General features: G+C 33.4%; 2 pseudogenes; one reads left to right on the top strand and one right to left on the bottom strand.

The window, feature by feature from the left end:
• Nucleotides 1-24,482: 24,482 nt before the first annotated feature.
• On the bottom strand, nucleotides 24,483-26,042 carry LOC149542490 (cyclin-dependent kinase B1-1-like; annotated as a pseudogene).
• Nucleotides 26,043-30,334: 4,292 nt separating this feature from the next.
• LOC149542489 (protein RGF1 INDUCIBLE TRANSCRIPTION FACTOR 1-like) lies at nucleotides 30,335-63,347 on the top strand (annotated as a pseudogene).
• The last annotated feature ends 8,742 nt before the right edge of the window (nucleotides 63,348-72,089 follow it).

The following is a 72,089-nucleotide window of genomic DNA, read 5'->3' as shown; positions in this document are numbered from 1 at the left end:
ATCATGAAAATCATTAATCATATAAATCATATTTTAACATCATGAAATTCTGATAATGAATTTCACATAATTACTACAATATGAAAACTTGCTAACTTGATAGAACAATATCCATGATTTGAATGGTGGTGTGAAAACACACAGTTAAATACAAAAACACTGAGAAATCCATGATGTCTGCCCTTATGCCCCACATTCGACGACACACTGTTAAATATGAAAACACTGAGAAATCCACGATGTATGGCCTTATGCCCCACATTCAACGGCAACCCTCTCATGCTGCTCAATCTTCCCATTACTGTCCATATTGTTAGATGGTCAATCCTGCATATATGAACTAAACATGCTTGAAAAATTAAAACCTGATTTTTTTTTAATGGAATAAACCAAGGAGTGGCATCAAAAATATTGACCGTTTACAAACATAGTAAACAATCATTAGATAGCTTATTTTTTATCAGCATGTGTGGTCTTGCAATATCAACAAATCAAGAGCAATAAAAAAATACAAGAGAAAGAAACTTTATCAATATCATTGACAATCTTGTCAAGAAGCACGTACATAGGAAACCAAATTGTGGAAGAAAAAACAAGAAATTTAAAAAATATCCAAGCAAATTAGGAATATACATATAACATGGGACAGAATCATGACTGTACAATCATCTACTAGAGATCCTCAATACTTTTGATAATCTTGTCAACGAGAACATACATAGGAAATCAAATAGGGACAAAAAGACAAAAAATAAAAATATATGCAAGAAAATTAGGACTATAGATATAACATAGGACGGAATCATGAACTATACAATCATCTAGCAAATCACATTTCTATATGCTTTCAAGTTCTTCAATTGAGCATTCATCATTTTCCACTCCTTGTTTATTCCACGTATGTATGGTTCAAATATAACTCTAATTAACAATGCAATGAACAACTATACCAAACATTTACGAGATCATAAACTACGTGTTGTGAGAGATCAATGCAATATCATTAAACAAAGCCAACTAACCATCTGGAATTATTTCACATGCCAATCGTGTGAATGCCAATGAAATGAACAACTAAACTATGTATTGACCAATGCCAATCATGTCAATGAAATGAATTACTAAACTATGAATAGATCAAGTATGTATACATACGTACATACATGTGTGTACATACATATGCACAGACATACATATGTACATACATGTGTACATACATATAGACGTACATACATACATACATACACACATACATACATACATGCTTAGAAAAATAGTAAAAATGTGCTCAGTGATGATTTCCAATATAGTGGTGTGATAGATAAATGCAATACCATTACACAAAGCCAATTAACTATCTAGAATTACTTCCCATGCCAATCGTGTGAATGCCAATGAAATTAACAACTATCCTGTGTATTGACCAATGTGAATCATGTCAATAAAATGGATGACTACACTATACATAAATCAAGTTTGTATACATACGTACATACATGTGTGTACATACATATGCACATACATACATACATACATACATACATGTGTGTACATACATATGCACATACATACATACATACATACACACATACATACGTACATGCTTAGCAAAATAGTAAAAACGTGCCCAATAATGAGTTCCAGTATAGTGTTGTGAGAGATCAATGCAATGCATAGATCAAGTATGTATACATGTGTACATACATGTGTGTACATACATATGCACATACATACGTACGTACATACATACATGTGTGTACATACATACTATTTGTTTCAAATCTATTTAGCAAATTAGTCAATATGTGCTCACTAATGAATTCCAGTATAGTGTTGTGACAGATCAATACCAGTGAAATGGACAACTAAACTTTGTAACAGTTTCTTGCCAGTAATGAGTTCTAGTATAGTGATATGAGAGATGAATGCAATACCATATAAATAGAGCCAAGTCATAAACTATGTATAGATCAATGGAAATCATGGCTTTTATCTAGACATAATCAATATGTGCTCAATATGTGCTCAATAATGAAATTTACAAGTATATCACTAGCTTTTATCTATACATAGCTGACCTATACATAGTTTATTATGGTTCTATTTCTATCCACTATCTACTTAGCATAGTCAATAGATGTGGTAACTATTTGTTTCAAATCTATTTAGCAAAATAGTCAATATGTGCTCACTAATAAATTTCAGTATGGTGCTGTGAGAGATCAATACCATTGAAATGAACAATTAAACTTTGTAACAGTGTCTGGTTGTTTGTGTCAAATCTATTTAGAAAAATAGTCAACATGTGCTCAATAATGAATTCTAGTATGTGCTCATGTAATTACCTGTATATATCATAGTGCCAATCATAATAGCAAAACATGGCAATCATGCTTTTATCTATACATAGTTGACCTATACATAGTTTATCATGGTTCAAATCTATTTAGCAAAACAATCCAATATATGTTGTAGCAGTTTTTTTAGAATTTGTTTAACAAAATAGTAAATATATGCTCACTAATGACTTCCAGTATAGTGTTGTGAGAGATCAATACAATACCATTAATCAAAGTGAAACATGCCAATGAAATGAACAACTAAACTATGGATATATCAAGTATGTATAGATCCATACAAAATCATTCAACATACTTATGATGTTATAAACTATGCACAGATCAATGCAATACCATTAAACGCAGCCAAATCATAAACTATGTATGGATATATGGAAGATCAATGACAATCATGGCTTTTATCTATACATAGTTGACATATACAAAGTTTATCATGGTTCAAATCTATTTAGCAAAATAGTCCAATACATGTTGTAACAATTTGTTTAGAATCTGTTTAACAAAATAGTAAATATATGCTCACTAATGACTTCCAATATAGTGATGTGAGAGATCAATGCAATACCATTAATCAACGTGAATCATACCAATGAAATGAACAACTAAACTATGGATATATCAAGTATGTATAGATCCATGCAAAATCATTCAACATACTTATGAGGTCATAAACTATGTATTGATCAATGCAATACCATTAAACGTAGCCAACTCATAAACTATGTATGGATACATGGAAGATCAATGAAAATCATGGCTTTATCTATACATAGTTGACATATACATAATTTATCATGGTTCAAATCTATTTAGCAAAACAATCCAATACATGTTGTAACAGTTTGTTTAGAATATTTTAACAAAATAGTAAATATATGCTCAATAATGACTTCCAGTATGGTGTTGTGAGAGATCAATACAATATCATTAATCAAAGTGAATCATGCCAATGAAGTGAACAACTAAACTATGGATATATCAAGTATGTATAGATCCATGCAAAATCATTCAACATACTTATGAGGTCATAAACTATCTACAGATCAATGCAATACCATTAAACGCAGCCAACTCATAAACTATGTATGGATACATGAAAGATCAATGAAAATCATGGATTTTATCTATACATAGTTGACATATACATAATTTATCATGGTTCAAATCTATTTAGCAAAATAGTCCAATACATGATGTAACAATTTGTTTAAAATCTGTTTACCAAAATAGTAAATATATGCTCACTAATGACTTCCAGTATAGTGTTGTGAGAGATCACTAATTAAATAGTCAAAATGTGCTCAATAATGAGTTCCAATATAGTGATGTTAGATCAATATAGTTTCAGTTTAGTGCTATTAGAGATTAATGCAAAACCATTGAATAGAGTAATCATGCAGCATAAATCATTGCAATCCAGTTAGTAGCTAAAATAGCTAAATGGTACCAAATGTCATTGCAATCCACTCCACTCTCGCCGCCTAATCCATCATCAAGAACCCTTTGTCTCTTTCACGTTGAAGCACAAAGTTATCATGTGTTTTCACGAAAATTGCTTGACTCAGTTTAGGGACAGCTTTGAGAGCACTATATGCAACAATCAAAATATTATCATCTTCAGATTTATCCACTTTTACAATCTGAGGCTTACCGAGGCCATCTTTCAGTTCCTTCATAGTTTCTCATATCACATCCAATGATGTAGCCAAAGATTTCTTCTTCCTCTTTCCCCTCCTTGATGATGATGGTGGAGGAGTCCCTCTAGCACTTGCACTTGACTGATTGGAATGATATAACTCTTCATCAATATCTGGTTGGCTGTCAAGAGGTGTACCACAATTGGTATCATCCTCATCAATCATGTTAAATGCATTGTTCATAGGGTGCCCTTCTTCAGCATCAAGGGGCATTGTAGATACAAACCCTTCAGCAATGTCATTACCAACAATTATAGCCAACTCATTGAAATATTGGAAAGGTGACCTCTTATACATTTTTGCATTTTTGAATTCTCTCCTCTACATGTAAGCATTAATAGATGGATGGGGTTGTAAGTTTTTCATTATTAAAATAAGAAGGGAAAATTTCTTCAATGAAAAGAGTACAAAGATCATCCTACCTTCAAAAGGTCATCCTACACTGAATCCTTAGCATCCATAGTTTGAGTTTCTTCATTCCAAGCTAACCCACTTGTATTTTTCAAGTCCTTCATTACTTTATATCCTACTTTCCATGTTTTCATCTTATTCTTAAAATGATCTCATGACAGATTCAAGTTCATCACTGCATTGAATGTCCTCTCTATCACAATCCACATCTATTTTTAAACCCACCTTCACCTTTCCATCCGAGATGGACTTGTTCGAGGAGCAAGTCTAGAAACTTGTGCTCCATCGATTTTGTTCACATTTTCTTCTTTGAAGAAGAAGATTTGTTGCTCACAGTGAGGGATCCATTTATATCACTCAAAGTAATGGGAGAACACATCTGGTTCACATGATCAGATCAGTCCATGCTCATCGTGAGCTTAGTATATGCCATTGTGTACTCCTTCCTGTATTTTATTTAAATTTGAAGGTGAAAATCTTTAACTATCAATTTGAAATACGTCATAATGGAACAAGGCTAACATATTGAATAGGTAAACGTATTACAATTTAAAGTAATCATACGACTTAAATTGAAATTTATTGCTCTTTAAATTTAAATGGAATGTAGCAAGTAGTAACATCAGAAAAATAGGATTTTCAATGAATTCGTTGTTCTCTTCTTACTAGTGGGCTTATGATCTTCATCATTTGGTACTCCTTGCTGTATTTCATTTAAAATTGAAGATGATAAACTTTAAATATCATTTTTTAATACATCCTAATGCATGAGGCTAACATTTAATAAACTTGAAAGCATTTAACTAAAGATGATACACATTTTAAGCAATAATTGATGATAACACATCAACATCAAAAAAACTACCAAAAAGACAAAATGGTGATATCAATGGTAAGTAAATAGTCATGAGCCCCATTATGAAGCATGTTATTTTACTTTCTCAATGCAAAGATGTATAATAATTGTGCTTTCTTGCATTTAAAACAATGTAATCTATATTTCAAGTTGGATTGTGTATTGCAAATATGATCAAAAAATTTGTACATAATGTAGGTGTGAAATTGAAAGTTAATGTTCTTTTTATTTAATTATAATGTAGCAAGGACTGATATCAGAATAAAAAAATCACACACCATCATTGTATATGCATACATCAATTTAATCATATAAAGCACATTGCCTTCTAATAAATCATTTATTCTCGAGATCTATAATCTTTCCACATCCTATTTGCTATATCTTCTCAAAATTGGGCCCACTCATTTCTATCCTCCTGAGACAACCCATATGTCTCAAGCAGTGGTACCTCTATCCCATCACGATCATCTTCCGCTTCAATAGCTTCTTCTGATGGAAGGCCATCCTCTATCATAATGAAATTGTCAAGTATGCAACATGCTAAAAGAATATAAGATTGTGTCATGATATCATAAGATGTTGCATGTCTTAAGATTGGAAAACGATGTTTCAGAATACCAAATATATGTTCTATTGCATTTCTAAGAGAGGAGTGTCGATGGTTGAACAACTTATGTGCAGAGTTTATTGCATTTTCTCTTGACCACTCTTTCAAGTGGTATTGTGTACACCAATAAGGAGTGAGAAATCTAGGTGCATTTGGATATCCAGCATCCATGAGATAATATTTTCCTACATAAAGAAAGTATATTGTCAATACTTGAACCATTTAGCATAGCCTTGAGTATATTAAAATGTGATTTGGCTTACCAGGGGGAACTACAAGTGGATCTGATCTGGATAGAGCTAAGGCTAGAACATGGCTATCTGCAACAGAGCCTTCCCAACCAGCAAGGCAATACTGAAACTTAGAATCAAAGGAGCAGAAACTCATAACATTTTGCGATAGGTTCCCTTTTCTATCATGATATTTACCCTATATGTCGACATCGACTCACACTAGAATATGGGTTCCATCGATGGCTCCAATGCGATCTTGTGGGATATGATACACTTATCAAATATATGCTCAAGTAATAATAAGATAAGGACAACATTCTAGACAATAAATTTGTAACAATGTGTGATTTACCTTGAAGAATGGTTCAAAATGACCCTTCCCACTAATTTTGGGACGAGTGCCTGGACCAAGTGGTATGAAGTAATCTCTGTGAAGGGCTAAGACAGCCATCAAAACCTTGTGGAAGTACCGACTGACTGTCTCTCTTAAGTGCCCAAAGTTATGGGCAATCTTGTAGTTCCTTAGATTGTGCCCAAGGGTGTGGAGGAACATCACTAGTTGTTCCTCTAACTCCAAGTAGATCATATCTCTCAAGATTCCTTTTAGCCTTAGAATATGATCTAGAGAAAAGAAGGTTGCCCTACTCATCCAAATCAGATCATGACAATCCACCTCATTCGAATGAATAGTGTCTCTACAAAAGTAATTTCCTTTTCTTATTCATTTACCCACTTGACTTCCTTCTCGGGCTACCAGTACTTTGGCTATGCCAACAAAAGCAAAAAGAATTGTGAGAATGTGGGTGTGTGTGGTCTTCCTAACTATGCTTCCTTGGACCTCTATACTCTCCATAGGATCCATCAGTGACCTGAAAGGTGGACAATTTAAACACTATCAGTTATGAGATATCAACTATCATCTATTGAGATACAATATGATTATTTACTAGCCTCATTGCATTAAGAAGTCAATTATTTATTCAAATATAGCTAGGAGTACCAACTACTAAGGATCATAAGCCCATAATGAATAAATTACAATAATGTGTCATTCTAGTCCATGTAATCTATCTATACCAATGAAAGCATAATTTTGATTCCATTTGTCTATATGTATACACACATGTATGTGTATATGTATGTGCACACACATGTATGTATGCATGTACATACACACACACACACATGTATGCATGTATGTAGGTACACACACACACATATTTATGTATGCATGTACGTACATACACACATATGTATGTATGTGTGTATGTACATACACACATGAATGTATGTATGTATGTATGCATGTATGTACATACACACACACACATATGCATGTATCTACATACACACAGACATGTATGTATGCATGTATGTATGTGTGTATGTATGCATGTACACACATGTATAAATGTACAGACACATGTATGTATGTACACATACACATGTACAAACTATAACCTGAATTTGGGCTTTTATGAATATGTTTTAATAAACTATCGGGTCTGCTGAAACTGAGGCTCGTCGTTTAGAAGATGATAAGTAGCATTTTTGGCAGTGGGAATAGAGTTTCTTTCTGCATTGATCTATACATAGTTTGAAATCATGGATTTTATCTATACATAGTTTATGACCTCATAAGTATGTTGAATGATTTTTCATGGATCAATACATACTTGATATATCCATAGTTTAGTTGTTCATTTCATTGGCATGATTCACTTTGATTAATGGTATTGCATTGATCTCTCACAACACTATATTGGAACTCATTGGATTGTTTTACTAAATAGATTTGAACCATGATAAACTATGTATATATAAAAGCATGATTGCCATGTTTTGCTATTATGATTGGCACTATAATATATATAGGTAATCACATGATCACATACTGAAATTCATTATCGAGCACATATTGAGCACATATTGATTATGTATAGATAAAAGCCATGATTGCCATTGATCTATACATAGTTGATCCACACATAGTTCATGACTTGGATCTATTTAATGGTATTGCATTCATCTCTCACAGCAGTATACTAGAACTCATTACTGGCAAGAAACTATTAGAAAGTTTAGTTGTTCATTTCACTGGTATTGATCTATCACAACACTATACTAGAAGTCATTAGTGAGCATATCTTGACTATTTTGTTAAACAGATTCTAAACAAACTGTTACAACATGTATTGGACTATTTTGCTAAATAGATTTGAACCATGATAAACTATGTATAGGTCAACTATATGTATAGATAAAAGCCATGATTGCCATGTTTTTCTTGATTGGCACTATGATATATACAGGTAATCACATGAGCACATACTAGAATTCATTATTAAGCACATATTGAGCACATGTTGATTATGTATAGATAAAAGCCATAATTGCCATTGATCTATACATAGTTGATCCATACATAGTTTATGACTTGGCTCTATTTAATGGTATTGCATTCATCTCTCACAATAGTATACTAGAACTCATTACTAGCAAGAAATAGTTAGAAATTTTAGTTATTAATTTAACTGGTATTGATCTCTCATAGCACTATACTGGAATTTATTAGTGAGCACAAGTTTATGACTTGGCTCTATTTAATGGTATTACATTCATCTCTCACAGCAGGATATTAGAACTCATTACTGGCAAGAAACTGTTACAAAGTTTGGTTGTTCATTTCACTGGTATTGTTCTCTCAATAGCACTATAGTGGAATTTATTAGTGAGCACATTTTGACTATTTTGCTAAACAGATTTGAAACAAACAGCTAGAAACTATTACAAAGTTTAATTGTTCATTTCACTGGTATTGATCTCTCACAGTACTATACTCAAATTTATTAGTGAGCACATATTGACTATTTTAAAAAAAGATTTGAAACAAACAGTTACCACATATATTGACTAAATTGCTAAGCAGATAGTAGATAGAAATAGAACCATGATAAACTATGTATAGGTCAGCTATGTATAGATAAAAGCTATTGATATACTTGTAAATTTCATTGCTATGAGTACAAAAAATTAAAACTTTAAATATGATATATACAAGTAATCAGAGTTAAACATACTGGAACTCATTCTTGAGCATATATTTTAGCTATTTTTCTAACCAGACCTGCAACAAACTATTACGTTTGAATGAACAACAAAAACCCCAAAAAAATCTAGTATGCAAAGGTGGATTGGAGAAGAGAACCGTTTAAAACCATCGTCGCCGTTCAAAGTGGAGAAATTGCAGAAAATGCCACGGACACACACCATGGCCACAGGGAACCAAACAAACCCAACAAATGGCCACAGCCCAACAAATGCCACGGCCACAGCCCAAGAAACCCAGAAAACCAAAAACCTTCACCTTCACACAACACAGCACGAAAATCCATCGTCTTCCAAAACCAACACAACATCCCAATTTTTTATTCCAAAAACCTAAGGTGAATTCTGCAAACTTGACGATTTATTCAAATGCATTCATAAAAACCCAAAACCTGGTTTTCATTTCAACTTTCGCCTATTTCCTAGAAGTTATTTCTTCCAATTTTTGAGCAAAATTGGCAGACAAAAACCGAAATCGGGTTCTGCATTTGGAGAACCAAATGCCATGTTTTTCCTCCATAACCTGGTTTTGGCTCTGAAAATGCTATTCCACTCCCATTCTTCCTATAACCAAATGGGGCCTGAAGGAAATCCATTCAATGGATCATGTGGGAGAGCATGAACTCAAAAGCGTTGCAGCTCTATTTACTCTCACAAATCAGCAATGAGATTATTCTTCTTCTTCTTCTTCGGCTGCTGCTGCCTGTGAATAACCAATTACCATTTTACCAAACAAAAGTCTCTTTTGACATTTTTTGCCATCTATTTCCACTGCTTTCAGTGGATCGAGTATTCCTTCATAATTTTGGCTCCAGTTGAATTTTATTTTCAAAGGAAGATGGCAAGCATTTTCAGTTTTAGCTTGTAACTGCTGCTTGTCAGAGAGATTTAATTTTGGGCTTTCTAATTTAGCAAAATAAAGAGCGCTACCAAATGTCAATTTTTGGGAGAGTTTTTTGAGGGGGGATATGTCGTGTTTTGTGCAAGTGCATGCCAAGCTCTTCATTCTCTTATGCTTCTTGGATAAATAAATCCCCACCACTTGATGTCAGCTTTTATTGGAGTCCCTCTGTTTATACTTCAGTCACCAACTATGTATAATTTTGTAGGCTTCTCATTACTCTTTTTAGGTTTAATTTTCCATTAGTTGCAACTTGTATTGTTCTAATGTAGGGTCCCCTTCCATTTGATGTTTGTTTAGGACCTATTTTAACAAATAGGTTGTATAGCACTAGTCAATATAAAATTATCCTATCAAGAATTCAAAATTTTGAAATATTTTCACTCTTGAATATGTAGAATTAAATTCTTTTTTCTAGCTTTTTCTTTTTTTATGATATTTTAATTAACATTTTAATTAATATTATTATTATATCATGCCATAATATAATAATGATAGATAAAATAAATATAAGTTTCTTGACTACATAAGAAAATAAATTTGAATGCTATACAATGGTGATGAGGAGGGAAACCTCCCTAATACCTAAATTACATATTAAGGCTTAAGATAGGGGAATGATATTTAAATGAGTAATGAGATGAAGAGAATGAAGAGATTATGGAGCTCAATTAGGGAATGATATTTTCTATTTTGAAGTGCAAGAGGATAATTTTTTTAATTAGGGAAACAAGTTAACTAATAGTAAAAGAAGTTGTTTTCACATGAATACTCATTTCAAGAATGAAGATTGATATTTTAGAAAAAGATGAAGTTAGAAGAAGATGAAGTTATAACTAATTTGATGAGGTTCTTATTTAAGAGAAAAATTAATCAACATATAAATAAAAATAATTTTAACTAATAACTAATAAATTACTTTATAAGCTATATGTATGATGATAAAATGATATATATGATATGATGATAATTAGAGATCAATGATCAACTAAATTTATTTGAATCAAATTTTGAACTAAGATTGCTTCCAAGAATTTTTTTTATAATAAGAGTTAGAAGATTAAGAATAAAAAATAGAAGACATGAAGATGGAGATTATGATGACATATTTCAATAAAGTAGTGATCAATCCTTGCATAATGATTATGTGTTGCATGGGTGAGCTCTTTAAAGAATAGATGTGAAGATGATGTGGAAAAATAATGAAATAAAAGTATCAAAACTTAGGCCTTAGTATTAATGAGTAGGGTTTTAAAAATCCTATTCATAATTCTAGCCTCTTGAAGATTATCTTTTTGTATATTCGCGTCCTTTCCACTATGATGATTCTCACAATATTATCAATTTTTTTCATTTTTCTTATACCCTTGAGGTGTTACAATTTCTACATAATTTCACTTAGTCTCACTTATTCTTTTCTTTCTCATAGATCCTTTCTTCTTCTTGTACATGAGCAGTTTTTGAAATATTATGTGGGAAGCATATTTTATTGTCTCTTCTTGATTTAATCTTGTATTCTCTTATTTCATGATGTTTTATCTCTGTAGTTATCTGTATATGTTGCATCTCTTTGCATTTCATGAGTTATTATTTCTTTCTTCTTCATGTTGCTTATGTTTATAAGATGTTTAGATGTTATAATGTCTCTTTCCCTTTATCTTACTATCTATAGGCATGTTTTCCTTTGTTACATGTATAATCCTATGTTTTTTATTAATAACTTATGCTTAATATATTTGATCTTTATTACTCCTCTATAGTATAGCATTATATTTTGTTGATCAAATGGTTTGGACAATTGAGTGTCAACACACTTAATTTATATGCTAAGTTCATACCAAACTAGCAACATATACCAAGTATAATATATACAAGTGTTGAGTTACAATAGGTATGGAGCCAAAAATATAGTAAGTGTTGAGTCACTCAAGTTCCAAGCAAAAAAATAGTGCGGAGCAAACAAACAGTGCTAAGCAAGTTTAAGTGCCAAGTAAACAATAGATATCGAGCATGTTCAGGTATAGAGCTACACTAAATTTTAGTAGTGCCGAGCATCAATATCAAAAAGTTTTGAGTAACACAGAATTGACATAAGAGTTTGTGCCTTCACAAACTCAGATGTAAACCATTTTGCATGTCAAGTAATGGATAGATTTTGAAGCTTAGAGATAAGATCGAATCTATTTGATTCCTTATGTAATCAACATGCAACCAATCAAAAATATGGAATGCTAAAGAGGCAAAAAGGATGAATCTCAACCATAGATTCATACCTAACTCTAAGTCATGAAATCTTTTTAAGGAGGTTGAAGTCCCATAATTCAAAGAGTAGAGTGTGATGCATGTGAGTGAAGAAAAGGAGGAGTAAAGGGGTGAAGTGATTAGAGGACATTCAAGGTAACTTAGCAGAGTAGGAGTATTGCAAAAAAATCAGTTAGTAGAACAAAGGATCAACATTACAAGAGCTTCATATTAGATCAATGAGGATTAGATTGGATAGAAGAAGGATTTGAAATCAAAAATATCATATTATAAGTGATCAGATCATACATTCTATTGTACTCTCTAACAATTGTTTTAGCAAAATGAAACCCTATGGACTTAGGTTGGTTTAATAGCCATTGAGAAATCCTTCAACAGGGTGTCATTCCAAGTGAATATTTTGTAAATCTTTTAAAAAGGTATGCTTCTAGAAGGGTGTGAAATACTTTAATAGAGTGGGACTTAACAGTCTCTTAAAGCCTTTAACAGGGCAGACCTTTCACAAAGTAGACCATGGTTCATGATCAAGCTTTGTAACCTTGAAAAGTTACATTATTTTTGCAACAGTAAGTTGTGGGTATCATCCCCACCCCAGTTTTACCTTATCATTTTTTAGGGTTTTGGGTGATCATATCTGGTGTTAAGCATTTTTCATGCATGTTTTAACTTTCTATGTTATTTTAATATCTCTCATGCATGTACTGATTTAAGTTAAAAGTTTTAAAGGTTAAAGTTTGGTTCTTCTAATTCATCCCCTCCCTCTCAGAGATATACTTCCCACTTGTAAATCCAAAGGTTGTGATGGTACAAGATGTTACAAAATGTTAGGAAATGTTACAATTGTAAGGTTGGAGGGATTGGTGATATGGAGATACACCAAGCATATGACAAACTATGCGAGAATGGCGTGTTGAAAGAGGAATTCAACATTGTAGAAAGAAAGGGACTATCGCATGCCCTATATTTCCCCACTGTCTTCAAAATGGAGTGGATAAGAATAGTTTTGAGCAAGATTCAGGATGGATGCTTATGGTTGGAAGGAGGGCCTATCAAATTATCTAAGAGAATCATACATAGGGTAACAAGATATCCAACCCTAGATCGTCCAAAGACCCTAAGAAGCAAATCTAAGGAATTTATTGAGAAAAATATAGGGGCACAGTGGAAAAAAAGAGGAATGATGATTGAAACAATCAAATATCCACTTATAGAGTTTGTAGTGAGGGTCCTATCTCATAAGTTTTACTAATCAAGCTGACTGAACAATGTGCCATACATTGCAGTTGATGTAGGGTACAAAATTATAAAGAAAGATCATACATATGATATAGCTGAATTACAACTGCAATAGATAATGGAAAATTTTGGAGTAATAAGGAGATCCAAAAGTGCTCAACGTAAGTTTTGTTCCATTCCGATATGTATATTCTTCTATGTTTGAAATGAATTTCCCTCTTTTAGAAAGATAGGATTGAAGACTAGTAGGTTAGTTGTTGTACAAATAAATGAGTACATAGAGTAGATGGGAAACAATTTTGAATCCATAATAACTAGTTATTTTGAAGACTTTAAGAAGTCCATGAAACAAAGATTGAGAACTCTAGTTTCCCTAATAGAATAGCACATCAATGATATATGTTTTCTAGTAAACATTGATTATATGTATAGTCAAGTAGTAGTACCAAGAGTTAGATGGCTAAGGCCACTAGGATATGAAATAAACATTGATAAAGCATCAGTCGCCATCACTGCATTACTTGCAGAGGAAATTGATACAAATACAAAACATTTTGGTACATATGATGTTGTGAAATCAAAGGTAGAAATGGATTTGAAGAAAACATCAACTTTAAAAAGGAAAGATAAGTTGGTAAAGAAATTCAAGGCCAGATTTGGAGAGGGAGCAGGCAACGATGATGAAGAAGAAGAAGAAGAAGAAGAAGAAGAACAAGGTCAGGAACCACTTGCCTTGACCCAAGGCATGGGAGAAGAGGAAGATGAAGAAGGTGCTGAGGATGAACAAGCCAAGGAAGCACCAACTAAACTAGAGCCCAAGAAGAGGAAGGTAAGCACACAACCATCAGCATAAACTAAGCAGAAGAAAGCTACAAAAAAAAGCCTTGCAAAGCCAATAGCTCAAGCTACAAGAGTTAGAACATGGGCTACAACACAAAAGGCTAAGGAGCAAACCAAAGAAAACAAGAAGGCTACGAAGCAACAAGGACCAATGAAGAAGAAACTCAAAAGAAAATATGTGGCACAACCTGACTCTCATGAAGAAAGGACTAAGTCAGAAGATAGAAGCCAATTTAAAGTGGTAAGTCATGCATCCAAATTTGAGTCAGAAAACATTTGTGATAATGTTAGGATAACGCAGACTTAGCACTCATTGGATCTAGGTGATGCTCACAAGGGTGAAACACTGAGACTTCTCAAAAGGTCATCCATCTGAGTACTACTCCAGCCTGAGTGTTCTTAACTACAAAGTTACTTAATAAATTACAAGATAAAAAAAAACCACTCGCCTGGCTATGGAGAAAGAGAAGGTATATTGGAAAAATATGATAGAGATCGCCTACCTTCTAAGAATCTAGATCTAGGCTCAAACATTTTGAGAAAGAGATTGACCACATCTAAACCAAAGAACTCACTTTTTCTAATAGATTAGAAAAAAAAATGTGAGGCAACAACTAGCTCTGTCTGAGACTTGGACATTCCATGTCCAAGCACAACAAAAGTAAAGCGAGAAAAGTGAGGAAAACTAAACAAAGGAGAAACAAAAATGGGAACTAAATGTAACTATGATATAATACAAGGGTTACCCTTTTTCAATTTGATATTTGATATAGCTTCAAGTCCTGACCATTGTAGGCTAGATGCAATACTTCACCATCTTGTTATGCCAGTTCGAATGAATTATTTTTGAAAGCTTGATGAACGATGATAGGAGCATTAGATATAGCTTCTTTAATATCTTTTAAAGCCTATTTTCTAGAATCACTTCAATTAAAAGTTGGATTTGACTCTAGTCACCTCAATGAGTTAACTCTTTAAGTCGGCTCACCCAGCAGTTTTACCACCTTGCCTCAGCAAGTTGGACCATTGTGTGTGCTTCCCAAGTTACTCCACTGAGTTGCTTCTCTAAGCCCACTCATGATGTCACTCACTTGGTCAGCTCACCAACTTGACTATTCAAGTATACTTGCTAGGTGGGCTCACCAAGTCATCCCACTAGAGAACCTCATCAAGGTCAGTCTTTAAATTGACTCACCAAGTTGGTTCACCGAGTTGCCTTGCCAAGTCAGCTTTCCAACATGCCCCACCAAGTCCCCAAGTCAGCTCACCAAGCTGACAATTCAAGTGCACTCACCAAGTCGACTCTTTAAGGTTTCTCACCAAGTCTATCCCCTAGGTCAACTCTCTAGGTCAGCTTGCCAAGTCACTCCCACCCAATCACCTTAACAAGTTGACTATTTTAGTCAGCTCACCAAGTCAGCTCACCCAGTTGTTTTACCACCTTGCTCTAGCAAGTGGGCTCGCTAAGTGTGCTTGCCATGTTGCCCCACCGAGTTTCTTCTCCAAGCCCATTCACCATGTTAGTTCACTTTGTTAGTTCACCAAGTCTACTGTTCAAGCACGCACACCAGGTCAGCCCACCAAGTCACCCCACCAAGTCGAGTGTTCAAGTATGCTCATAAAGTTGACTCTTTAAGTTCGCTCATCAACTCACCCTAGCAAAGCACCTCATCAAGGTCAGTCTTTAAGTCTGCTCACCAAGTCAACTCACTTGGTCGACATGCTAAGTTGACCTTTCAAGTACACTCACTAGGTCAGTTCATCAAGTTAGCTAACGAAGTCAACCCACCAAGTCATGTCACCAAGTCGACCGTTCAAGTATGCTCATCAAGTTGACTCTTTGAGTTTTCTTGTCAAGTCACCCCATTGAAGCACCTCATCAAGGTCAGTCTTTATGTATACTCACCAAGTCACTTCGCCATGTCAACTTGCCAGGCTGACTTCCCTAGTCAACTCGCCAAGTTGACAATTCAAGTACGCTCACCAAGTTGACTCTTTATGTTTGCTCACCAAGTCTGCCCCCTAGATTAACTCTCCAGGTCAGCTCACCAAGTCACCCCTACCCAATCACCTCAATGAGTCAACTCTTTAAGTTAGCTCACCAAGTCAGCTCACCCAGTGGTTTTACCACCTTGTCTTAGCAAGTTGGCTCATTATGTGTGCTTGCCAAGTTGCCCCATTGAGTTTCTTCTGTAAGCCCACTCACCATGTCAGCTCACCAATTTGACTATTCAAGTAAGCTCGCCAAGTCACCCCACCAAGTCATGTCACCAAATCAACCGTTCAAGTATGCTCGCCAAGTTGACTCTGAGTTCACTCATCAAGTCACCCCACTAGAGCACCTCATCAAGGTCAATCTTTAAATTTGATCACCAAGTTAGCTCGCCAAGTCACCTCACCAAGTAAGCTCACCAACATTCCTCACCAAGTCCCCAAGTCAGCTCACCAAGTACCTTGAGGATCACACCTTCTCTTGTAGGTGAGTAATAAGTTAGAAATGGTAGATGACTTGACTATGACTTAATAATGGGACATGGGAATATCGAAACAAACTTTGGATAAACAAAATTCAGAGAACTTGGGTAAGTCACATTTGAGCATATCATGATCCACATAATCTCTACAAAACATTTAAAATTGTCAACTTTTTCCTTTTCAAGAAACAAGGTTTTTCAATAAGAGAAAAACAGATATGACAGATGGGATAGATATTGGATTTGATTGTATCCTATTTTTGCATCAACTATGAGTTCAAAAATTAAATATTTAGTCAAATTGAATTTGGATTTGATTAAGTGGTATTTTCTCCATCAACTATAAGTACAAAAATTAAATTATTTTATTATTATGGGAATATTACAACAAACTTCAGAGAGCCTGGTAAACACACTCTATTCAAGAAACAAGATTTTCAATAGAAAAAGGCAGATAATTACTCAAATTTCTTTTGGATTTGATTATGTTGTGTTTTATGAATCAACTATTTATTCAGAGATTAAATATTTGCACTAATTACTTTTAGATTTGATTGAGCGTTGTTTTTTTTTTTTTTTTTTTTAATTGGGTAAAAACTTTATTGAACTTTAGACCAAGGAATTACAAAATAGCAAAGGCCAAAGCCCCAGGAACCACCAAAGATTACACAACAACAAGAACTAAATCATGTCCCCCTAATTCCACTTACATCCTCAGTAAGAATCCTCTCCAAATCCTAACCTAACTCACAGGGCATCTGTTCCCACTCATCAATATGCCCCCCATTTGCATTCTCAGATGCCCATTTTGCAAGACTATTAGCCGCCCTATTCCACTCCCTTGGAATATGGGCATAAGTTACTAAATTCATCGAAGAGCTAACCTGTAATATTTGCTGCACTATCATAGACAACTACCAGGTAACATCCAAAATCTTCCTCCCAAGGAGAAGATTAACCAAAACTTGAGAGCCCGATTCAGAAATCACCTTGCACCACCCAAGAGCGTAGGCCTATTTCAAAGCATATAGAATAGCCAAACCTTCCATTATGTTAACAGTTTGCACTCCTTTATTAGCTGAGAAGATAAAAACCACTGATCCAAAGGAATCCCTACCAATCCCACCAAGCCTAGCTGGTCCTAGATTACCTCTGGAAGAGCGATCCATATTAATTTTCAAGAAACCAACTAGAGGGGGCATCCATCTCCCCATCCTTTGAACTTTTTTCCTCATACATCTACATCTCTTGGCATATGCTGATGTTGGAGATATCCCCTATATTCCCTACCTACCTACCATCTCAGCATCACTTTTCTCAAGTGGCAACACAATCTCACTCTTAGCTTTAACAATATCTTAGATCATTCCCATAATCCTAAATCAAACCTATTGAATCTCCAATTTTTCATCTCGAAAGATTCTTTGATTTCTTTCCAACTAGACTTTCCATAGCAAAAAGATAGATCCAGCATACCAAGCATCCTGTAAGAAGGGAGCCAAGGAGGAGGGCCTTCCAAGACTCATCCAAAACTCCACCATGGATGAGGCATGGATGCAGGGGTGCCTCCAAACACTTCACTAGAAATGCCAAAGTTGTGAGGTGAAAGAGCAATGGAAGAACAAATGCGTAGAGTCTTCCTCCCCCCTATTACAGAGAACACACCATGAAGGACCAGAAAAACCCCTCTTCAAGATGTTGTCCAAAGTCAAGCATCTATTCCAAGCCAAAGTCTAAATAAAGTAGTTACACTTTGGCCAAGAAAACTTATTCCAAATTTTCTTCCACCACTGAACTTCCCCCTCGACAAGTTGTTGTGAGAGCAAGTCTTCATACCCAAAAGAAACAATGTAAGATCCCTTGGGATTAGGGGACTATGCCAATGCATCATCATCCATATGGGTGCTACAATTTTGGCCTAAAAGAATGTAATGTAGCTCTACTCATTCCATTTTTGAACCAAAAACTGGCCATTCCTCTAGGCTCCTCCATCTTTCCTCCACCATCTGCCCCTAAAAGGAAAAGGACTTAAAGTTGCCAACCTTTGACCATCTGGCTTCACAAAACCTCTAGGACAATATGTGCAAATGAGGATGTTGTTCAACTATGGGAAGGTATTCATTCCAAGCATCATGCCAACAGTTCACCTCATACCCACTCTTGGATATCTAGAAAAGGCCACCTTTAATGAGCGTAGCTCCTTTCTTGAGGGTATTCCAAATCATCAAACCCTTCCCCGAAAATCTATATCGAGGGATCTCTTTCTTAGGGATTCTTGGAAAGTACTTCTGAGTCAAAATTTTGGCCCATACCTAGTCCTATTCCACACACCAGCACCAATACAATTTGGCTGCCAAAGCAGTACTAGTAAGCATTGCTTGTCGCAATCTAAGACCACCAAACTGCTTTGGGCTACAAGCAACTTCCCATTTAAAAAGGCTCCACTTAGTTGAAGATAAACTACCAACCCATAAAAACTGTCTAGCTAAGGAATCTAGGTCTCTAACAAAACTCAACGGAATCTCTTGAATCATACACCTATAGAGAGGAAGAGCTTGAACCACAGATTGGAGTAGTTGGACCCGACCTATAAAGGATAGCCATCAGTGGGTCCAATGAGTGACTCTAACATGGAACTTGTCCAGAATGATCAGCCAAGAATCCCTAGACTGTCTGCCCACTGAGATAGGAATCCCAAGATAGACCAATGGAAGACTCCCAATTTGAAATCTAAGAATATGGGCAGCTCTCCTTTGAATTGATGGCAGAGTGTTGAAGAAAAAAATGGAAGACTTACCCTCATTAATAAGTTGGCCTAAAGCAGCAAGATAGACATCCAACACCCTGTGTAAATTAGAAGCCTCCTAAATGGTAGCCATGCCCATCAAAGCTGTAACATCTTCAAACTATAAGTGTGACTAAACAGGAAGGCCCCCTCCCCATTTCCAGCCCTTAATGAAGCCCCCTTCAACATTCCTTTTTAACAATCTTCCCAAACCTTCTGCCACAAGAAGAAATAGGTAAGGAGAAAGGGGATTGCCTTGCTGTAAACCCGAAGAGACACAAAAAAGCTCAGAGTGCTCCCCATTAATCAAAACTGAGAAAGAAGTTGAAGTCACACAGCTCAAAACCCATCAGATCCCTTCTTCCTCAAAACCAAAGGCCCTCAAAACTTTTTGGAGGAATGACCAACAAACTCTATCATAAGCCTTAGCCATGTCCAACTTGATGAACATAGCCTTGTCCTTAGAGTAGGCCATGGAATGAATAGTCTCCGTAGCCACCACCACCCCATCCAAGATCTGGCATCCCACCACAAAGCCACTTTGTTCTTCAAAAATCAGCAATGGAAGCCACTTTTTTAACCTATCAGCAATCATCTTAGATATAATTTTATAAATAACATTGCAAAGAGAAATAGGATGAAAGTGACTTAACCGATCAACCCCGTCCTCCTTGGGAATGAGAGCAAGAAAGGTAGAGTTTAGGGCTTGAAGCATCTGCTTATTCTACTAGGATTCTTGAACAACTACTAATAAATCTATTTTGATAATGTCCCAAAATTTTTGGAAAAACTCAATGAGAAAGCCATCTGGGTCGGGAGCTTTACCTTTTTTCATCTGGAAGACAGTCTTCTCAAGCTCCTCCAAAATAATGGCCTGCATAAGGTGCTCATTCATTTCCCGAGACACCAAAGAAGGAATACAAGAAAGGACTTGAGCTTCTTCAATCGAGTTTCCTTTTGAATCCCCCCTAAATAAAGAAGAAAAATACTGCACAACTTCATTGGAGATATACTTTGAAGAAGAAAGAACCTCCCCCCTATTTGTCACCAAAGTAGATATAACATTACTATGATGTCTGGCCTTCACAGTATTGAAGAAAAAAGTAGTGTTCTTATCCCCCTCTTACAACCATTCAATCTGAGCATTTTGTTTCTGAAAGATTTCCTCCCTCAACTCCCATTCCTCCAAGGTTTTCAAAACCCTAGCTTCCTCACACAACAAATACTCTAACACCCCATCCTCTCTAATCATCCTAGTGATATCATTCATCTTAGCTTGATCCACATTTTTTGCATGGAAGATATTTCCAAAACATTGTCTATTCCACTATTTGAGCTGATACTTAACAAATTGAAGGACTTTGGCAAAAGTATACATTGCAGTACCAAAGGCTAGTCTACCATCCTTCCACCAATTAGACACACACCGATACAAGTCTAGGTCCCTCAACCACATGAGCTGGAATTTAAAGGGTAGCTTCTGAGGCACTCGGGTAGAAGAAATAACTAGCTTAATGGGCCAATGATTTGAACCTCTCCAATCTAAAATCTCAGAACTAGAAGACCACAATCCACCCACCCAAAAGCAGGAAACCATGAACCAGTCAAGGTGTTCAGCAATTCAGCTGTCACCCACCCTTCTATTGTTCCAAGTGAATTGACCATTGCTAGGCTTGACATCCACCAGATTGAGTGCTAATATATTATCCCATAATAGCATAGAAGAGGGCTCAAGTCTTGCATTACCTCCCTATTTTTTAGATAAATCAAGAATAGCATTAAAGTCTCCAGCAATGATCCATGGCAAGTAAGGAAATCATCTATGAAAAAATGAATATTATTCCATACAAGAAGCTTACCTTGGAACTCAACGGGAGCATAGACATTGGAAAAAAGAACAGATTCTCCCAACTCAAAGCATAGAGATACCATGGATAAGGGGGATGTAAAGGATATCCACTACAATGGTTGAATCTTTCGTGGGCTCTAGAGACATGCCACACCCCATGAAGATCCCTGAGCTCCAATGCACTGTCATTGACCATTCTTCCATAGCTTAGGAGCTATACTCATCATGCACTCCATAGAAACTTTAGTCTCCTAAAGAAAAAAAGCATCAGGAGAATGATTCCTAACCAATTCTTGAATAGATTTTTGTCTAGGGCCACTGTTCAAGCCCCTTAAATTCAATGAAATAATGATCATTTTGGGGGAGTTGAAAAGTGGGAATCCAATGTCTTAATATACCCTGACTCCACCAAAGTCTCTCCTATCATCTTGATCTTTTCCAAGTTCTTCTTATGACCACTTTTACCACTTTTTCTGAGACCCCCTTCTTGGCATCATTTTGAAGAATACCAAGACGAGGAGAAGACTTTCCACGCTTGTCCACCTCTGAGAGAACAGACGCCGTGGGAGGAGCCAAGCCCTCTCCTCCCTGACTCAAATCAACATTTGACTCTAGAGTCATCTACGCACTTGCCTACCCATCTGTGACCACAGGAACGGTAGATTCCACATGTGTAATAGGAGGAGGAATGGATGAGACCAACTCCAGGCCGGACTCCACCACAAATTGATTGACATTGGTAAATCCTGGATTAACTTCTTGCTGACCCAAGTCATCTAGAGCCTCAAATCTATTAAATGTGTCCTCATGTTGTCTCTCCCTTATAGTTCTCTTCTATCCTCTATTTCAATTTTGAGCCTTGACCTGAAAAAAACCCTCAACATCCATACTCTCACCAAAAATAGGCTTCTTCCCTTTATCTATAATAGGAGTGTTTCGGGGAGGAGCTCAACTACCTTAGCCTTCAGACATCTACGTATTAGGTGGCCGTATTCATGACACAGGTGACATCAAAAAGGGAGGGTTTCATAATCCATTTGTTGCACCCATGAATATGAACCAACACTCATTTCCACCGCATCCAACAATGGTCTACTCAAATCCACTTCCACACAGATTCAAGAAAAAGTCATCACTTTCTTACCAAGGGTCTGTGTTGAAGGCTGCACTGGTTTTCCAAGCATATGAAGAACATCCTCCCAACAAAATTCTATTGGAAATTTGGGTAACTGAACCCACACCAGAACTTGATTCAGAAGCTCCTTAGAGGGATTAAAACCTGCATGCCATGGTTTAACAAATAGCCCAACTTGGTTGTAAAAATAGGGACCACCCTCAAACACCCTATTGTGATCAACCAGAAAAATGAATGTGACCATGAAGAAGTTATTTGTGAGCAGTGTGATCTCCATCTCACCCTCTGGTTCCCAAACTCTTTGAGCCCAATTTTCCAAAAACTGAAGAGATACTCTTAATCCCAAAAATTTACAATACGAGTGCTTAGAATAGTATTCCACATTTTCTGCGATCAAATCAAAGGGGATTACCAATTTGGGTCACTCTTTGCATTGTTCAAGGCAATCATTAATCTTCGTTATCCGAGATCCACTAGGTGGGCTCGAACCTGAAGCTCCTGAAACTTGAGAGAAGAGGACATTATCGAACATCCTCACCCCCTATCTTGATGGATGCACTCCCACTGCATCCATTAGATCCATATCAGTTGCAGCCCTAGAGGGTTCACCCTAAGACATATCTGCACCCCTGCTTGGATTTCCCATGGCATGGATACCCCGCCTAGGAACTTGCTAAAAAACAAAATCTCACAGCTACCTGTAGGACAACAGCCAAGACTAGCACCAACTAGCTTCACTGAGATGTTGACGCTCCAAAAATCCTCCCCACATGATCAAACACCCCCCCCCCAATGCATGCATGCAAAAAAATCCTATCTTTAAACCTAATTAGCTTGAACCTCAGCACGGTGACCAAATAAAATAGGCAAACCAGTGCCTTCGACAGAAAATGCCGCAACTCCCCACCCTAGAAAATCAAACAGCCTACCCCCTCCTTCACACTCATAGACACAATAGAAATGAGCTAGGGCACAACTGCCCTAGCTTGGTGACAATATGCAGACGCTCACCATTGCACTTAAAACCCATATGTGAACAATAATCACAATTGCACTATTTTTTTAATCAATTATGTATTCAGAGATTAAAAATTTACTCTAATTAATTTTAGATTTGATTGAGTGCTATTATTTGCATCAACAATGAGTTTAAAGATCAAATATTTTAGTTATAACTTCAACATGAGTTTAAAGAATTCATAAGAAAGTATACAAAAATTGAAATGAAGCACTCAGATTTCCATGTTTAGTCCAATGTTTAGACAAACAAATTTTAGTTCAGAGAGCCATGTACCATGTATCCAATGTACCCTACAACCAAATATTGAAACTTTAGATTTATAAGTTACTACTTCCATTTAGACAAACAAATCGTAGAAAACCACACATATTCTCTCTACAAGATATTCAAAAGTTTGTCTACATCTTTTTCATGAAACAAGGTTTCCCAAAAAGAAAAAAGCATATATGACAGCTGAATAAAATATTCAATAGAAAGGATTGAAATATTATTAGAGATAGATGCACACACTAGATATTCAACAAAAAAGATTAAATATTATTAAAAATTCTTCCCAAGTATGGGAAAATTAAAATTCAGATAGGTATCCCATGTAGCTCACAGCCAAACTATAAAAATAGTATCATGTACCCCACATATCATGTACAGACGTATATAGTTTTTTTTTTATGAAAAATGGGCATTTTTAGAAATCTAGCTTAAAATCAAAATTGAGATTTGTCGAGATCATCAAAAGAAGGATGTTGCATTTCCTTTTTGGTTGAGATTCTCTTGGATGGTTCATAAATCAACATTTTCTGCAAGAAGATACAATTTATTTTTCATTATTTTACTTGCACGTATACAAAGTTGATTGAAATGGAATGAAAATAGGACAAAAATAGGTGATATTGAAATAAAAATGGATGGAAATAAAATGAAGGAAAATTAATGGAAGATGCTTACAGACAATAAATCTACACCATTTAGTTCCAAGTTAGGAACAACAAGGCTTAAATCTTGTTGCTTCCATTGAGGATAGGTATGCCAATCTCTCAACTTAGTGACTCCTGGCCATATATCTTCATTTGGAGTTCCAAGATACCTAAATACATAAAAGCCCTCTCAATGTGATTACAATGGCCTTGCAATAGAAGCCATCATGAGCTCTTTCTCAAACAATCAAATGTGGGACATACTTGAAAATATGAAGAAGTTATTGCAGCTCTAAATCTCCCTCAAAGAGAGCATGCATTCTGGACATTTCAGCTGCAAAACAACGAATTAAAAGTCTCAAAAAAATTCACTATAAGAAGCAACATGAATCTAAAACAAATAGGGACCAAAGAAATTTACCAAATATACAACCAACAGACCACATGTCAACAGGTGTGGAATAGTGGGTGGCTCCCAAGAGCACTTCAGGTGCTCTATACCAAAGAGTTACAATCTGCATTACGAATCATAATATAAAATTTAAGTTGACTCTATAAAGCTGACTATATAATTATAAACATTAGTTGATTCAGTGTTATTAGCCACCAACGACATCAGAAAAATAAATTTAAAATTCATGTTCTAGGAAAAATAATTCTACCTTATAAATTGAATATACTACAAGCATCAAATCAAGTTTTTTATGTTTAGAGGAGATCAAATTTTTACCTCATGTGTGTACTTCTTGATAGGAATGGTGAATGCCATTCCCAATGTAAGAGTTACAACTTTGAACAAACCCTTCTCTTTATCCACAAGAAAATTGTGAGGTTTTAAGTCCCTGAAAACCAAAATAGCAAATATCATTTATATGCAACAGTCTATAACCAAAATAACCAACAGTCTATAAAACCATTGCAAAAATAGTATAATACATCTTAGATAGGTAAAATAGTAGAACTGCACCTGTGCATTACACCACGACTATGGCAGAAAGCCACTCCTTACATAACTGGTACATGAAGCTCTACAACACAATAATTAACATAATAAGCACAATAATCAAAACAAGTCGCCTTGAAATGAGATATTAGGAAATAAGACATTTTTTAAAATTTGGATGCTATTCTTGCAAGAGGCCATTTTTCCAATAAATATAGGCTATTCTTGCTAGCAAATATAAGCTATTTCAGCCTAGCATGTGCTAGAACAAGACCACTACACACTAAAAAATAAACATTATAAATAGGACAGCATACCTTCATCAACTTGGGAGGCATTTTTGTTTGGCTATGGTGAAAAGTATCAACATATTTCTTTAGGTCAGAGTCCATGTATTCGAAAACTAAGTATAGAAAGGACTTCCTAGTTTTGCTTTCAGTGTACTCCACATCCAATAGCCTGCACAAATGTTTCAGTAAGCCAAATAGCATGCAGTAAAATCAAAGCATGATGAAATCAAACTTAAGAATTCTGAACAAGAAATGCATTAAATTCAAAATAGGTTCGTTCAGCATTCTAAAGGCATTTTAACAGCACTTTGAACCAAATAGAAGGATAACTCAAACCTAGAGCTAGATGCAGGATGAATATATACATATATACTACACACACAATTGAATTATCTCTCCCATACATGAACATTAATAAACTTGCACAAAAATCTGAAAGTTATTAATACTAGGATTATGTGCACATTGAGTGTCTCCCCATTACATTGTGTAGTTTCTAGAAAGCATTCATAGACATAGATACATTCTAACATCTTTTTGTTAATTTAAGCCTAAAAATATTCTATTCAATTTTTCACACAAAGCTGAAGGATTATTTAAACCTTAAACAAGAAGGAAGTTTTAATTACTTGTCAAGGAAGGTCAAGTTAGAGATACTCCATTACCTTCAGTATTTCCATTTCTTGAATGATCCTCAAGGTATGCTCCGACATGTCTCATCTCAAGATTCACTCATGTAAGAAAAATACTAAAGGAAATAATAAAGTACATATAAAATATAATCTATTTCATCATCTCCAATGCTCTTGAGCCCTTTTTCATACTTGCAAGTAATAATAAAGTTTATCTTTGCAGTTATAGTTTGAGAATTATACATTGAATTTTCATAAAGAGAATGTATTTTTAACATCCAAAATCACATTATAGCATTTAAAGTCTTAAATTTTTTTGAAATAAACAACTAAGAAAATTCATGACACTCTTGTATGTTTTGTCGATAAAATCTTGTGTTCTTATAATAGAGTCTTGGACTATTTCAAACATGTGTGTAACCATATCAAAATCATGTTCATTGATCTACATTTGTTCCTCATCTCATTCATTTTCCCTATCAAGATCATCAAACCAATTTTGATGCTTGTAATTTTGCGGCAATCGTGGAAATATAGGCATTCTCCTTGAAATACTCAATCTTCTCCTTACATTCATGCACTCAATCAAGTCTCTTTGTCGATAAATAGTGTGACCAAACCCATCTTGTACAATGTGAAATGGATTTGCACTTCGATGGTCTAATCCAAGTTAGGATGAGACATGTCTACTCTCAAGCTTATTTGACAAGTCCTTTAAATTCTTATTAATGAAAGTAAGTGTTGCCAAATCAGACGCATGAGTTGAAATTTCTTGTAGCTTGTCCAACTCTTGTGTTATTTGTAGCCTCATTTCTTTTAGTGCAGTTTCACTTCTATTTCTAGCAGTCTAAAAAAATAATGCAAACATATTTTAGAAATTATATAACCAAATAACCAAAATTGGAAGAGCAAAGATATGGTTATCAATTCACCTGTATGGGCATAGAAGAATCCTCCAAGTGTTGGAAATTTTCATTATTTACAATCTCTTCAAATGCATCGGTTACCTACATTCATATTGCAACACATTTAAAAAATTTAAAACACATAGTTTGCAAATAATTGTATATCAATATAATAAAATATTCAATTTTTTTAAAGTACCAAATAATTAGAGAGATTGTTGGAGCATCCTTCTTCTATAGAACCAATTGTATTGGAAATATTATCAACGTCTACATCCAAGTTGTTAGATAGATGTTGCCTTTGTCTCTCTCTCATCAAGTTAACCTTCATCACATGCTTACACATGTATCCTTGTATTGAAAATTTGCAAGAGCACATAGATAGACTAGGTGAGGAGCTATACACTTCATATCAAAAATTGGGATTGCTTTCACTTGTCACCCATGCTATGTGATCATTAGTGTCATTGAATATAACATGCTCATCTGGAATTTTCATAGCCCGAACCCAAGATGTATTTTCAATTTTCTCAATATCAAAGTTCCTATAGAAACTATGTTTTTTACTAACTTGCACCCACCAATAATAGACATAAACATGTGTTGAAAGTTGATATACCAACCAATCAACATGACGATTTGTAGCACGCTCAATTTTTTTCAAGAATTGTCTGTTTAAGTGTGAATGGTAAGACTCTATGGCACCATTTGTCTCTTGTCTTGCATGTTTAAGTGTATGGAAACATCTAGCCCACATACTCAATCTATTAGACCATTATCCCTTAAAATATTCAATGAATGAGGGCTGTGCATCTTTAAAGTTGTTAATAAAATTGTGAATCTCATTTTTTGCTGAATCCTCACTTTTTGAATGATGCATGATAAATCCAAGTCTATCAAACATCTCTTGTCTAATTGCATTATCTTTGACCTTTGCAATCAAATTCTTTAGCCATGTACGTCTAACATGCAAAGTGCACAGATATACATCACACTGAAACACTTCTTTGCATCATAAATACTTTCACTCAGTGTCAAATTTTTTACTATAGGAGGCATTGAAATATTTTAAAAAATTAAAAAGGGATAAATGATTAAAAAAATATACCTAATAGCTTTGACCTCAGTAGCTACATCATCCACCACGAATGCATTTAGTTTCCAATTAATATTCTTCAAGTGAGCTCGTTGAAGAAGAATGTGCATCCAATATGTGATATCATGTGCATAAGATCTGGACATAATAATGCATGCCATAGGTACCCCCATATGCTTTGAGTCGAATGCAAGCATTATATACAATTGAAACTATCATAAGGCATCAGCATAATGTATCAATACTCTACTTTAAGTGTAAATATTTTGAAGTTAAATCTACGAAGCAATACACTATATACCTTCATTGCATTCATACCAAATGTAGAATCCATGGCCAATCTATTGTTATGGCCATATTGAAGAATCCAATCAAGTTGCTCTAGCAATTGAATCCCTAGCACAAATGGGACTTCTCCATCTCCATGAATAGTGGCACTATACGCTTGATATGCAAACCATTTTTTAGGGTTTACCAAAACGCATTGTTGCACTAAAATAGCATCACTACTATCATACATGTATTTTAATGACTTAATTTTGTGATCAATATTTGCAATATCATCCATCGTACAAAAATCATCCCTACAAGATTGACCCTCAAATATTGTCATCTTTTCATTCACCATTCGCTTATGTTTTTTATGCACTACATTTGTAGGCATGCCAAGTAATAGAAATGACTCGACCCATTGATGTAATTGCTTACTAATAAATAGTGCAAAGAAGGGCATTGATCCAAAAAATGCATTGTTCATTTGACCATGACAAGGTATGCCACTCTTGTTCACATGTTGAACTTGATGGTACCATATCAATACATGGTTTGGCCTATGAACCATGATTCGGGTGCTAAAATGACAAGTACAACCACATCATGTATGTTTGCAACAAGGTCTACTACCTTTCCCTAATTTGGGAATAGAGGAAGGATCAAATGGTGTTGCATCTTTTTCTTTATAGTCCTCTGGTCCAAATGTACACCAATACCTATGGAAATCATGAAGAATCTTCATATTAATAATATTCATAATTAACAAATGATTATAGACACTCTTTACTTGACAATTGAAAGTATAAATAATCTTAGCTAAAATATTACTCTTACATGTTGTATTCCAGATAATTATTAATCCTATTTTTTGTATTGAAACTTTGAGAGGGCTTCCTTGAATGACTTTTGTAAAAGCATGTTGGATATGAGTTCCTTGAACATTCTCCCTCAATAAAATCTTTCAACCTATTAGCTTCAATCCAAGCTGAAAATAGTTCTAAATCTTTAAGTACATATTTTTTCCATGAAAGATCCACATAAGAATATTTTCCGCTACATGGGCATTGAACTATTTCATCCATGATGCAAGACCAATCATAATCCATCTAATATACAAAAAAATAATATTAGAATCCAATAACTCATGGTATGTACGTCGGTTTTTGTTTTGCACCTCCTCTGCAAATTTAAACTATCACAACTCTCATGGCAGCTAATTGAGCTTCATGTTTTCCTTAACAATGGTGGGTGGGTTTTACTTTTGGTTTCTTATTGATTTGGTGTTTTGTTATAGCACGAGACAGAGATTCTAGATAAGGTGAATGTTTATATGGGAGAGTATATTAATTAGCATTGGGGGCATTATATTGGTCTCTATTTGATTTGTGTGATATACATTCATGGTGGAATACTGATTTTGAATGTTGATGATAAGAATTTGATCATAGTTCATATGGCTAATCAAATTTGGGTTATATTTGAATTGGGTACTTTCAGGTTAGAAGGATGCTGAGTTTGGAAGAGAATGAAATTGGGCCTCCTTGGTTGAAGCCATTGTTGTAGACAAGTTTCTTCATTCCTTGCAAAATTCATGAAGATTCCAACCGTAGTGAGTGCAACATGTATTGCCTTGATTGTATGTCTAGTGGATTATGCACCTATTGCCTTGAACATCATAGTGATCATCACACTATTTAGGTATAGTAGTCCCTACAGTGAAAAGTATTAAAGTTTGAGCTTACATGATCTGATTGTTGCTACAGGAACTTATCAACATTGTATGATTATCTTCTTGAGAGTTGAAGCAATATCAATCATGGATTATGTTTGAAATGGTCTTGGCTCTTTTCCAATTATAGCCTATCAATTTCGGTGATTAAGCCAATCTTCAAGGATTCATAGTGCTCCCCAATACCTCTTTTGAGAAACTGATTAATAATGAAAAATCCATCAAGCCTAGTGCATAAAGCAATTTTCAAGGATTCATAGAGCATCGCCTATGTCTATTTTGAGAAAATAGTTAAGATTGAAAAACCCTTCAAGCTTAGATTTTAAGCCAATCTTCATGGACTCAAAGTGTACTGCCTATACTAGTTTTGAGAGGATAGATAGGAATTGAAAACCCATCAGGCTTAGAGCTTAAGCAAATCTTCAAGAATACCTATTTTGAGACATTCAATGAATAGTACTTTCCTAGGTTTTTGTTGTATAATTTGACTATTTAGGAGTGGAAGATTGTTTTGCATTTTTCTAATTGAATTTCCCTATCCAACTGATCTTACATGGTGTTTGTATTTGCCTAATTGAGCTTCCCTATTCTATTGATCTTCCATTGTGTATTCATTCAATTTGGATACTGTTAGGTTTTGCAGAGGTTTCATTGAAGAAGGTTTTAAAGAAATTAAGGTTTTTCTCAAATTGATATTTTGGTTATTATAAGTGGACCATCATAGGGTGGAAAATGCATTGGATTCTAGGAATTTGAGAGCTATGAAGTTATATATCTGAAGAGTTGCCAAAGTGAATGCTATTGGATTAGAAATTTGAGAACTGCAAGGTTATCTATTTGGAAACAATTAAGTTAGAAGATTTTAATGTTTTTGATGAATGACTCCCAATTTTCATAATTTGTGAACTATGGAATGCTAAATATAACTTATTTGAGTGCTAGTTTTTCTTTGCTTTTACTGTAATCTTCTTCCTTATAAACATATATGAAGATCTTCCTACCATAATGTAATCAGGGTTTCTAAAATTCAGAAGATTTTGGACATCATAAGCATACAAATATACATTATCAATAGTGCTCGGGTTATTTTTCTTAATGAAAGACCTCAGCTCAGACCAAACAAAGGTGTGACTAATACCTATGATATATGTGAAAGAAGCCTATTGGATTCATTTCAATTCTGCTCTCTTGGCTATAAGTTATAAGAAAGCAAGCAAAGCAATCCGTTTTTAACATTTCAGCCAGTTTCGGTTATAAATTAGGGATAATGATGTATGAAGTGTTGGGTATGTGAAGCCCAATAGTCATGACCATTCACCTTCTTCATTCTCTTACTTGGTGATTGTATATGGCTCTATAAATGGATGTGTATATGCCATGAATTGTATTGTATTGGTTAAGCAATAATAAGAGATTTCCCTACTTAAGAGTGGGCATAGGTAAGGTTGCCCAACCACTATAATTTTTTGTCTTATGTGTTTGTCCTATTTTTGTTATTGTTTTCTTAATATGATTGTTAAGTTCATCTACTTGAGTAAACTTACAATTGGTATCAAAGCTTGGGTTAAAGCAAGGAGCAGATATTGAGTATGGTGAGGTTCTTAGTTTGACTTCAACAAAAGTTGTAGCAAATGGTTGGGTGCTCGACACAGGAGCATCATTCCATACTACCCTGCATAAGGAGTTTTTCAAAACCTTTCGAAGTGGGAATTTCGGTAAGGTATTTCTTGTTGATGATAAATTTCTAAATATCATTGGTAAAGGAGATGTTTTGTTAAAACTAGCCAATGGAAATAGTTGGCCACTACAAGATGTCAAGTATGTCCCTCAACTCAAAAATAATTATGTGATGGAACTATGATTTTGTACTTGTTTTGCTATTTTTGACCATGAAATATGCAGACTGTGTTGAATCAGACCAAGATTCAAGTTCTTACAAGAGACATAAGATTCAAAAGAGCTTTAGGAACAACTTCAATGTTAAGGATTTAATCAATACATATAGGAGAGGCCAAGAACAAGTTAGCCATAGTGATAACACAAGTGAAGAGACATTTGTCAATTTGTCAATTTCTAGCCCACTTCCTAAAATCATCAAATATTCTTCCCTTTTGGATTCATTAACTTGAGGAATGTCTATATATTGTCATGCAATGAATTCCAATACCCCATAATTCTCCTCCTATTTTGTATTCTTCCTTCCTCTAATAGATAATTTAAGCTTTTCTTGTGTCCATTCTATTAAGGGTTTCTGAATATGCCCAATTGAAAATTTGGGTTTTTATTCTTAAGGCCGGCTCTGCAACATTTCTGCCATTAAAGGACCTTTACGTTGAGCAAGGTTTGCTTGTGCGGAAAGTATTTTTTGTTCTCTTTTATATGGTAAAGTTTGGATCTTTCTCTCTTTTATATATTAAAGTTTGGATCTTTCTATAAATCAGATGTTTTTAGGACATTGATCTCTCGTCTGATGGATTAGGATTGTAAGATAGGATAAACGAAAGTTCTACTTTTTAATAGAAAACACAGAAATCAACTACAATTCATTTGCAATACAAGAATTTTAAATGGAGAATATGATTTAAAATTACATACCTTGAATTTCTTGGAAAAAACTTGAACAGTTCCCTTATGAAACAAATTTAAATCACTATAAAAGAAATAAGAAATTTAGACATGGAGTGGAGCACGCAGGACACAAAAGCGATTAAATGGTTTAATGATAGTGGGTGGAAGTAGGTGGATTAAAAAAAAAACAGTCACATCACGAGTATGTTGGATTTCATGGTTTACTTTCACCATTACAGAGTAACAGCGTTATAGAGGAACTTGGAACATTACGAAGGAGATCGGGGATGGAGCTAGGGAGTTGACTCCACAGCACCACACTAAGCGGTCAATTCTTAGTGTCCGATGTTTAAGCCGCACGATTAGGTGTTGTCTTATCTTAGAGAAGGATTACCTCACATCCCTTGTTGGAGGCATTTAATTATGTACAAACAGGATGTACAGATGTGAGAGGCATTTAATTATCTACAAACGGGATGTACAAAAGGGTTTGATTACAAACAGGTGAAAAGAATGTAATCCATCCAATCATGGATCGCTAAAGTTAGTCAAGGAGAATTAGATATCAGATATTAGTCTTACGTCTGGAGTCAGTCTTAATAATTTAAGCTATGCCACAAAGGTAGGGATCTATCATTTTATTATTTGTTAGTAGATGAATGTTTCTTTTTTAATTGTATATGTAGAAGGTTATGGGAATACCTAAAAAACTTGAACAATAAGAATAGAAAATCATTGTATGGTTTAAATTGTATATAAAAACAAACAATATATTATAAGAATCAACAAAGAAATAAATTTTACATTTGAGACACCCCAACAATCGATGGATCAAATTAAAATTTGATGGTTCATTTCTTGGAAACTCGCATCACTTAGGAGGGGGTGGCCTCATTAGGGACTCTAGAGCAAACATGTTGGAGGTGTATGTTGTTTATATGGGCACCAAGATGACATATGTAGTAGAGATGTTAGCGCATTTTAACAATGTCAAAATTGCACATCAAAAAGTTTACAAGAAAATTATTGTGGAAGGTGATGCCCTCAATTTTATAGATAACTAGGATGACATGGAAGGGATATTATCAACAAGACTACGCAGTTACTTGATATGGCTGAAAAGGTCATCTGCCAACACATCTATTGGGGGGGTAAGAATGTCACAAATCGACTAGCATCTCTAGGAAAGTACACTTAGTAGTTAAATAACATGGAAGATGTGTATTTGATTCTCATGGGGTCTCATACAATGAGATTAAAGACACTACCTTTTTGTGTACTAATTACAATGTACTTATTTATGGTTAAGGGGATCATTTTATATATTATATCTTGGTGTTTGTGTTGGCTTTACTTTCACATTTTCCTCCATGATTTCTCTTTACTAGGTTTTCTTTTTTAGCACATTCTTCACTACAACTTTGGGTCATCTAGGTTATGCATTGTGTTTTCTGGGTCTTTTCCTTTACATTTTATGAAAAGGGAAGATTATGGTTTACCATGGGAGTAGATTTGTGTCAAATAAACTTTGATTGGGGTGAGCATTTTAAGAATAACTCCAAGGTTTGATAGATTATTAGAAAAGGGAAAATGGTTAATAATGTGGAAGGAATGAAGGGGGGTCAACCCAAAGTTGTCTTAGAAAAAAAAATATTCTTTGGAGGATGGTAAAGCAAGCATTGGGGTTGTTTCCTTCTCGGTAATAGGAATCTATTACAATTATTACAGAGCTGAGTGTGGAGGGTTATAAAATCCCTAGAATAACCAAAGTATCCTTCAAAGAATATTTCTTATTATTCTTGGACTTAGCGAAGAGAATTTTAAAACCCTAGAGAGTTTTCAACGATAAACAATTGTTAGGTGAGTGGAAAAGGTGGTTGAATTCTTATTGGATTTGTTACTTTGGAAGGAATGTAAAAGCACACACATTGCCATCTTTCCCTTAAGCTAAATCACTTTAGAAGGAATGTGACATTTTGTTTCCCTTATTGGATTTTCTTGTTTCTATCAGTTTATATTGATAAAGCTAAGGTTAAAGATGGAACCCCTATTCATCAAGGTTTGCTTTGAAAATTTGATAAATTTTACCTTATTTTGAACCCTCGAATTTTCTAGCCCCTACTTTATCTATTGAGCTCAATAGGTTGGTCTTTACTATCATTTCTTACTTGGCCAATCACTTACATGCTCCAGAAGCCCACAAAAATGTGCCTTATTTTTTGGGTACTATGGTTTTAATTTGGATCCTTGTGATAAGCATAGGAATTCCACTCAATAGGACAAGTAAGAGGATACTATAGAATATTAGATAATTTTACCTCTCACTCTTCTTGGTCTATGGATTTGGCTTGGACCTTAGATAACTCCAACCCTTATTCTATTCTGAACACACCTTCCACCACCTTTTTTCCTACCTCCATGAAAATTCAGCTCATTTATCTTGAGGCTTCCCATATTCCTCATTCCACTTCTGTTACCCTACTTCTTAAAGTTGAAGATGAGGGTATTGATCTTGAATCTCAGGTCCTTAAGTTAGATGAGTTTCACATTTTCCATTAAAGACTCAAGGTTATTACCATGTGGCTTCTCCTTCAATCATGAATTGTAAGAAAATAAAGTAAAATTTGAGGCTATTGTTTAAGTTCAACATAAGAAAGATGATTGGACTAAAAGAAAATGAGAAAGGACACTTTGGGGAGTGGGTAAATATATTTGGGATAGATTGTATAATTGGTAGTTGTTGGAGGAGAGGATTTCATAAATTGTTCCATAGTGCCTTCTAATGATGAAAAGAATGAGATCCTCTTTTCCATGGTGTTTTTGAAGGAGTCCTTAATTTAGCTAGGGCAACAAATAAAGGGTTAGGCTCCCACAATAGAGAAATCTAGAATACAATGGATAAGGGAGTTGGCAAGATTCAAGGGAAGATGGATGAAAGGAAGATAAAAAGTAAAAGGATGAAGGAAACCCATGGTAATGAAGAAGGGCTTTAGATTATTGCTTAGCATGAAGCTAGGAAATGGATGCAACTTCCTCTCATATTTATAAGAAACCTTCCTTTCTAGATACACTCAAGGAACTAATAAAGTAACAATCATGCAATGGTGTATGGTTGTGGTTCTTTGTGCATGTTTGCAAATTGGTTCATGGGGGGTTCATATCATTTTATTGCTTCATTTATATTGGTGTAGTATTTTATTTTATTTCTCTAATGTTTGGTGTTGGTCTTAGGTTAGTTTTTTTTTTCCTAGTTTTGGCATTGGTTTTTTAGTGTCTCACTTCTTGTGAAATCCTAACATTATGTCCACTAGACTTGGTGGTTTTTTTGTTAATGGGTTCAAGCCCTTACCTACTTTATTTAATTAGAATAAATCTCAGCATTGGTCTAAAATAAATTTAGATATGTCACAACTATAAGAATTTGCCTTAAGGCAAGATTCACCCAAGATCAAGGAGCACAACCAGAAGCACTCAGTAGACCAATGAGTATGATCAATATGATAATGGTTTCTATTCAGAAGAATGTACATACACACTAGGAGTGCCTGTATATAAAGGCCTCTTAGGAAGCACCTAGAATATCTCTAGAAATAACTAGGAGATAAGATAAGCATTGAAAACTAAGCACAAGCCTTATCCAACATTTTAGATGAGTGGATAAGAATGAGAAGGTTGTAGACACCATGTGCTTAATTAGTGTGCTAACTTCTATGTTGTAGACAACATGTGCATAAAAGAGCTGCAAACCCCTACGTTGTCAACATGACAACTCACAAGAGTGCACATATTTCTAGGTGACTAATAAATAAATATTTAAATAGTACATTAACCTAAGTAAACTTAAGGAAGTGTAAATAGTAAATACCTATTTACACCAACAACAACAAAAGGATTTGCATGAATAAAATCATGATAGTTTTTAATTCATACATTACCAAAAAATTATGGTGAGCAAAAACAACCCCTCTGTAACTAATTTTTTTCACTAAAGTCCACTTAATAAACATAGCATAGTCCAAGTTATCTATTAATAGTAGCTTCATAACTTTTTCAACCATTTTTATGAAAATAATTCAATGCTTTATCATAATAATCTTAATAACATTATAATTTATACACTTGAGTTAGGTCCATTTGATAATATATTTGATCTCATTTCATATCACTAACACAAAATCACCAATAGAAAAATTCACTTTACTATCCAAAGTTCACAAAGCTTGTCCCAAGTATAAATCGCAAATATACTACTTATTACCTCATATAGACATCATGGATATAATATTAAATCACATCCCAATGAGATTACAAAAGTGACTATCGTAAACACAGATCAAATATATCTTCATTGTGAATGATACAAACATTTATCACATGTTTATATAAATACAATAGTGTAAGGTTTAAATGGGCTTAACATGTTGCACACATTACCATATTGTCTTATTTACTAGCACATAATCTTGAAAATATATCTTACTTGAAGGGAATTTTTTTTTTATCCCAAGTGACATTTTGGATCATCTATTCTATCCAATCCACCACCATTTGGTATGATAATCATGTTATCACTATCATATTATCATAAAGTTGTACATAAAAAAATTGGACCATTTATACTCAATTACATGTTGATAAGGTCATCATATAAAAAGACACTCATCATGATTGTAGTTCAAGCATACAAATTGGAACACCATTGAACAATTAAAAAATATATTTATTGTTTCTTTTACTCTATTAGGGGCACATCCTTAATTTGAAGGGTCATATAACCAGGAGATTTTCAATTTCTCATATTCTTCCCAAAGTTAAATAGAAAATTGTCCAATTATAGGTATCTTTCAATACATACTACTTTAAAGCTTTAGTAATATCGATATTAGTTAAAAATTGTGCTTACAGATATTCATGCACTTTCACCTTCATTAACTCAAGTATCAAAAGAAATTCTATTAGGTGTTGAAGAGATTGTCATTGCATAAAGTTGGTCTTCCTTTTCATTTCACAAGGGAATCTCCATTCTAGTATGTCTTACAACTTTTGGAGTATGCTTCCAACTAAAAAGGGGGAAGAAAAAGAGGAGAACTATCATTCACACATTGTCATATTTTTTGTCAAGATATTACAAAGAGGGCGTTAAACCCAAAGCCAAAGAATGCATTACAACTTCAACTCTAAGCATCAAATAGGGCCATTACATTCCAGTGCACATAGAACCATCATCTAGTAAAACTATCAAAAATATTCACACATAGATATGTTAAAAATGTGATAGACATAGTCAAATGTAAGAAAAAACACCTCCTTGAAGCATAGACAAATACACCAATCGATAGATGAATAATATTTTATTCTAAAATTTACTAATTCTCAAAAAGATAAAATCCCTACTAAAATAAATAACATACTCATAGAGGAAAATGACATGAGAGGTTTTAAAATTTACTTTTGTAGCCAATTAATAATTAAAAATAATAAAATTATTCGATAAAAAATTAAGGAAAAATATGTGTCATCAATCTTAGGTGTATTAGGTAACTTTGTTTAAAAGGATTTATAAAAATTTATTTATTTGTGTCAAATTATGGTGTTCGTACATGGGTATGGTATGGTTGTAAAAGACACATTTTGAAAAAGTGATTTTTAATGATTCATACCAAAAAAAAATCTATCATATGGGTACTAAAATAAACTACATATTCAAAAACTAGATTCCAAACACTAAATTTTTTATTTCTAATTTTTTTTTATATTCAATGTCTAAATGCTTCAAATTTTCACATCAATTGACAAGAATTTTCAGAAATAGGAAAAACACTTCCACTTTTTGTCCAAAAGTGAGACCCAACTTCTTACACTTATGAATAAGAATTCCTTAAAAAATGACAAACTTTACTAACCCTACTTTGATTTATAATCACTCTTGCATAAAACTACAATATAGAAAGAAAAAAATTAGGACCTTTTTTTTATTATCTATTTATATTTAAACATATTCCAAAATCTCTCCTTTAAGTTCCTATAACTATCTTTTCAGAAATAGAAAGTTTCATTAAATTTTATAAAGATAAACAATATGGAACTCTTGCATAATGACCTATAGATTAGGTTTAATTTTTTTTAGAGGTTGATTAATTTTGATGCTTATTATGATCTAACAAGTGGAATGTAATTGATTGAAATATTTCCCTTGTACTATAGCTTCCTCACTAATGCAATCATTTTTATGAGGAGATTCCTCCATCTATGGAACAAGAAGAGATAAACCCACATAGAGTAGATCACAACTGAAAATAATGCTAGGCCTTCAAGATTCGTCAGAGTGCTAGAGAGTTACACTAAAATTTGGTATGATTAAAAGATGGAGTTCCTCGTGCATTTGTAGTGAGAATAGTCGGCCAACTATGTCTATTAAATTTTTTGGTTAAAACGGAGGTAAGGGGACTTTGATTAAAGAGAATACATAAGGTGAGATTCTCTTATTATCTATGATATTAGGTATTGTCTTATCTATTGTGGGAGACATTTAATTATCTGCAAACTAGTTCTACAAAAGGATTTGATTAAAATTAGGTGAAATGAATGTACTCCATCCAATCATGTATGCCAAAGTTAGTCAAAGAGAATCAGATGTTAGTGATATAAAAGTAGATGCAGAAAAGTCTTCTATAGTCTTATGTCTAGATTTAGTCTTAATAATTTATAAGCATTATATGAAAAACTTTCCTATTAATTCTTCAATATTAATCTTTCTTAAAGACCTTGTATTTCTTTTAGAGAAATCACATATTTCAAACTGCCTATTTCCTTTAAAAGATATTTTCTGGGATTCGAGGTTACAAGTGATAGAAAGCATTTTTATGATTTTTTGGTAGCCGAAGGCCTGTGACCTAGCCTAGCACCTAGAAGGTCATTGTATTCGAACCCAAGATCATAGAGAACTACCAAGAACTACCAACAATCAGATGATTTTTTCCCTTTCAAAGATAAAAGTAATTATTATACACATGAAAGTTTTTATTTTATCATTTTATCATATGCCTACCTAATTAAGTTTTCCTTTTATAAATTCCATTTTTCTCCCACTATATGTAATTGTAGTTCATTTTTTTCTTACATTCCATTTCCTATTCCTTTTTGAAGACTAATTTTCTCAATTAAAATGTTGCAATATTATATGTAACACTTTGGACAATAGTTTAGTTATTGTAGAAATATATTTATAGCTATTGAGCAATGACTCTCTCTTTTCCATTGAATTTTTTTCTGACTCTTGATATGTATATTGTATCATGCTCCCACTTTCTTGTAGCTTTGATCTTGATCCCGTTGAACTTTATCAAACTACATTTGATGTCCATTGTGTGGATAAGCTAAAGTTGTACACATAAAACAATGTCTAAATATCTCTAACCTTTTCTATTTGTACAAAACTTTTGAAATTTTTTACACTCATACATGACAATTCAGATTTAACTTATAAATACACATCCTATTTTAAGTTTCCTCATATAGAACATAAAATAAAATGTTAGAAACAAGAAGTCCAAGATGTGGACATCAATGAAAATTTGAAATACAATCCATAGTTGATAGCGTTATCCTTACAATGGATGTAAATTTAATTGCTTATTTGCAATCAATAGTTATCCTATTTGATATTTTTGCTCATATAGAGGTCTGTAACATAGTTAGCCTATTTAATAATAGTAATCGTGCATATTTAAAAGAACGACAGGCAAAAATATTAACTTTCAACACAACAATAATACCTAACATTTGTTTTCTGCATCAACTAATTATCCCATACTTCAAAAATTTAGTACAGTCAAATCAAATGATAACTCCACAAAAGCATCTCGAATAGAACATTAGACCAACTTGACAAAATACTTATATTTGTCTAACTTTATTTTGTAAGGTGGTATGTTTATAATATTATTTAATAAATTTATTTATATTAGATCATCTTTTAAAATTCTCATTTATTTTTTACAGCATGATAGAAATAAATTTAATTAATGTCAACTTAATAAGAAAATAATTTTCCACAATAGGGAAACTTAGACCAGATTTACAGACTATAGCATTGTAAATTTTTCTACTAAATGCCTTCAAAGGATGTTGCCCATCCTAATCCGAATATACGTAAAAGAAGATAATAATACAGGGGATAATATTGCACAAGGAATATACACATCTTTTCTAAATATACAACAGAGTACACCATTTGATAATTCAAACTAGTTCTCATCATCTAGCAATTACAGTGCACATAGAAAAATAGGAAAATCCGCTGGCATATAAATTTGAAAGGAATCTGATACTTTATCCTCTTTTATGAGAGGAGTAAGGTACAAACATTAACAAGGCACAAGAATGTTTGTTTCACTTCTAAAGAAAGAAGACATTAATAAAGAGAGGAGTCTAATATTGCAAAGTAAGCTACATTTAATTGTTGAGATTTATTTCTCAATCTTGTAAGTTCTTTTTCAAGAAAACTGTAGAAAATTATAGTCTGAAAATTCTTGAAATCTTTAGAAAATTCTAGCAATTATTTGTAGTAGCTTTCCAAGTGTCTATGAGTTGGAAAAAGGTGGATGAGTTAATATTTTATGTAATTATTTAATATTGGGAAAAATAAATTAAATGCCCAATATTAAATGTGGGGTAGGTAGCTCATGGTTTTGACTCATGGTTTTGTAAAACCATAAATGGCTTCCAAGTGGAAAATCAATATAAAAGAAGGGCTTGGGGAGGTGTTTGTATCATCGAGTTCAGTTTGCAAGATTAGTGCATGAAGGAATATCTCTCTAAGTTTGAGTCTGAGTTCTAGTTGTTGTGATGCACCCCTATAAGAACTTGCATTGCAAGTGTTTTGTAATCTTCCAAATTTGATAATACATTGTGTAGGTTTTAGAGGGTGGGGTTTTTCTCCTAGAAGCGTTTCCCCATGGTAATCATTGTGTTATGAGTTCATTATTATTTTGATTATGTTATTATGCATTTCTTGAGATCTCTACAATAGTTAATTATATTTGCATAATCATCCTCTCAAAGATTAGTGTAAGAAGTGATTTCGTGCACCTTTGCTTCCTTACAACTAGTATCAGGATTTGGCCAGTTTTGGTTCTATTTGTTGGGTACAAGATTTTTTGAGCTAATCAAGGTTTGAGTGGGAGCTTGTGCAAAATTTTTGTTTTTAATTTCTATATTGCAGGATTGCAAAGATGGCAAGCACATCAGGGAGGATTGAAGTAGAGAATTTTTCTAGCACAAACTTCGAAATGTGAAAGCTGCAGATGGAAGATCTATTGGTTGATCAAGATTTATGAGATACAATCGATGAAAAGAAGCTGAGGCCCACATATCCAACTTTATCTATAGAGTATGATGTGAGAGATAAAAAAGCTAAAAGTCTCATCAGATTATATATTGCAGACTCTATACTGATTAATGTCCATGAAGAACCTACCACAAAGAAGCTTTGGAAGAAGCTAAGTGAGATCTTTCAAGCAAAATCACTTGTGAACAAGATTTTATTGAGAAAGAAGTTGTATTCCTTTAGAATGGAAGAAGGTGGATAGATTTCTTAGCATCTTAAAAGATTCAATATGTTGGTGACTCAGTTGACCTCAATTGGGGTATGGATGGATGAAGAAGAAAGGTACCAAATATTGTTATGTTCATTGCCAAACTCATTGGACAACCTTGTCATGGCCATAGGGAGCACTATAGTCATCTTGAAGATGGAGGACGTTGTTGCTTCTCTACTTTCTAAAGAGATGAGAAGGAAGGTATCTCTAAATGCCAAAGAGGCTTTGAGTGTTTGAGGAAGACCGAAGGAAAGATGCAAGAATGAGAAGCAACATGGCCATTCTAAGTCCAACAATAAGGGGAGATCAAAATCTTGTGGTAAGCCCAAGGTAATTTTCTAGAATTGTGGCAAACCTAGACACTTCTAAAAGGAATCCAAAGAGGAAAAGAAAATAGAAGAAGAAGCAAGATTCTAATTCTAAGTGTGAGAAGGAAGACAAAGATGCTTTCATTGCAGTCTTGGCCACTCATGTAGGTGACAATGCATGCTTGATTGACTTAGGTGCATCTTTTCACATGACTCCTAAAAGAAATTGGCTTAGTAAATATGAAAAGTTTGATGGTGGTAAGGTGTATTTGGGTGATAACTTAGTTCTTCATATTGTTGGTTATGGAAGTATTCATGTAAAACTTTTTGATGGTAGAATTAGAAGATTTTATGGTGTCTTGCATATCTCGGTACTAGCAAAGAATTTTTTTTCTGTTAGCAAACTAATAGATGCAGGTGTGCATGTACAGTTTTCTGAAGTAGGTGTGAAAATGGCGAGAGGTGCTATAGTAATAGCAAGAGGAAGTATATTAGCTACATCATACCAGCTTGATGCACACATGATTGAGTGCAATAGAACTTCAAATAAGACTATGAAGAGGACTAATTTGTTTGAGAAGGAGAGGGTTTCTATTTCAGTAGATGGTCATGGTTTCTAGGTACCGAAGGGTGCTCTATCTACTGAATCAGAGTAACCTGTAGAGAAGACTATGTTATGGAACTGGAGACTTGACCACATTGGTGAGAAAGGTCTATAGACCTCAAAGAACAAAAACCTTATTGATGGGTTGAATGACTGCAATCTTGATTTTAATTTTTGTGAGCATTGTATCTATGGTAAACAAAACCACATTCAGTTTTACTCAAGTTCTCATAAGTCCTCATGTATTTTGGATCTAATCCATTTGGATGTATTTGGTCCAATTGATAGAAAAAGTGAGTCTAAGTTCTTTTGTTTCAATGGGAAAATTTGAAAAAAGAGTAAAGAAGGAAAAAGATAGTTTAGAAGAAGAATTGATGAATATTAAAGAATCAAATTCAAATTTGACAAAAGGGTTCAAAGAAGTTGGAAAAACTAGAATTATGAGTATTTGTGTCAAATTCAAGACTTAGAAAAGGAATTGATCAAAGTTAAAGAGAAAAATGACAAATTAGAAGAAATGTTAAAGCAATGTGATGATGTCAAAAAGAAGAATGAAAAATTAGAGGAAAAGTTAGAAGTGTTTGATGATGTTGAGAAAAAGAAAAAAGTCTTAGAGGAAAGGTGAAGAAATTGGAAGAGGAAAATAATATGTTGGAGATGGAATTGTTTAGTATGAAACAAGAGAGTAGAAATTTGAAGTCTAATCCATCTTTGTGTGATGTATCATCTGACACAAATGAACTATGTGATTATGTGAATGGAAAATGTGATTATGTTGAAATTGAAAGTGTTTGTGATAAAGAGCGTAAGCAAGAAAATGGAAAAAAGTGTGCAAATTTTGTTTATTATGATAATAATAGTGTTGGTTTGAAAATAATGAAGAAGATGGGTTATGAAGGGAGAGGATTAGGAAAGAATGAAAAAGCAATGAAAGAGCCAATTGATGCCATTTGGAGACCAAAGAATGTAGGTCTCAGATATGATAATTGTGATAATAATGTTCAGTATGATGTGTGAGTGAAGAAATCAGCACAAACAAAGGAAGATAAAAAATGTGCTCATTGTGATAAAGAAGGTCACAACAAAGACATGTGTTGAGACTTGCATCCATGCAAGCTTTATGGGCTAAAAAATCATTCTGAAAAGATGTGTTGGAATAGAGAAAGGAAGAAAGAACCAATGGTAGAGTATGTAAAAATGAATTGTGGATGGATTAATAATTGCAGGTGGAAAAGGCTTACAAAAAAGTTTAAAAGGATGTATAAATTTTCATATGTGAAAACAAATATCAACAATTATAGAAAGAATGAAGGGCTGCCACAACTATTGGAAGATCATATGTTTTTAAAAAGAGAAAAGATATAAGCAAGAGAAGATATGGTGGCAACAAATAAATAATTCTATTTGAATATGTCAATGGATGAGTGAGAAATGAAGAAATTGTAAATGTGCAAATAAAAGGGCAGTAGGAATCCTTGTGAAAAGTGAACTACATTTGTTTGAAAGAAGAACGTGGATAAAAAAAGGGAGGAAGATCAAGAAGAAAATTACAAATGGTGAAGAAAGATCTAGTGTTGAAGATCATAAAATGAAAATGATGAGTGAGAGTAAAAGAAACAAAAAGGAAGGATAGAAAGGAAACATAGTTGCATGATGACAAGTAGAGAGAGAAAGAGAAATGAAGAATGTACAGGTTCCATTGTGCTTGCCCAAAAAGGAGAAGTAGAATATTGGTTGTTGTGTTTGAACAAGTGCAAGTTAAAGTGTGAAAACATCTAGCAGTCTGTGCTAAGGGACTACAGATAAGAAAAATAAGAAAACAAATTATGGAGAAAAGAATGATGGGTAGAACATGCATAAACAGAATGAAAAGAGAGAAAATATGGAAAAATAAAAAGTGCAGTAGCAGGATATGATGGAAACAAACAAGAAGAAAGAAAGAAGAAAATATGAAATGAAGGAAAAGAAGAAATGTTGAGGAAAAGATTAAAAAATACAATGACAAGTTTGTTGAATGACTAAGAAAGTGAAAGATTGCAAGAAGATTTTATTGTTGAAGATGACAAAAAAATAAAATTAAATAAATAAATAAATAAAAAGAAAAGAAAAGAAATCAAAAATATGTTTATTGAATGGCTAAGAGAAAGAAAATGCTAACAGAGGGAAAATTAGAAATGTTTGCTCCTTGTAAAGACAAAATAAAGAAGTTTTCAGGTGATCCAGTCATTTTCCACCCTATAGAAAAGAAAGAAAGTAGATTTGGGAGAACCAGTCATGTTCTATCCCATAGATACAGAAGGAGAATGAATCACATTCTACCTTTCATTGATAAAAAAAACTTTACAAAGAAGGAGATGGTAAACAAGTCATGTTTACCCTACATAGTAAAAAAATACTAAAGCATAAACCTTCCAATGAAGGAAAATCTTTCATACCAAAAAAAATCAGCAATATGAATTGACAGAGTTTCAAAGAAGTAAAAAAATCTAAAAATGTAGCAGCATTCACAGAGTCAAAATTAAAGGGGTTTGTTAAATATAATTATTGACTCTACCATTTGTTGTGATGACTTCATATATTAACCCTCGTGTTAACACTCTGAAGATGAAAGACCAAATCACTTGTTCATCAAAGGGGTTACTCGGTAAAAGAACAAAAAGACCAAGAGTATGTTGAGTAATGTTAACACCTATCGTGATAGTTTGTTAACCCACCCACATTTGAAATTTCTAATAGTTAGTTTTGTATTTAATGTGGTAGGTGAACATTTTACTTTCCTCCCTAGTTTTGAGTTTCAAATTTAGCACCCTTTGAACACTTTATTACATATCTTGTAAATTCATAATGTAAGTGATAGATCAAGATTGATTGATAGATGGAATGAGAAGAAAGACAGATAATATTCTCTTCCTGTGAGTTCTTATGAGAATCCAATCACTTGTCTATCCTTTTGAAAATTGATTTTTCCAAAGCGTATGACTGGATTGAATGGCTTTTAATATTGGCTATGCTCCAAGCTCTTTGTTTTAGTCCTAACTTTCTTCAGTCTATTGAGATGTTTTTTGGAGACTTTAATGCTTATATTACTATCAATAGCTCTCAATCTAAATCCTTTGGGGTATTTCACTCTATCCGACAGGGTTTCCCTCTAGCTCTAACTTTATATGGTCTTGATGTTGAGTGTTGTGTTACTTGCTAGCCCACTCCATTTCTTCTTGTTTAGTCCATGTCATTTTCTTGCCCGATTCCTCTTCCTAGTTGGTCAATGTTCACTTTTTTGATGATTCATTTCTCACTCTTTTGGAAGATGAGGAAAATATCACTAATGTCTTGCAATGCTTGGACAACTTTTGTCAAGGCTCTGGCTCAACTATTCAATGGTACAAAATGCTCTGTTATTAGTAATCATTTTTGCTAGCTACACCTTGGCTTGATCAATGACTACTGAAATGGGTTATGGGCAGGGAGGATTTTTCTCTTTCTGGGCATGCCTTTTGCCTTTCAAGCTTTGCCAGTTGATTTGTGGAATGCTATGCTTCTCAAGATTGCTAAGAAGCTTGACTATTGTCTTATTAAATCCTTTTCTCTTGCAAAAAAAATTCAAATTTTCTCAAAGGTCCTAGTTGCTATGCATATTTATTATTCTTCCTATTGGGCTCCTTCCAAAGCCTCTTATCTAAAATTAGAGTGATTTTTTCATGAATTTCTTTAGGCCTCTAGTTTTGACCTTCATGGCTTTCACAAAGTAGCTTGGGATTTTTATTGTCTCCCCAAAGAGTTTGGAGGCCTTGGCCTTCTTTCCACATAGAAGCAAGGTCTCACAATTTCTGCCAAATGGATTATACATGCCATTACTTGAGATAAAGCTTTGAAAGTTTTGGTTTGGCATTGTATTTCTTTTGGGTTCCCTCTTAGTAAGCTTGCATGGAAGGAGATTAGCTTTCAAAGCCTTCTCATTATGTTGGAATCTACACACATACAAGGCTCTTTTGTTATTAAGAGCATATGGAAACCTTGGGAAGTTTTCAAGCCTTGGCTTTGAAGGTCTGGTGATGGGTTCCATGATGGGCTCTCTCTTTGAACCAATAGAATATTTGGTGGTCTCCACTATTTTCCATCTATGGTTGTGCTCTGGCCAAGACTCAAGGTGCTAATGCTCTGTATTTTTTCAAATGTGGCAACAAGGCACCTCAAGACCTCTTTTCCATGGTCTTTATGAGTCTCAGATCTTGAAAATATATGTAGTCCAATTTCATCTTGCCCATTCAAATTGATAGACTTTTGATTTATTGCTTTCAATAATTCTAGTTCACTTAATTCACAAGGTGGCTATTCAGTCAGTTCAACCTTGGTGAATAGACTAGAAATGGTATCCTACCGCTCCCTTCACCAGCTACAAACAAAGTTTGGGGTATCAATGGCTCCCCATTTGTCTATGGTGGATACCCTCAACCAGCACTAACATTTGTAGTATTCCCTTTCCCAATGGAGAAAGCATTTTGACACTATTTGGAGTGCCATTTTAGAACCCAAGATTGCACATTTTTCTTAGTGCCTAGTTTTTCAAGGTCTTCCCCTTAGGCCTCAACTCAAGCATCTTTGTGTTCCAGATCCTCAGTGTCCATTTTGTGGGCAACAAGGGTCATTTTTGCATATTTTTTTGTTCTGTAGATGTACTCAAAACTATTAGAACTAGATTCATGATTTGTTTAAGACATTTTGGCCTGAACCTTTGTCTTGACATATGGTGCTTTTGGGTGCCTCACCTAGGTTCCCTAGGAAATTTATCTAGATTTGGCATACTTTTAGGATGGATATTTTGTTTACCTTGTGGAAAGATAGGAATGTTGTTTTTTTCACTCATAGTTTTTTTCGACATAAATGTTGCTATGTACACTAAAGCTTTGCTTTTTTAAGAATATAATGAATCAGATTCAAGTCCAAGCCAAGAAGGTGGCTTTGGAGGTAAAATACCTTCAAGAGCTACTCAACCACTAGATTGTGATCTTTTTAGATCACACTCTACCCAGGGACCACCACCAAGGGCATAGTTCATCTACCTACCACTCGTACATGCCATTTTCACAAGCTTCCTACCATGGCGATGGTGGTTGACATCATCACTCGACTTCTCCACCTCATCATGGCTCCATTTTGTGCCCAAGTCCAATGGCTCCCCCTCTTGGTGCACCTTGAGTGGTTTTTGGAAAATGGCCTTTTTGCATGGAGTTGTCTATTTCACCCCTGCGAGATGATACAAAGGACGGTGACTAGGCCCTTGACGATGCTACTGATGGCTAGACTATTTCTAGTCCACTTGCCAATACTAGGGAACCCAGAGGTAATAAATAGTTTTCTTGTTGGTGTTGTAAATAATTTGGTAACTTTTCATATTAATTTCCTAAAAGATAGAGGAAGGTGAAATATAAATAATGCTTAGAAATGAAGGATTATAAAAGATTATTTCTTTGTTAGTGAAGATGATGAATTTGATTTCAAAGAGATAAAATTTCTACATGGGGATGTTGAAGATGAAATAGGATTTGTTTCTATAAAGGATGAAAGTCCTATTAAAGAAGATAAATAACTTGTATCTCATTTGGAAAAGAAAAATTATTATTGTATCATAGATAGTGGATACTCACATGATTGTATCATAGATAGTGGATACTTACATCATATGACAAGTGATAGAGAAATTTTTGTTAAATTCAAAAGCTATGATAGTGGAGTAGTTAGAGTTAAGAATAATGTTCTATGTCCAATTAAAGGAAAATGATATATAACTATTGATGGTAACACTAATAGTGAGGATGTCTATTTTAGTGATGAATTGAGATATCACTTTTTGACTATTTCAAAACTTGTAAACAAGGGATATCTTTTGCAATTAGCTAATAATACATGTTTAATCATGGAAAAGAATTGTAATCTAATTGGAATAGGTATACAAACAAGAGATAATGTATTTCAATTAAATGCTACAAAGATAAGTTGTTTGATTGCTAAAATTGATGACAATTGGTTTTGGCAGAATATAGTTTGTCATATAAACTTTGAAAACCTTGTAAAGACCATTAATAGTAATTTCATAAGATATTTTCCAAATATTAGGAAACCTTCTAAAATGATTTGTAAGGAATGTGTGATGGCTAAATAATAGGAGAATTCATTTCCAAGAAAGCTATTTTCCATGTCAAAGAAGTTGGAGATTATTAATACAAAGTTGCGTGGTCCTACAAGAACTATATCATTCTATGGTGAAAGGTTTTTTTTTTTTTTTTTCTCATCAATTACTTTACCATAATTATTTGTATAGCATTTTTTAGAGATAAATTAGAGGCATTTGAAAAGTAAAATATCTTCAAGGCTAAAGTTGAGAATGAGTTAGGATTGAGAATTAAATATTTAGGATCAAATAGAAGAGGATAATTTACATTAGAATATATTAATATTTTTGGTGAGGATGATGAAATAAAAAGACAAGTTTTAGCTCTTAAAATATTACAAAAAAATGGGATAGTAGGAAGAAATAACATTTCAGCAATTGAAGTAGGTAGAGAAATGATGCTTGAATGAAATAAGGCACATATCTATTGGAGAGAAGTAATTTCTACAATTTTATATACTATGAACAAAGTTTAGGTTAGACAAGGTGCTAGTAAGACAAGTTATGTAGAATAATTTAAAATCTTTTGAACAAAATATTATATCAAGAGACAACATGACATATGAAACTTTGATCCTAGAAGTGAGGAAGGTATATTTCTTGGTTATTTATTAAAACTAAAATATTATACATTTTATAATAGTAGATTTTGAACAATAGTTGAGAGTAAAAATGTAAGAATTGACTCGAAATTCAAATATATTAGAGAATACTTTATCTAAGGATATACCACTCGAGACCTTAACTCTCAACTCTGCAAAAATCCTATCAATATCTCTATCAAAAACCTCAAAATTAAATTAAAAATATCTCTATACAACCCTCCTTATATCTAGAGATGGAACCTATAATTCAATCCATGTATGTTGTAGAAATTAAAAATATAGTGGTTAAGTCAAGAGTGCAAGGGTAAACAGGGGTGAACCATCAAGTGATCTCTAACCCTAATCATGATACTAACACTCACCCTACACTTTCCCTTAACCCAATCCCTAACCTTGATCTTGAGGTTCCTCATCCTCATGTACATCATCTCTATCACGTATATCCTTCTAAGGGTAACATGTAATCTAAATGTTAAAAATTAAGTACTTGAGTACAAATTACATATTGAATGTACAATGAAAACTAATATTAAAATCTAAATATATTTTTAGTTTACAAATGCGCATTTTAAAAAATATATATAAGGATAATCTAAAGATATATTAATGGGCCTTGGTCTTCCTAAGGGTCATATGTGTGTCATAAGTGGGTCATGTATATCTTAGAATGCTTTAAGGGTTCATAGGTGTTATAAGTGGTTGAAATGAATTCTAGTCTATCTTAAGGGTACCTGAATGCTACAATAGATCCTTGTACATATATTAATGAAACATAAGATATACAAATAGGTCCTAGTATATGCTAAGATACATTAGTGGGTCCTAGGGGGTCTTAACAATTCCTAGACAGAGACTGTGTCATAAGTGGTTGAATGTTATCCTAATATGCCTTAAAGTGCTACAATGGATCCTCATATGTATGAATTAAAGTTAATATACATGAATTGGCCCACATGCTAAGATAAATTAATGGGTTCTAGGGGATCTTAACATGCCCTAATGGATTGATGAGGACCCTACAACATCTTATGGGGTTATAGATTTCAAAAGCGGTCCTAAGGGAACTTAGGTAGAATAGCTAGATCCAAGTACATATCTTAAAGGGACCTACATATTAATAGATCATATGATATATTAATGTGTCTAAGTGGTCTTAGGTGTTTCAAGAGGTCCTAGTCGTGGATCTTAAAGCTCATTTAATGTCGTAATAAATCTTATCTCATGTAACAAGTCTTGGCAAAGATTCTGAAAAAATATTTGATAATGAGTCTTATGAGTCATGATGAGTCCTAAGGTAATATGATAACATGTAAAATTAAAAAATATAGAGAACATACCTAATATTTGAGCATTTGATAAAGAAATAAAAATGTTTGAACATCCAACATACACATATGTAAAAGTATAACAATATATTATTTTTTCCTAAACTAAGATTTACTAATGTTTTCTAACTAAGGTCAAGTCTTACTAGGATTTTTCTAGCTAAAATCTTATATCTAGAGATTTCCTGATAGGGCTTTCTAACTAGGGTTTTCTAACATTTTTCCACAAGGGTTCTGTAAAGAAGATTTTATAATATTGTCTATATAAAATTTTCAAAGTTTGCTTTAACTCTATTTTTACAAAAATGACGCAAGGGCATCTTTTGGAAGTTTGAGGTATTGGGTGGCTTTCTTGGCTATCTTACCTATTTGGTTCTAGTTGATCATTTTTTGGGGATTTACTTGTGGATGTAGCTTCTGATTATTTTGTGAGTTTCTATCTTGGGGTCTGAATAAGAGATTCCTGGAGTCTACATGTTTTTAATCATGGTTATTTATGAGTTAACTTGGTTCATTGATTAATCTAATGATTGTCTTACTAATTTATTGTAGTGTATCATTGTAAACTAATTTCAATACAAGGAGTCCTTATCAGTGATTGATGTTCCTTATTAGTGGTTTGTAGTTCTTATCATTGGGTAATATTCTTTATTGGTGACTTGAGATTCTTGTCAGTGTATTTTTGTTTTTATTGGTGGTTGTATTTGTATATTTCAATCAATTGTGTATTTTTGATCGATACTTGAGGTGGATCTATGTATGGATGCCATGGTGATTGATGGATATCTATAATTTTCAAGGATTTCATTTATACTTTTCATCTAATGAGTTTGATTCATTTTTCATAGGATGTATAATATTTGAATGTTCAGTCAAGAGACATTTACTATAAGTGTAGGGTAGTTGTGGTAGGATTGAGAGGGGGGAGATTTTAAGGGTCATGCTAGTGGAAAGTTTAGGGTTGATATCTTTTAGTGGGAGAGTTGTACTTGATCTTATTTTGAATCCTTATATATGTTTATCTTATAGGTGGTTCTTCACCAAGTATCTTATTGGTGGTTGTGCTTGTGGATTTTAATAATTTGTGATTTTTGTTGGATGCTTGAGGTAGATCTTTGTGTAGAAAACATAGTCATCAATGAAATTAAATAATTTTGAAAGATTTTATTTGTAATTATCATCTAAGGAGCTCAATTCATTTTTCATGGGATGTGAAATATTTGAATATTGAGTTAAGAGTTATTTAGTATAGGTTGGGGTAGTTGTGATAGGATTGAGAGCATGGATATTGTAGAGATTAGACTAGGGGAAACCTAAGAATTAACATCTTATAGTGGAAGGATTGTAATTGATCTAATTTTGAATTCTTGTTAATGGAAAATTACAATTGGAACAATTATTGTTTTGTAATTGATGTCAAATCTATTGATAAGATATATTTCTACCTAATGTAAATGTCATATCTATTTGATTGATGAAGAAGGTTTGAAAAGTTTCTCATAACAATAGCACTTAGAGAAAAGGTTGAGCTATGAAAAAGAAGTTACAATGGACATTTGATAATTAGATAGAATTTGATAAAGAAACGTGATTATTTATATCAAGAAAGCTAAGCCAAGCTGAGAAATAGAGAAAAATGCTAAGGAATGTTGAGTAATGCAAGTGTCAACCAAGCTATAGTTAGTTCTAGGAAAGTCTAGTGTTGATTGAGTATTAGCATTGAACAAGAAAGATAGTTGATGCCAAGCCAAAAAAATTTACAAAGACCAAGTATTTCAGTGATGACCAAGTGCTAGAGTTTAGAGATTTTCAAGTGATAGTATGAGAATAAATTCAAGGAAATTATGAGATCAAGCTGACTTAGTTGATTTCTTGGGAGATGTAAACCACATTGAAGATAAGATTGATGAGTTGGATCATTAAATTCAAGGAAAGGATTAGGTAAATACCTAATAGACAAGTTAGAGAGAAGCTTATAGAAGAAGATCAATAATATAGATAGATACAATGAATGGACTTGAAATTGATCGTAAACCCTAAGATCTACAGTGGATATAGAAAATGAAAATGCACAAATTTCTTATTTATGTTAATTTATAGGATCTCTAATAGAAATGATAACATCTTTATATTTAAGACTTTACTTACTTTGGGTTACTTGAATGAAACAGGTTGATACCTTCAGATTGTTTCAAATATGTTGTGACTAGAATGCCAAATGCTAATACGAATGTAGTTTATAATCTATAATGTTGCTTTGTTAATTCTAGGACTAAAAGTATGTTATGTCTTTCATATTGCCTTGTCCACCAATGAGAGCAACTATATATAAATGTGAAGGGTTAAGCCCCCGTAGGGGCATGAATCTACATGGCCAAAGGCCACATAGGGTCATGACCCTATGCAATCATAAACAATAGTTGGGTATGTGCAGAATCATGGTCAACCAAACTATGCTCTTAAGTGGCATTAAAAAATCAAAAAATCAGGGTTATGTCAACTTGACATACAATTTTCTACTTGGTATTAACATTATATCAAGAAGTTGAGAGAAAAGAATCTCTAGTAAATTGAATCTTCAAAATTTTGAATGTAAATGCAATATTACAAAAATTTTAGAACAAAAATAAGAAGTAGATGTATGTCTGACCACCTTAATCAAAATCAAATGATAATATTTTTTAATAATATTCTCGATATAAGTAGTAGACTCATGCCTGGATGTGACACATATTTTTGGGTATTTTTATTCTAAATAAATAATAATTAATTAATTTTTGACTTTAGTATTTTTTGAATAAAAAAACTCTTATTTCTGACCACCTTAACTAATTCAAAACTTTGCAAAATTCAATTTTTTATTTTTTTTCCATATAGTAGAAGAAACATAGAATGTGATGCATCTTTTGGATTTAAAAAATGTTGTACCATTTGAAAGTTATAGTTGTTTTTCAAGTAGTGTGTCAGTGAACAATTTATATGTAGCTCCATTAGAAAATAAGTAATAATTACTTACTAAAATTGTAATTTGACAAACCTTACATTTATTGAAAGATAAGAACATTCTTAAGAAACCCTTTTTATTTCATCAAATTTTGGTGAAAAAAAGGTTGTTAGCTACATGTTTGAAGTAAAAATCACATAAAGATAGGCCAAAACCACATTTTAAGGATGTTTTTAAAGTTGATCATATAGGTTTGGTATCAAAAGATATAGTAGACCTTATAAAGATATTCATTGTTTTCATTTAGTATCAGGGTGGGTGGGAAAAAAGTTGGAATATATTTTGAAATGGTTTGAGATATTTCAGAACTACAGATTTTTTAGATCACCACTTTTTGGCACACCATGATCCTACACATACCCAGTTCCATAATCAATTGTTAATTAATCACATGTTTGATATCGTATTTGATAATACTCTTAATGTATATTTATGGTAATACAAATGAATCCCAATCCGCAATCGATGAGGATACTCAATAACTGAAGGTAATCTAATCTAAATTAGTAGCAGTAGTAATATCAATCATGGCAATAACTCAATGTGAATCAGTAATAGTAGTAATGTATATGCCCGATCTGAATCATATCTTGTCTATGTTATATACATACATATGTATACATATATGTATGCATACTATCATGTGTGTGTGTGTGTGTGTGTGTGTGTGTGTGTGTGTGTGTGTGTGTGTGTAAGATCATAATAAATTTAAATACTAAGTATTTCTTTAACTAATGCTAAACTTTCAACACACTCTCTTTAGCAAGGGAGAAGTTATAAAGAATCCAAATATTAGAATATTGACACATAATACATTACTTGACACTACCACTCTAAGAAATAAAGACTCACCAAATAAAATAAATCACAATTCTATGAACACTATCATAACATAAATTATGATCTATAATTTTCCAAAACAATATCTAGAGTAATCATAATGTATTTATTATTCATGACTTTTGGAATATCCAGAACAATAGTCATAATAATAGGCCTATTGTTTGTAAGATCATCACCGTACAAAGATTACCTTCTAAATATATGTGTCCATGAAAGATCATCATCTTTCATTACATATCTGAAGCAACAATCATAGAAGCATAAACATATATGAATTGAAATTAAATTCAATGTTCAAAATTACAATTTAATCATACTAAGTTTTTCTTTAAAGTATACCAACTTGACTTTGGCAAGAGGCTTGGTAAAAATGTTAGTTGTCTATTCATTAGTACTGATGTACTCAAGTTTAATGATATCTCAATATACTATATCTCTGATGTAGTGATAGAGAATTTCAATATGCTTTAATAGATTGTGAAGCAATGGATTAGCTAATAATTTAATACAACCCTAGTTATCACAATGAATGATAGTAGGCTTTGAGGTTTGTTTGAATAGATCAAATAAAACCTTTCATGGCCATAAAAATTCTCATGCTCCAATGGAGGTGGCTATGTATTATGCTTCTTTAGAGCTTAGTGCATATGAGAATTGTTTTTTTCTAAACCAAGAAATTATCCTGGACCCAAGACTGAAGCAACATCCTAAAGTACTCTTATGCTTAATAGAACTCCCAACCCAATCTAAATATGAAAAACCATGAATATTTATCTCAACTTGATCATATATGATTGTGATGCCGATAGTTTCTCTTAGTTATCTTAGGATATGTTTAGTTGCCATCAAGTGAATATTCTTTGAAGTAACCATGAACTAACTCAATGTGTTAGTAGTATAGCATATGTCAGGACAAGTATTCACTAGATACATCAAAGAGCCAATGATCTATCTATAGAGAGTAGGATTAGCATGTTTAGATTTATCCATGTCTTCTTTTAGTTTATGTAGATTATGTTTTGTAGGAGTAGAAGTTGGTCTACAATCCATCATTCCAAACTTAGTTAGAATATCAATAGTATATTTTCCTTGGTTTATAAACATGTAATTTCCCTTTTGCCAAAATTCTAGTCCTAGGAAGTAGTAAAGAAGACCTAAGTCTTTCATGTCAAATTTAGTTGTCAATTCTTGTTTGTATTTTCTTATTAAATGTTTTTCACCTATAATTGATAAGTTATCAATATATAATACCAAAATAATCATGTCATTTTCATCTATTTTGAAATATAGATTAGGGTCAAATTCCTTTTTAGAATACCCTAATTTTTAAAGATAATTATCTATTCTTTCATACCATGCTCTTGGAGCTAGTATGAGCTCATATAGTGCTTTGTTCAACTTGCATACATGAGTATTCCTATTGTGAGTAATAAACCCTTCAGGTTGTCCAATATACACTTCTTCTTCAATTTCACCATTTAGAAAAGCTGTATTAACATCCATTTGATGGACTTTTCATACTTTAAACATTACAATGGCTAAGGTCATTCTAACTAATGTATACCTAGCAAATGGAACAAAATTTCCCTCATAATTCATAGTTGTCTTCTATGAGAAACCTCATGTTAAAAATCTAGCTTTTTATTTGTCAATGCTATGGTCTGGTGTGTGCTTGATTTTTTATGGCCATTTGGAAGAAACTACTAATTTGTTTTTAGGTATAAGTACAATGTTCCATACATCATTTTAAATATTGAATTGTATTCTTTAATCATAGCTTCCTTCCAAGGTTGACATGATAAGGATTCTTTAGTGTTAGAAGGTTCTAATTTGATAAATTTTGTTACAAATGCAATGTAACAAGACTAAGTTCTTGTTTTCTTGATTTCTTTTAATACTTCACCAAGTTCAACATGATTTTGTTCTATGAATTTTCTTGCCCAAAGTGTTCTCTTTTTATTGTTTTTATTTTTAACATCATCTGGAGTAGGTATAAAATATGAAGCGTCATTCTAACTCTCATTCTCTATCAGATGATCTTCATTTGTCCCAGTGGTAGGTTTTGTGAATATCTCATCATTATTTTTACAAATGTTTAAGGTAATATCTTCCTCAAATTTAGCATCCCTGATGATTTCAATCATTCTTTGACCTAAAATATAGACCCTATAGCATTTGGAGGTTTCACTATACCAGATGAGAATTTGTTTCTTTCCAGATGGTTCTAGCCTTGCTGTATTTTCTTTAGGAATGTGCATATAGATTGGACACCCAAATATCCTTAGGTGACTTAGATCTAGTTTGATACCTATAAATACTTCTTCTAGAGTGGTATATTCCAAGACTTAGTGTGGACATCAATTTTGAATATAAACAACATTGTTAGATGATTCGGTCCAAAATTAAGTATGAAAGCTTTGATCATGCATCATAGCTTTGGATGATTCAACAATTGATCTATTCTTACATTCTACAACTCCATTCAAAGATCATTATAAGGTACATAAAAATCCCTCTTAATCCAAAAAGTAATGTAAAAATATTTAAATTTTTTAGAGATGTACTCTTCTCCATTATATGATCTTAAAGTTTTGATTTTCTTGCTTGACTAATTTTCTACTAGAGATTTGAATTGTTTGAATTTGGAGAGTACTTCACTATATTGATTTCATTTTAGGAAATAGAGCCAAGTTCTCCTATAATAATCATCAATAAAGATTACATAATAGAGGCACACATTTAGAGAGGGTACACACATAGGACCACATAGGTTATAGTGAATGAGTTCAATTATTACTTTAGATTTATGAATAGTTTTGGGAAAGGTTTTCTTGAAATTTTTACTTAGGGACAAACCTTTTCAAATGCCTAAGTGATCTGATTTTAAATTAGGTAACCTTTTGGTAATTTTATCTAAAGATGATAATGCTTGGAAATGTAGGTGACCTAGTCTCCTATGCCATATTTATGTAGGCTCTGAGATTTTGTAACAGTGCAAAATTTTGTTGATTGCAAATTTTATATAAACTCCCATGTCTAACACCAATAGTGATAGATTTCTTGATGTTACCATTTGTTAAGCCAAGACAAAAATTTATCTTCTTGAAAAGAAATTATGTATCCTTGATCAGAATGGCTAGATATAGAGACTAGATTTATTTTAATTCTAGGTAAATATAAACCATTGTTAAGTTGAAGAGTAATGCCAAAATTTAGATGAATGGAACAAGATCCAAAACCTTTAATTGGATGTGTGGAGTTATCCCTGATGGTTACCTCTTCTAAGTTGCATTTTGAGAAGTTTTCAAATTTGTCTCTAAAACCTATTATACATTGAGATCCTCTACTATCTATGATCCAAGTGTTTTTTTTAATAGTTTAGCTCACTGGAGAGTGCTAGATAAAATGCATGATTTTCTTCTACTTCCTCTTTTTATTATTTTGTTTATGCTAGAGAATCTTGAATTATTTTGTGTTTAGGGAAGACATTATGAGAGTAACCAATTTTGTTGCATTTAAAACATCTCACTTTTGACCAATCTCTTTTCTCATAAGGTTTTTTGGATTCTTTCCTATTTTGATTGAATTTTCTTTTCCTGTTGGAACTTATGTGAAGTGCATGAATGTATCCCTCTTGATTTAGGCTTATCCCTCTTGAGACTAATCTTGATTCCTCTTTAGTGCATTCGTTCTTGAGTAATTCAAATTTTGGAAGCTTAGGTTAAGAGCTTAGTGCTCGAATAACAGTTTCCCAAGATAGAGGAAATCTCCTTAGGGAAATCATGGTAAGTTTTTATCATCAACTTGACTTCCAATTGTATCAAGTTTATCTTTTAGTTTAGAGATTCTTAGAAAATAGGAAGTGATAGTTTCCTCACTATTCATTTTTATGTATAATAAATCCTGCTATAATGTCAGTAACCTACTAGTAATACTATTTTCAAAGGTCTTGATAGTGGAAAATATTTCAAATGTTTTAGAAAGGCTAGAAATAAATGAGAGAGTATGATCCTTAACAATATCTATAATTTTTTTTCATGGCTTTACTGTTGTGCTTTTTCCACATTGTTTTTTCTAGATCATTTTTGGGAATAGTTTTATTTGTTTCTACCTATTCTTTTGATTCCATTTCTCTTATTGTTTTGATGAAACAAATTTTTCATCAAGAAAAAATTGATGCCCCCTCAATATATTCTCTGACCTTATGTTGTTAACCATTTTTATTTAAAATAAAAAAATAAAACCAATGTTAAAGTCAAATATTATATATATATATATATATATATATATAAAATAAGTTTTAATTAATTTTTTTTATTAGAATGGCTCTCATACCATGTTAATTTATAGAATCTCTAATAGAAATGATAATAAATTTATATTAGACTTTACTTACTCTGGGTTACTTGAATGCAATAGGTGGACACCTTCAGAATGCTTCTTATATGCTATGACTGAAATGTTGAATGCTGACATGAATGTAGTTTGCAATCTTCAATGTTGCTTTATTAATTCTAGGACCGTAAGTATGTTATGCCTTTCATATTGCATTATACACTGATGATAGTAATTATATATAAATGTAAAGGGTTATTTCCCCATAGGGGTATGACTCTACATGGGGATAAACAACTATTTCATAATCATTTGATAATTAATCATGCCCGATAACAACATATTCGATAGTAATCTCAATTTATCTTGATGGTAATACAAATAAATCCTAATCCCTAATTGGTGAGGATACTCAACAACTGAAGGTAGTCTGATGTGAATTAGTAGTAGTAGTAATATCAATCTTGGCAATAACCCAATCTGAATTGGTAATAATAGTAATATATATGCCCAATCTCAATCATTTCTTTTCTAAGTTATATACATACATATCTATAAATATATAGGTATTCATATTATCATATGTGTGTGTGTGTGTGTGTGTGTGTGTGTGTGTGTGTGTGTGTGTGTGTGTGTGTGTGTGTGTGTGTGTGTGTGTGTGCGCACGCGTGCGTGTGTGTGTGTAATTGTCTAATTGTGTGTTGTCATTGATGTTACACAAATGTCATATCAGTTAGCAGACAATGTTTACTGAACTCAATTGATCAACAAAGTGATTTTCTATTTCTATCGAGCATTCCAAGACATTACTTTTCATAGATAGTGTCTATTGAGCTCACTAGGGCATCGAACGAAAATGTGGCAGAAAGTAGTGTTAACCAAGATTACATGGTTAATGAAGGGAAGTTAGTGTTTACCAAGTTCACTCAATTTCTAAAGGATTTTTTTTGGATCATAGTGTTAACCGAGCTTCTATTGATTAACATAGGAAATCATTTCTAGAACAATGTTTACTGAGCAGGATCGACCAATGAAGGATTTTGTTGTTTTGGGTTATGAAGTTTAATTAATTCAAGTATTATTTCTAACCGACTGAGGTAATGATTATTGGTAATTCTAAGTTGTAAATGAGTCAACTTGATTATTTGAATGATCGATATGAAAGGTCAAGTTGAGTTTCTAGAGTATGAGTGAGTATGCAAGTGTATTGATTGTTTGAAGAGGAAAGTATGAGAGAATCTAAAGGATGGTTAGATATCCTTGAGGAGCAGCAAAGTTGCATTCAATCAAGAAGCATCTAGTGTGAAGTAGAACATATATTTGTATCAGCAATTTAGTTGCATCTCATTCAGGCCATTTCATTGTAACTTTCTTAACATTGTAGCAGTGATTCCAAAATCTCTTAGCAGAGTTGGTTTAATAGCCATTTGTAAATCATGTAATAAGGTGACAGTTCCATTGAATTGTTCTAAAGTCCTCTTGCAATACCACTCCAAATAGGGTGATTAAATCCTTTAACAAGGTCACACCTAATAGTGTGTTTTGTAACCTTTAATTAGTCTGGTTCCTAATAGGGCTTACTTCAAAAGAGTGAAAATTAGTAGCTAGTTACTTGGTGGTTTTTCTCATATTGGGTTTCCATGTTAAATCTAGTGTCTCGTGTGTTCATGTTATTTTGTTTATGCTTGCATTTTAATCACTATGAATGTTTAAGATATGTTAAAGTTAACATACATTGCATTTACCAAGTTACAACAAATTTGTGTATGTTTACCGAGTGACAACAGTAACTAGTTTTATCAAACAGCAAAGGGATCTGTGGATTTATTTTTGTAGTAACTGATTCACACCCCCCTCCTCTCCTCCCCCCCTCTTAGTTACTCCATCTATATTTCCAACAATTGGCATTACAGCTTTTGGTGCTTGTAGGAAGGGTTCCAAGGACCTAAGCTAAAGATCAAGATGTCTTACATGAGAGAAATTCTAAGGCTTAACATAGATAACTTTTTAGCATGGCAAGGTCTCATGAGACTTCATCTGGCTTCCATTGGTGATACAAGATTGAAATACCTTGATGAAGAATATACAAGTCCTTCTGGTACATTATTTGTTGGTGACATTGTTGAAAAGAAGACTCATAACACCATGATGATAGACATTACATCTACTCTAAGCTATGAGGAATTTGATGATATCAAGGACTACAAAAATGCTTTTGAAATGTGGAACATGCTAAAAGATATCTATAGAGGTGATGGAAATGTGAGAAGAGCCAAAGTAGAAAGTCTTAGAGGACAATTTAATTAGATGAAAATGAGACAGGATGAAAACATTGCAAAATATGTGGAAAGAATCAAAGCAAGTGTCAGTACAATCAAAGCTTCTGCAAGAGAGATCAATGAAGAAACAATTGTAAGTAAAGTTCTTAGAACATTTCTTCCTATTTATGCAATTAGAGTATCTACAATTCAATAGAGAGGATGTGAGACAAATCATAAGATAACTTTAGACACCTTAGTGGGAAGATTGATAGCATTGAGCTAGACAATTATGACAATTATGTTCCAGCTTCCAAGAATATTGAATCTGCATTTGAGGCCAAGCTTTCACTTAAGGAGAAAGGAAAGGAAATAAAGGACACTCAATCAGAAAGTATAGAAGAATCAGAAGAAAGTTTTGATAGTGATCTTGAAGTTGTTGAAGCCCTAATTGCAAGGAAGTATTCTAAAGGTAGAGGAAAATACAAAGGTAAAGTTCCCCGAATTTTTTTTCATGTGAGGAAATTGGTCATATTGTAGCTAGGTGCCCAAACAAGAAAAATAAGGATGAGAAGAAAAGTCACAAGTGCAATGGCAAGAAAGATTTCAAATCATTTAGGGACAAAGGTAAGAAAACATGTTTCATGGCTAAAGATTTTGACAATAGTGAAGATAAAATAGTTTACATTGTTGTGAAAGATGAATCTTCTTGGCGCTCAAGATTGTAGCCCAAATTTTGAGCACTATTGAGAAAATCAAGCCCCATAAATGTTTTTTAATGATATTGTACCTGGTTGTACCTTTGAGGCCCTTGAAGTGTTTAATGTTTCTAATACCTTCCATTCAGCCCATCCACTTGTTCCATGACGATAAATTGACATTCTAAATCATTTGACGAGGTCTTGTTTTGAGCAAATGTCAATTCTGCATTTTTACCCCAAGTGTTAAACAACAATAGGAGGTTGTGTTTGTGATTAAATATCTCATACCCAAAAATGTTTCATGATGCTCCACTTTGCAACTAATACATTAGGGGTCAATTTGTGACGGTTGGAAAAGGTAATGTGTTTTTGGCTTTTTCTTTTCAATTTTAGCCTGATGCCGTTGCAATTGCGACGTCAGGCGTCGCAATTGTGACGGCCGCAGGATATAAGAGGGAAAAAAAATGAAAACCCTCATTTGAAAGAAATTGTGTGACACAGGGTTCTTTCGGAAAGGAAAGGTGGGAGATCACTTCAGCAGAAAGGAAAAGAGGGGCATTGAGTGAGGTGAACTCGAGGCATTGAGAGGGCCGGGTACAGACCCGCATCAGCAAGGTGCAAAACAAACAAACAGACATTCACCTTATGGCAATTTTTAATTTTTTTTCCTTTCCCAAGTTTGATCTTGTAGATTGACTAATTTAAGTTCATTTTACTTTTTTTTGTACTTCCTTTGGAGGGAAAATGGGAAATGCTAGTTTAAATGTCAAAATTCCAGTAAGGAAATTTATCATCACACATATTCCTTTGTTTTTCTTTACCTCAGTCTAAGTCTCGATTCCTCCTTTCTTACGGGCTCCCGCAATCTCCCACTCTGATATCGATCCTTTCTACTACCTTCTACTATCTTACCACTATCGGGTTTCATACCCGCTCTCCATTCTTCCATTCTCGAGCTCCCTCTATCGAGTTTCTCCCCTCGTTACAAATCAGCTTCTGCATATTAAATCTCCCAAAAATACTCTTACCGGCCTCCAAAACTGGTAGAGTATCAACCAATTTTAAGAACAACCTCTCACTCCATCGTTATTGGGCTCATCCTCACATGCACCACTATGTCTCCCTTCCAAGTCAGGCTTTCACTTTTTTTCTATCCTGACATTTCTCAACCATCACCCATCATATCAGGTACAAGCTCATCTTTTCAAAAGAGACTCCATCCTAATCAACTAAATCCAAACTAACCTAGCTACATCAACTAACTCAAAATGAATGCCTTGCATGGCATAGGAGTTGACATCAAGAAGACACAAAATGACTTACTAAGACACATTGCAATGTAAAATAACCATCTAAAACTATGTAAACTGCCTATGGCTTGGCCACATAACTCCCTAATGAAATAATGACTATCCACCATGATACCCAAATTCAAAATATCACCAGTTTTGTGATGCACCCGCATCAATTATCCTAAGTAAAATTAAGTAGTGTAATTAGTAAAATTTAATTACACTAACACCTCCTTTAAGTGCATCTTATGAGAATGCAATTAAGTTTACAAAATCTAGAAGAAAATGCATGTTGAGTCCCACCTGCAAGTTCCTTACACTATGAAGTTCCTTACACAATTGGCAAATGTGGGCTTAGCAAAAACTTTGGTAAATTAAAAATTGCTTAAGTTTATTTAAAAACAACTTTCTGTTATACATAACAGTTTTTCTACTATCCAATATTTTACTTAATGTTGTTTCTAGAAGAGAATGTATATGTTTTTTGAATCACAATGTTTCAGATCTCACTCTATGATCTATCATCTAGATGTTAGAGAGAAAAAGGGATAGAAAAATATTTTTTTTACAAAATTAAATGATAAAATATATCCAATGAGTATAAAAGTGTTTTCTATCAAGGTTGACTCATTTGAATTTAGTTGAGAAGACTAAATCCAAAAATGCATCAATGCATTCCTTGCAGCATCATACAAAGTTCCCTTCATGGTTGGCATAATTAGGACTCAACCATAATTAGGATTGTCTTTACAGTGATTATCTTTAAAAATCATCATCATGATTCATAAACTGCATTACAACATTTTAAATCTTCATCTTCCCTAGTCTACTAAAAACTTGGGGAGAGGTTCTAATCCTTGCACTCTATTGCAGCTCCTCACTTCACATTAAAGGTTGTATTTTTGGCACTGAGTTGGCCAGATAATATGTGACAACTAATCATGCTCTTTTCTCTTTCTCGTTTAACTCAGTACCAAAAACATAATATAGATCACTTGTGCTAATTTAGAAGCATTAACAGTGATGGCAGTGAGTTGATTGGCATCCTTGTATTGAGTTGATATTGTCATTATTAAACTAAGTATGAAAATATGAACAATCACATTATATCTATCTCTTGGATCGGGTAGTATATCCCTAATCAAGATGGACTGAATGACAATCATATGGGATCGAGTTATGATCCTCTATATTCATATTAGAGGCTTTGATGTTGAAATTGGCTTAGCAAATAATCATGATGATGACCATAGGGTCTCTTGATAATTTGTTTGGTGACTAATCATAATCAATAACCTTTGGATTTGTTGGCTACTTAAGTTTATGCCTATGTGTCTCCTCAAGGAGACATGTAGTTGAACAGTTACAACCGCCCCTCATATGCCTCTTGATTGTACTAAATAAGATGACCAATCACAAGAGATGGATTATCGAGATTCATAAATGATTCTATCTCTTCAGATTGGGAATTCTAATAAGTGATCTAATTATATATTCAGACCTGGCAAACATTTTTCAATATTGAATTAATTCATATCCATTCTATATTGATTATCACCTAGAGAGATCCATTACATTTACAAAGATCCTTCATTATTTAACATGGTATCACAGCTAGGTTAATAAAGGTATCACTTTAAGAGAGGAAGGCTGCCAGCTATGAAATCAATACCATATGCCTTTGTAATTTTGTGCCCAAGATGGTGAGAGATTTCAAGTCACCTCATTTTCGTCCTCTCTAATGTCTGCAACAAACGAGTATTTGTAAATTTGTATGATGTTCTGCACAGATTTAGTTTTGATAACACTCGTTGAGTAGCATTTGGCCATGAAAGAAAAGAGGCGAAAATCAAAAAATTAGTGTTTAGGTTGCTGTGCTTGCTGGCACGTTTTGGCATGAGGGAGAAAGTACCAAAGTGTTGGGCCTATCATTCTTGTAGAGGGTGTTGTTGAGCTTCCCATTTCTACAAATGGTGTAACACTTGTTTAATTGCATGTTTAGTTTGGCATGCAGATGAGCATGTGTAATATTTTTCTTGTAGATCTATTTATTTTTCTTGCAGGGAGACATAGCATAATAAAAGGAAATATGGTTTAAAGTATTTGTTCAAAGCTCATTTTCAAATTGTTTGAAAGATCACTCAAGTCATTCTTTAAATGTATGGATTTGTTTTTTTTTCTATCAATGCAAATCATGCTGTTGTTAGTAGGCTTAATTCCTTTTGATTACTATCTATGGAATTTTCTCATCTTCTTTAGAGGGGCAGGAAAAGCCATACAAAAAGTTTCAAGCAGTTAGCGTAGCTTCTGTTATTGCTCAACTAGTTAACAATATACCAAAAAAATGCATCATTTATCCATCTGTATATTTTTACTATTTTTCTTAAGTTGAAAATGCTTCCTTTTAAATCTATTTATGTTAAAGTAGGATGTGTCAGCATTGACTGTAGCAGAAAAACAAGTTACACAGATGAAAACTTGCATTGTTGCACTTACAGCTGACATTTGACACTTGGAGTTGATATGCACGTTTCTTTGAGGTGGGTGATAACAAAGAGCTCATCAATTTTCACTGTGTTATCTTCTGGCTACAAGTCTACACCATTCTTCACTATTTTTTATTTATACCTAATACAATTTTATTTTTCAAAATGTTTATCATTGCCATAGTTTTTGATAGTTGGTTTCTTTGTATTAATGCCTATAAGGAGCCATTGGATATTGGAAGATAAAGGTTATAAATCTCAGGTAGTTTGTCTGCGAGATTTCTTTTGGATTTGGCTATGTTACATGAAATGCTGAAGTAAGATGCATATCAAATATATTGTCTTGAGTATTTCATGCCAAATTATAGGCTCTCTTGTTAAATGAGCATACACAGTTTAAATGGTATACTCTTACAAACTATTAGCTCTTTTGTTGCTCGCTTACCTAATTTCCCTACAGCTACGAGTAGAAATTAACAATAAATATTTGACATATTATTAGTGTTGATCTTCTTAAGTTGGGCACTGATTTCAACCCATTCTAATTGATTTGTACAGATTCTTATAACCAGTTCCATATATTTAATTACATTTAGACACTATCTTTTAATGCTTTATTTCAGTGTGCTACATATTCTATTTCATATTTGTGATATATGATGAAAGTATTATAACATATGGAGGAACAGTCCATGAGTGGCGTGGCCAATTGAAATGGTTTTAGTTTCAATTTTACACCATTTGATACAAATAATCAGTTTACCAATCCACCCCTAGGTTCATTCCATTTGTAGTAAAATCTTCATTACATAGAAAATGTTCACAAAATCTATGTCAATGCTCACACATCTTCTTGGACTTACGCAAATCTATGTCAATCCTCGCACATTTTCTTGGACTTACGCAAGAACTATGCTGCCCTGCAGCTCTTGTTAAATATGTTATCAACTTGACTTTTCTATTAAAGGCTCTCATGCTGAATTGAAAGCCAGGTAAAGAAAAAGATATTATACACTATTTTGTTGGTACCCTATGCAACACAACAAACTTGTTCTTACTATAAGAAATTTTTCTTTTCTTTTGTTTCATTGCAGATCTTCTACTTGCATGGAGGTCTCTCCCCATCATTGGACACACTTGATAACATTCAAGCTTTGGATCGCATACAGGAAGTGCATCTATACACATAAGTATAAAATTCTTCTTTTCCAGCAACACATATAACAACAATTTTAAGTGCTTGCAAGGTATATACTTATGAATAAATATTACATCCTAATTTAAATGTATGAAAACAATTTTCATTCCTTTTAAGCTTCATTCATCTCGAGGTGCAATTCACAAACTCAAGAATAGTGGCTTTTGTTCTTCAGGATACCTTTAGGGGAAGAGTATGTGAATGCCCCCTCGTTTTTGGAGCCCAGTTTAGAGGAGATGGCTATTTACACTGCTAAGGTTTGTTGAATCTAATTCTAAATAACATTGCTCGCTATTGTTGAATCTAATCTAATGTATATTTTAACTAGACTTGTAGCTTATATGTTTTGAAATTTTTATTAGGCCTTGTAGTTTGTATAATTTGATTGCTGGAGAGCTTCTACAGCTAAGCAAGAAGGCCGTTACACGAGTTATAGCCGCGCGCTCGGGTATGAAAATTGTTTTTTTTATTCTAATGTATATTTTAACTAGAATTTTAGCTTATATGTTTTGAAATTGCTTTTAGTGGCTTAATGTTGTAAGGTCTCTTGAAATAAGACCTTCAAGCGGTTGGTCAAAGTTTTACAAATAATCTTAGGAATAAAGTCAAAGAAAGTATTTTTATAATATTAAAGTATTTAGCTAGGTCTAAGAAGATTTGTGTACTTTTGACAGTTTTGCTTAGTTTTTGAAAGTTGTAGACTGAAGTTTTCATAGCCCAATGTTTGCTTCCTACAAAGAACGATCATGTCAGATAATATAAGTGAAGAACAAAACAAGGAGACAATTGCTAGATTGTGGTCTAACTTGAAAAGAAAAGGTGATGGAAAATGTTATTGTCCTTGCAAGATTTGTAAGGGCTTAAACCGTAGAAGACTGCTAATCAAAACAGTTAAGAGACATCGTAGGGAGAATGGTCACATTGAAGGGGGGTAACACTATCATCCATTGGTAAGTCCATCATTATATCATTTTAACAATTTATATACATATGAAATCACTTAATGATGAGTTGATGATCATGGTTTATTTATGTTAATCAATTTTATATAGGTTGATCTTCACAGGGAAGTACATGATATGAACCACAACAATCCGAAGAATATGGTTTTTGAAGTGGAGGAACATGGATGTTCAAATATCCAAGGTGAAGATAATGATCCTATGGAAGGTGACGATCATGTGCCAGAAAACACAATTGAAGAGGATGGTATAAATACATTGATCAATGACACATCTAGTCCAAGCGTATCTAATCATGATGATGATGATAGCCTCGATGTACCTCTACTTCAGAAGGCATACAAGCCCCTATACAAAGACTCTCAAACAACTCTTCTCTCTGTTGTATTGTTGTTGTTGAACTTGAAGGTTATGAATGGTTTATCCAACATAACAATGTCACGTATGATAAGGTATGTCATATATGTCTTTATAGTTAACTTAGGGTGGATAATGTACCACTAATATTGTTTATATTAACAACTTATATTTTTTGTTGTAGATTGATAGGCGAGTTTCTGTTACCATCATCAAATATTCTACCTTGCTCATATTGAGAATTAACTGCTATTATGAACGATATTAGAATGGAGTATGAAGAAATACATGCTTGTCCCAATGATCATATTATATATTATAAAGAACATGAATTTGCAACACAATGCCCTGTATGTCATACGAGTAGATATCGAACATATCGAATAATAAAAAAGGTGCCTCAAAAGGTTCTTCGTTACATCCCCATTATTCCATGGATGCGACAATTATTTAGGTGTAGTAGCTTGGCTCAATTTATGGATTATCATGCACGCAATAGAAGTCGAGATGACATTATTAGAATCCCTGTGGATGGTTCATAATTTATGCACATAGAGGAAAAGTCGCAACACTTCAAAGAAGAACCTCGTAATCTCAAGCTTTCATTAGCAGCGGACGGTGTCAATCCATTTGGAGAGATGAGATCTGTTTACTCGGTGTGGCCTATTTTTGTTATCAACAATAAAATTCCTCCGTGGATGTCAATAAAGAGGGAGCACATTATGTTGGCAATGATTGTTCTAGGTATCTTATCAGTTGATAGTTATTAATTTACATGTACTTACAAATCTTGCAGTAAAATGGTCACAATAATTATGTAATGTTACTATTCATTCAAGTAGGTAAATATCAAGTAAAAGATATGAATGTATATATTGAGCCTCTTATCGACGAATTGGTGGAGTTATGGAACGGTGTCACTATGTATGACGTGTCTAGACCAATAGGACAAAGACAATTTTAATTCCATGCAATACTTGCATGGACAATACATGATGCCCCAGGGCTAGCACATTTTTGTGGTATGTTATAGTGAATTCAAGTTGCGCACAATAATTCTAATTATAAAAATCAACATATTTAATAATCCAATTACATCATTATCTTGTAGGTCTTCAAACAAAGGGAAAATTTGCATGTATAGTTTGTGGTCCAACGATAAAATCTCGTCATTCAAAAAGTTTAGGAAAGTAGGTGTTTGATGAGTGTAGACATTTCCTCCACAGGAATCATAAGTATCGAAGTACAGAAAAACATCTTTTCAATGGCAAAGAAGAGACTACATCAAAGCCACGAAGAATGAAACCTCGCCTATGGAAGTTGGAATATAATACAATTAATTGTCGAGGTAATGTCATTCCACCTTATGGTCTATGTTTGTAATTTATATATTTCTATTGTGATTTTTGTTGACTAATTGTGTAATTGATGATCGTGAAGGTTGTCAAGGCAATACTGACAACCTTCCAAAGGGACTAAAATGCTATCCCAGACAATTTAGTAGGTTGCCCTACTACGAGCACTTACAAATTGTGCATTTATTTGATACTATGCATATTGGAAAAATATAACAGAGACATTGTGGAAAATATTGGATGGAAGGCATGACAAAGAAAAAATTGTCAAAATTTGTAATGACATACATGAATCCAATCATGCATTGAAAAATTTCATTCACTCAAATAGCAAGAGAGATCAGATTAATATAAGTACCCTTCCATGGTTATTAATGGAGCAGCAAAGTGAATCCATAAAAGAAGCCATATGAAAAATTCGATTTCCCACAGGATTTTCTGCGAACATAAACAATCTCATATCAAAAAAAAGTGAATTTGGGCTAGGGCTCAAAATGCATGATTGGCATACTTTCATCAAGGTAACTTATGTTCTTCTGTATTGACAATATATTCATAAACTACATGTATTGTTCGTTATGTTATGTTAGAAAACAATGAAATGATTGGTTTATAATTACTGCAGTATGTGCGTCCTCTATCTCTCCCAGAGCACTTCAACAATAACATCAAACAAGTGATATACGATCTTGGAAAATATATGAGGTAAGCAGTAATATCTGTTCAATTTGTTGTATATATTTATTACATTCACAATTTATTTTTCTTTCTATGTAATCTATTGTATATTATTTTGTAAAGTCTCATATCTATATATTTTTTGTGACTTGAATCTCTTAATGTAGGTGGTTGTCATAAAGAAATCCATAAAGAAGATATAAACTATTGGAAGAGAAGAATTCCTCATTTACTATGTGAAATGCAAAAGTGTCTACCTCCAACTTTTTTCAATGCACAGGAACACTACCTCATACACCTAGTTGAGGAGATTGAATTGTGTGGACCTGTACACACTAGGTCAATGTGGATGGTTGAGAGGCATTTGAAATCTTTGAAGGCTTTGGTTCGACAAAGAGCACATCCTGAGGGTTCTATGGTAGAGGGATATATGGTATACCAGACTATGGTGTACATTATTGAATATCTTCCTAAACTTGCATCAAATATCCATGTAGATCGCATTTGGGATCTCGAGCCTTTTAAAAAATTAGAAGGGGTGTACTTGATGGGGAAAGGTACATTGAGGAAAGTGAGAGGTAATAAATTATAAGATGTTATTGTAATAAATTATTTCTTAATCTTCAAAATAAATCGGTTGTAAGTTGTCTATTTTTTTTTTTGTACAGGTGCTCAAGAGTGGGATGCACTACATTTGTATATTGCAAACAATCTTGATTGGATGACGGTATGGATTGAATGATGTCAACATTTTGGTCGCACATTAACATGGGAAGGTGTATCTTCATTGGTTAAAGAAGCTCATCGTAATGGAGATTCCAATGTTACGCAAAGGGAAATAGATTTAGCATGTGGTTCAAGAGATTTCTAGGTACGTACAAA

This window comes from Cupressus sempervirens, chromosome 8 (assembly GCF_028749045.1).
Source record: "Cupressus sempervirens isolate cs-2001-9-10 chromosome 8, ASM2874904v1, whole genome shotgun sequence".
Classification (NCBI taxonomy): Eukaryota; Viridiplantae; Streptophyta; class Pinopsida; order Cupressales; family Cupressaceae; genus Cupressus; species Cupressus sempervirens.
Note: the sequence above shows the minus strand (reverse complement) of the source record. Positions and strands in the feature narration are given on the sequence as shown.